Source organism: Andrographis paniculata, unplaced genomic scaffold (assembly GCF_009805555.1).
Source record: "Andrographis paniculata isolate CXL003 unplaced genomic scaffold, ASM980555v1 Contig51END, whole genome shotgun sequence".
In the NCBI taxonomy this organism is placed as follows: domain Eukaryota; kingdom Viridiplantae; phylum Streptophyta; class Magnoliopsida; order Lamiales; family Acanthaceae; genus Andrographis; species Andrographis paniculata.
Genome location: NW_026137586.1, coordinates 3,078,678 through 3,144,178, shown reverse-complemented (window position 1 = coordinate 3,144,178; position 65,501 = coordinate 3,078,678). Strand labels below are relative to the sequence as shown.

Here is a 65,501-nt window from a genome sequence, read left to right as displayed (position 1 = left end):
CTAAATTTTCTCTTATGAACCATGTATGAAAAATGTGGGGATTTAAATCCATAACCTCATGGTCATAACTCTAGCTTCACACCACTAGATTATCCTTTACGGAAGTGTATGTTCTATTTTTATTCATTAATAGGTCGGTTTTCTTTCTGCAATTTTTGTTCTAAATTATATTTTACAAAACATTATTATGTCCAATCTATTTCTTAATTCATTTTTTTTTAAAAAAAGTACTCATTTCGTCCGCTTCTAGATCACATTTACATTTTGCGTCATTGTACTTTAACACAAAAAAATATCATTATATTTGTATAATTTTTTTTTAAAAAAATGTCCTTTTATTAGTATTATAAGAATCTAACGAAAGTATTTTTGCAATTTTTTCTACTACGTTTTAATATAATAATTAATATTTCAAATATCAATAAGCAAAAAGTAAATGAAACCCTTAGAACCGGACGAAAGTATATATCTCTGCATAGAAAATCCTTTGAATTGAAGTAATATTTTCATTGAATTTTAAATTTTGAATACTTCTTCCGCCCAAAATCAATAAGCATGTTTTACCGTCCATAAAACAATAGTCTTGCTACTATTAATAATCATATACTAAGTTCGTTCGATTTTAAGGATCTCATTTATTTTCTTTGATGTTGATATTTGAATATTAATTATTATATAAAAACATAGTACAAATTAAAGAAAAATGACAAAAATATTTTTATTAATGTCTTATATTACTATTATATTATAGTGACATTTGTGTAAAAAAATTATACAAATATAAGAATATTTTTAATATTAAGTACAATGACGGAAAAGATTTAAAAGACCCCTAGAGCCTGACGGATTGAGTAAATTATTCTATATTATTATTCTTAAACAAATGCTACATTTTTTTTTATTTTTATTTTTTACATATGAATTAAATCACATATATAAGTATAATCTTTTTTTATTATAATATCAATATCCTTTTAAATTTTGTGCTTATAAATTATAAATTTATTCTTTTGAAATGGAAAAAATATAAAATAAATTTTAAATATAATATTTTGAATTAAAACTAAAATATGTCAAATTGGATATAATTATAAAATTTAGTAATTATTTTTATTTTAAAAATTATTAAAATTCAAACAACAAAAATCAAGATACAAGGCTGTGTTCTTTTTAAGTTTGTTTTAATTTTTCTAATATATAATTTCTATAAAAATACATATTTTTTTTTGTAAACATCATGTTGAAGTTAAAATCAAATTTCAAACATAAACATATACTGTATATATTTTTTACTTTTCTACTATGTGAATCATTATGTGATGAATTGAATTCTATGGAGTAAGATTTATTAAATTATGAATAGGATTGAATTAATTATATTTGCAATTTACTGAATATGAATAATGAATTTCTATCTTTATAATAATATACAATTTTATTAAAAATAATGTATTTGTAATTTTATTTTAAAGTTAGATAATACACAATCTATATATATATATATATTAATATTTAAATTGTGATTCCTAAAAAAATAATAAAAAACAGAAAATAATCTTTATAAAAGTAAAAAAAATTAAAATTCAATTATTCATTACAAAAAGTCAAATATTCAATTAAAATAATTATATTTTATATTTTTTACACAATTTTCTATACCACATACCAAAAATCAATTCATAAAAAAAACACTGAGTGAACGGAAATGTTCATATACTTTTTGTAACTAATAGTACAATAAAATCCTATAAATTTGAATTTATTCTTAGGAAATGAAAAATTACTTAACCAATGAAAATACACTCTTCTCTCACCTATTATGTTCACATTGTCATTTCTATTCATTATATCACTTTCTTTTTTTAAAAAATATGATTATACACTTTAATTTAATTTTAAATTTTTTTATTTAATTTTTAATTTTAATTAAAGTAATTAGTTATCTTAATCTTAATTTATAATTTTTTATAATATAATAATTATTTTTACTAATATATTCTTAATTATCTACTAATTATACTTATTCTAAATTCCTGTATCTATAATAATCCATACATGCAATGTGGGATAAAGGAAGTAATATTTTTTTAATAATAGTATGTTAATTGTAAAACATTATTTTTAAGTTATACTCCCTCATACCATAGAGTTGATCTTTTTTATTGTAGCACTGTGTTTAAGATAACGTGGGTTAATTAGTTAATAATATTGAATTAAAATATTATTTTATTATTTTTTTTGTGATTAGTATTATTATGATTTTAAAATAAAAATTAATATATAATTAAAATAAATTTAAAATATATGTTTAAATATTTTAAATATTATATCTTAACAAAAATATATGCAATATGAATATTATTTTGTTGAGAATAAAATTTTAAATAAAACAAACAAATAAAAAATATATATATTTATTTTAATTAAGATAAATTAATTTTTTTTTAAAAAGGTGAGTTTTAAATGTAAATATTTATATTTGTTTATTGAAAAGATAGATAAAAATAAAGAAATTTTGAGTGAATCTACATAATATATGATATTTGTTGAGTATGTTTAAATTTATTAAATTTTACCAAAAATATAAATTAGTCAATTAAAGTAGAACAAAAAAAAGACAATTAAAATAGAACAGAGAGAGTATTAAAAGTACGATCACTGAAAAATAAAAATAAAAATAGAATGATTTTGTATCAACAAAATAGCAAAATGAATATATTGATCATGGACTAGAATATATTATTGGATTGTAAGAGTCTTTGTTATTTTGCAAAGGCCTTAAATATGATATGCATCTATAATTAGAAAAACTTTTTATTAAAAAAATATTAACATAAGCATTTGGGGTGTGTTAGGTTGGTGTTTTAAATCCAAATTAATAATATTTATTTTGTATAGTTCTCTATAAAAATATATTATTTTATCTTATAAAATATTATATCAAAATTATTGTATCCGGGAATTTGAATATTCTAATTTTGCGACCGCTTAAGAAAATCAATCGAAAAATGGATAATATGTCCCACAAAGCACTTCAGAAAGCCCTTAGGAAGAATCTTTTGTGTCTATTGAGGTCCCATAAGATTATTTCTACAACTTAAACTTCATTCCTAATCACTCTTGAACGATGCAGAGAAATAGAATGCAAACTCAAAAGGTTTGCTGTGTTGATGTTGTCTGCTTGAGATTCAAACAACAAACAAGTAACAAGAAGTGCACTGTAGTAAATCAAAACAAACAACACACCGAAGTTTGTTGACCCAGTTCGGCCCTTAACCGACCTAAAAATTCAACTTAAATGTATTACTTTCCCTACCACATACAAATGCATCTTCCTTCGCAAAGGCAAGGATGCAATACCTCGACCTCCGTTGGTTGTGCTCTGAAATGAGATGTTATTGTAGGCAGCTTATCACCTCCTCCTTGGAATTCACTTTGAACCAAACAAAGACTCAGTAATTTTTCGACACAACTGACTGTTGTGATTCCTTCAGGATGTGATTTCGGCTTCAAATATCCAGCAACTTCGACAGAGTTCAGACCCAATGTAATAGATCAAAATTCTCCCATATTTTCTACTCAAAACATGGTCTAACCTCCCACAAAAATCCCTCAAAATAAAAGAGAATACATTCTCTCAACCAGAGGTGAAACTCAACTATTACACCATGCGATTTGGGCATTCCTTTCAATGAAGATAAGTAGAACTCTTCAAGTTCTCGAGAATAGGGGATTCTGTAAGATCTTGTTTTATAGTTTCAAAAGCCTCGTGTTGTTCGGGCTCCTAAGAAAATCAGCCGCTTTTGCCTTTAGTAACTTTGTAATGGGCTTCATTTTTCCTGCAGTATTGATAATAAATCTTCTCAAATAACTGACCTTACCCAAAATAATCTGCATTTTTATGATTGTCCCAGGTTTTGCATTATCAAAATTACTTTAGCTTTATTCTTATCAATTTCAATGCCTCTTTCATGTACCAAAAAACCCAATAAATTACCTGTTGGCACCCCAAATGCACATTTAGTTGGATTTATCTTGAGGTTCTACTTCTTCATCTGAATGAACGCCTTCTCGAGTTCGGCCAGGTGTACTTAAATTAGTTTATTTAACAATGATATCATCAATGTAGACCTCCATGGAATGCCCAATTAGGTAAGCTTGTGTTCATAGCCCTTTGATAGATAGTCCCTGCGTTTTTTAATCTAAAGAGCATAACGGTCCACTCATAAATCTCCAATGCCGTAGGGCATCTGAAAGCCGTTTTGGGAATATCCTCATCTACCAGAAAGATTTGATTATAATCAGCATACCCATCCATAAGAGTAAAGATCTGGTGTCCTAGAGCTGAGTCAATTAATATGTCAATCATAGGCATCCCATACTCATTCTTAGGGGTTGCTAAATTGAGATCGCAAAATCAATTCATATTTGAATATTTCCATTCTTCTTGGTTACGGGTACTATATTTGCCAATCATTCAACATACCTACACGGCCAAATGAACCTAACTTTTAAGAGCTTCTTGATCTCTTCTTTGATTTGTGGCATCAATTCGGGATTGATACGCCGAGGCGGCTGCTTATATGGCCTGAAACCTGCTTTGATGGGCAATTTATACTCGATCAAACCCCTTTCCAATCCTGGCATTTATGAATAATCTTATGCTAGACAATCCACGTTATCTCGTATCAAGTCGACCTTCTACTCTTGTTGTAGTTTAGACAAACCACAACCACAATTGTTTAGTTAAATAATATCGTATGTTAGAGTATAGATTTCGAAGATGAAATTTTTTCAAAGAGGAGTGAGTTGTAATACCCTTATTTTCGAATATAAAGAACAATATTATTATATCATATAAGTGTTCTGAAAATGTTAATAAGAATATGAAATTAATATTATGGCATAAATTATATTGTTGTTTTTGTATATTTATTAGTATTACTCCCCCCGTCCCAGATACCGTGTCTGCTACACTGTAGACACAGTATTTTAGGAGGGGTGTATTAGTAGATAATTAAGAATGTATTAGTTCTTATAATATAAATAATTATAAATTAAGATTAAGATAACTAATTAGTTTAATTAAAATTAAAAAAAAATAAAATTAAAAAATTTAAAATGAGATTAAAGTGTGTAATCATTTTCTAAAAAAAGAAAGTGACATGGTATGTGGAACGGAGAGAAACGGAAACATGAACATGATATTTGGGACGGAGGGAGTACTTTTTATCGTCAAGATTAAAGGGTATATTAATACTAGATAAATATATAATTACAATTAATCTGGACATAGCCGGAGAGACAAAAGAAGCTCAAAAGCTAAGTTAGACCCGTTGAAACAAATTTTGTAAGCTAAATGTGAATCCTCAACAAATACAAAATTAAGGATCGAGTTCAACGAGTATAAACAATAAATAATAAATATTTAATTTAATTTTTTTTGTAAAAAATTGTGAATAGCAAAAAACTAACAAAACAACAAACAAACACATGGTTTTTTTTACTCAGAATTGTTTTAGTAATTTATTTTTAATTATATTAAATTAGAACCGCCGATAAAAATAGATATGATCCTGAAAATTCGACCTGATCATGATACCAAAAATCGGACTCAGGCCAAGCTGAGATGAAATTTTTTTAAAAAATAAGAATAATTTAAATTTAATATTTTAAATAATATATTTCATAATTAATGAACTCTAACGATATGTTCAGTTGGGGACTTTTCGTTTTAAATTTTGAATACTAGATTTTTTAATTTTAATAGTTATTTTATTTGATATATAAATAATTATTATAATGTGATATTTTGAATGTAAAATTAATTTTAATATAATATAAAAAATAGAAATTTAATTTGATTTGATTTAATATTTTTAGAAGAAAATTGATAAATAGTAAAAAAAAAAATTTAAAATACAACTAAACACAAAATTCTTTAATTTATATTTTAAATAATTATATGATAATTTGTTACAAATAATTTTTTTTTTTAAAGTTTTTGTATTACTACAAATAATTACACTGATAATTTGTAAATTCATAACAATTATTTGTGCCAAAATTTATTATTATATATATTTATTTAAATACAACAATCATATCCATTAAATTAAATATATATAAATGTCTGATATATATATTTTTTAATAATTTGACAAAAAAAAAAAAATGTACAGTAGAAGGGATGAAGGGACGGGAGAGTATCACGTTCTCCCTCCGTCTTTGTGCAAGGTTGTTGTTTACTTTTTACACGTAAATTTTTTAATATTAGTATTATAATAAGTTGTAATGAAAAAGACGAAAATGCTTCTATTAGTATTGTGTAATATAAAAGTAATAACATTTGTGTAATATAGTGTAAGTTGAAAGAATATTTATTATGTTAGATAGGTAGTATAATTATTAAATTAAAAAATAATAATTTTATTTTGATACGAACAAAAATAAAAAATGACAACCTTTCAATCAAATGGGATTGAAGGAGTAACCATGAGTTATTAATTGATGACGGTTTATGTTACCTTGATCGAGCTAATCCACTATAATACGCTCAATTCATTCTAGTTATGGGTGTCAATTTGTGTTTTTTGGTTGTCTTCGTATCGGGTTGAGTCATGGTAATAACAAAAAAATTGTCAACCCGAACCCGACCCGAACCCGAAATCTGACCTGAAACCCTAGACCCGAACACGACACGAATTCTTTCAGGTCAAGTTCAGGTTGACCTGAATTAGTTTCAGATCACCTGAAACCCGAACAAACCCGATACGAACCCGACACGAAACATACCCGGAAATTTAAAAAAAATTAAATTGACCTAAAAATATTATTTTTATTTTTATTTTTATATTATTTTATATTTAAAATAATATAAATATTATAAATTAAAAAAATAATAAAAAAAATTCAGGTCAATCCGAAACACAAAACCCAAAACCTAACCTAATTTTTATATTTCAGGTTATCAGGTCAACCCGAAACACGACCCGAACACGACACGAATTTTTTTCGTTTCAGGTTTGGGTAGACTCGATTTTTTTCAAACCCGAAATACCCAAACCCAAACTTGAAAAATTTCAGGTCGAACGGGTTCGATTTTTCGGATCAGGTTTCCTTTTGACACCCCTAATTCTAGTGCTCAATTTCGCTTTAAATATTATTTTTCCTATTGTAAATAATAATAATAATAATAAATACGCCTTTTAATATTTGATCATCTACACACAGTGGGCCCTGGGGTGGGGTAGGGCCCACTATCCATTGTCTATTTTGAAAAGAGAGTTTCTAATTCATAATTTGTCTATTCCAATTAAATTATTTAAGTACTATAAATATAAAATTTAGATAAAGTATAATAATAAATAAATAATTAAAAAATATATTTAAAAAATAATTATTATATAGTAAAAATAATTATAAATTAATATTATAATTAAAATAACTAAATAATTAAATTAAAAATTAAAAAAATTATAAATTATAAATTTTATAATATGATTGAAGTGTATGTTCATGCTTTCATTAAAAAAAGATAAATTATATATAATGGATCAAAATAAAAAAATGAACATTTTATGTGTGACGAATGAAGTATATATTATTATTATTATTATTATTATTTAGAAAATATTTTTAAAATATATGAAAATATTAAATGAGATATATGAATTTTGTATTTATTTGTATATAAATTAATTTTGCTAATTGTGTATTTCTTTGTATTTATATGATTTTTAAAGTTACAATTGAAAAATGTATAATATTTTTATAATTATTTAATATAGAAATCTATTTAAAAGCCTTAAATTTTAATTTCTCCCCGAGGGTCCCGTAAAGGTTAGAAACGGCCATCTACACATGTCTGTACAGAAAATATGTGAATAATTTATGTTGCATTTATTATATGGTTGTAGTTGTACATGTATGTAAAATATTTTATACATTATAAATAATCTTATATGTAAAATATATATAGTATTTATATCCACTTGACACCGAATAACTAATAACCATGAATATGTTGTCCGTTTGCCCCTGACTCATATGATTTTATTTTACTACCAGAAAGTGCACATTGGATAAACCCCCGGCCGAACCTAATACCCTGCGAATCATGTCTGGTCGATGGACCTGGAGACTACGGGTTTGAACCCATGACTTCATGGTCACAAGTTCACTCCCAACGCCACCAGACGATTACGGGACATAAACATTGTTATTTATTTATATACTCACTCCGTTCCATATCTATATATCTATTTGCTTTTTGCACGAAGTTTTAGTATTATTAGTATTATATTGAGATAAAGTAGAAATAAAGTAAAAAGACTAAATTAACCCTATTAGTATTGTATGATATAAAGGTAATGATATTTATGTAATATATTGTAAATTGGAAAGATATTTGTAATGTTAGGTAGATGGTACAATTACTAAAAAAAAGAAATTGATACTTTGTTATGGGACGGACTAAAATGGAAAAATGGATAGAATGTTAAGGGACGGAAGAAATATATATTTTTTTATGACGTGGGAACCTGTGACATATGACCTGAGGCGTCGGGGGGTTTGAACTCATAACCTCACGGTCACAAGTCCAACTCCCACACCACTGTTATTCTTTTTTTTTTTATGACGTGGTTTATGACCAAAGTACGCACTGGGTAAACCCCCGGTCGAATCTAATACTCTGCAAACGAGGCTCGACAGACAAGTCACACTAGGCAAACCATGTATGGCAGATGACCTGAGGCGTCGGAGGTTTGAACCCATGGCCTCACGGTCACACGTCCAACCCCTACACCACCAGACCATCCCTTATGAACTGTTATTCTTGGTCATATATAAGGTGGACAGGAAGCTGGAAAACGATGTTCTTCTAATTGTAAATTGACGAAATACTGACATGAATCTTTTGATTAATTAATTGAAAAATACTTGCAAGGTGATTCTTATGTTATGTGGAAAGTATATGTGTAATTTAGGATATGTGTTTTAAAAAGTTTATCCCACATCATTTATATCGGTTTATTTGTCATTTACAGGCACAAGTGCTTATAAATAATCTTTGTATGTTTGTATAGACGAAGTTGCATGAGACGAAGTACCAAGACCTGAGGATATTACACATGAAGGTATAAGAAACTAATTATCTTCTTCAACATCTTTTTTATTGTACGATATCATAATTTACGAAGACCAGTTGTTCATCTTAGTATTTTCATCTCATGCTTCTTTTTTTTTTTTATTGAAAAATGAATATTTATCCTAGTATTTTTATTGGATGTCACAAATTTACTAATAACCTATATTATGAGCCTTGATGCATTATGAATCCAGTGTATTGTTGTATCGCGTGTCGAAAAAGTCGATGCGTGACAAAAGATTGAAAGAAAATGCGAAAATTTTAACCAAAAACAAAATTAGTAGAACTCAAATAAGCAAACAACAAAGTTATCTTTGAAAGAAAATTTTTCGGTAGACATTATTGTTGTTATAGTTTGTTAAAGTATTAAAAATTATTATATCGCGAGAATATCAAAAAATTATCGAAAAATAAAATTAGATATCAAAATAATTTATCGAAATAAATTTGATAATCTCAATAATTTTATCAAAAAAAATTCGATAATCGCACGAGTCGAGATATAACATCTTTATTTTATTGAAATAAATTATATAATCAATAATAATTTATCGAAATAAATTCGATAATGACGTCAAGTCGAGGTAGAACTTCTCTCCGTAAAAATGAATACGCCCTGGTAGTGCCTCTGGTTCATGGCGCAAAGTTCCCAAAGATAAAACGACGTTCATCTCCGAATTAGGTGGCACACCAATATTTCGGAGCTCCGACGAACTAAAATGAGGGGACTAGTGTTGTGTTGGGAGGCTTAATATTTAAGGAAGAGTTGCCGAATTTATGCTGGACAACTCGTCGAAAACTTCATCGGAAAATCACATGAGGGAGACAAGGAAGTGATGAGCTCTCCTTGGTTTGCTATGATGGAAGAATGGGTGGAGATGGCCTTTTATAGGCACTCCACCCCTTGGAAAATAAATTTCTCGAGTCGAAACCGTCCGCGTTTAATGGCCGGTAATCGCTGATCATAATTCCGGTCAACGTCCGAGCATTTCCATCATACAACATAACATCATACTTAATTCTGGTCACAAATATATTATTTGAATGTTTGAATTTCAAAAAATAAGAATTTATCATATATGCATGTAATGATAATTTTTTTATCCGAGCAGGTGGTACGCGCGCATGTGGTTTACCCTTATTTATATGTCTAACCACACTATCAATAACCACGATACAACACACATGCATTTTAACACACCGAGTAATCCGTTCCGGAAATTAAGAATTTAATTTAGAATAAATTCCATCGATTAAATAATTAACCGATTTTTCAACAATCCCCCATATAAGTAGAAATGTCCATTAATTAGGACAACACACAGCTCAGTTTCAGAGATATCGACATGTTGGGATAGGTAGCTTGTAGTTTTGAACCTTCTTAGTCAATATTATTGTATGTACCACTAGCCTAATTGATACGATGCATTGAACTATTATACTTTTGCGTACATTTTAGTCAATAATATTGACATGTCGCTATCTCAATATTATTTTATTCTCACGTTTTGATTCGTTCATGCCATGGATCATATCTTTGGATTCATAAATGTTTTATTTGAAGTGGCTCTCACTTCACACTTATATAGGTAATTCTATCTTAAAATATTCAACTTTACTTTTAAGATTATTAAGAGTCAGTGACTCAACTTTACCACTTTGCACTTTATAACACTCGTTGCTTTCTAGGGAATGGTGGTAGAGTATTCGTACCAAACTATTACAGCTTAGTTTTCCCATTGAACCAAAGCTTGGGATCTCCGTTGTAATTTTCTCTTGATTTTTGGTTTTCAAATCCATTCTTTTTTTATTTTTTATTTTTTTATTTTTTTTATTTATCATTATAGAACCCTTTGGTTAATGAATCCACAAGGTTTTTTTTATTGACCTATAGTCAACATTGATAACTCCATTAGTAATCAATTGTCACACAGTATTATGTCTGTGGATATGCTGGAATTTACTATTGTAAATTTTATTTTTAGTTTTTGCTATTGCAGCTTAGCTATCACAATATATTATTAGCGGATGTACTAATTTTTTAAAAATTCGATTGAGCTAGACAAGTTTATTTCGTAGATTTCCATGAAATTGCTCTATCTCTTGTCATAAAGACATATCCGTTTGTAGACAACGAATATTTTGTATCAGATATCCTATTAGCTTTCTCTGCGACTTGCTTAGGCAGTATTTACATTTTAGTCAGGCATACCCCCACTTTAAATATTTGTATGAAGATTTTTTTTATTTTTTCACAATTCATAAGGAGTTTTATCGTTACTTTGAGTGAAATTTTATTTCAGTTAGAATTCTGAATAAATCAACAAGGCATTTATGTTGATTCACTGCCTTATTATTATTATTATTATTATTATTATTATTATTATTATTATTATTATTATTATTTTAAGGCATTATTGTTTTTTTTTTTCATCTAACAGGTAAATATAGCAATATCTGGTACAATCATTTATAAAGGTGATAAATATATTTTTTTTTTCACATCAAATTTGTATATTTTTTAAATCACACACATCATTGTGAATTAAATCCAATGGCTTCAATTTTTTATTTATTTTTTTTTTTTTTGTTTTTTTTACTTATCTAACCATTTTTGTCTCTACACAAACTTCTTATTTAGTTTGAGTGTTATTTTTTTAATATTTAGTAAATTAAAATTTACTAATCTTTTCATAACATTTAGATTAGTATGTCTCACTCTACAATGCCATAAATCAAAATACTTGGAACCTTATTTTATTCCGTCTGACGGGCATCTATCGACACAACAAGAAGGTCGACGCCGGCCGAACTTACACTTGAATTGCCGGCAACATCCATGATGTTGGCAATTTGATCGAGCAATAATATTCTCACAATATATCAAAATATATTTGTTTTTACGATTGTTAAAAAATTATTATATCGCGAGAATATCAAATAATTATCGAAAAATAAAATTCGATAATAAAAATTTTTTTCGAAATAAATTCGATAATCACGTTGAAACGAGATATAACATCTCTCTAATTTATCGAAATAACTTAGATAATCAATAATAATCTATCGAAATAAATTCGATAATCATGTCGAGTTGAGGTAAAACCTCTCTCTGTAAAAACAAATACGCCCGATAGTGCCTCTGGTTCGTGGCGCAACATTCCCGAAGATAAAATGACATTCGTCTCCGAATTAGGTGGCACCCTAATATTTTAGAGCTCCAACAAACTAAAATGAGGGGACTAGTGCTGTGTTTGGAGGCTTAATATTTAAGGGAAAGATGTCGGATTTGTGCCAGACAACTCGTCGGAAACTTCATTGAAAAAGCACGAGAGAGAGACAAGGAAGAGAGGAGCTTTCCTTGATTTGGTGTGATGTAATGTAAGAATGGGTGGAGATGACCTTTTATAGGCACTTCATCCCTTGGAAAAAAAATTTTATGAGTCGGAATTGTCTGAGTTTAATGGCCAGTAACCGCTGGTCATAATTCCGGTAACGTCCGACCATAAACACCATACTAAATTTCGGCAATAAATATATAATTTGAATGTTTGAATTTCAATAATAATTTATCATACATGCACGTAATGATAATTTTTTTATCCGGGCAGGTGCTACGTGTGCATGTGGTTTACCCGCATTTATATGTTTAACCACACTATCAATAACCACCATACGACCCACAGTTTCGTATTGTTGTTGTTGTTTTTTTTTTTTTTTTTTTTGAATTTATATTGCTATTAGTGTAACTTGTTAATATTTATAATATAGCAAGATATTGATTTCACAAGTTGTATTAAAAGTTGTTGCACTTCAGATGATTTGATTATAAATATAATTAATAAGTTTAATATATCAACACAACCTCAAAACTAACAATATATCATACACGGTAAAAAAAAAAAAAATACACACACACACACACACAAAACTATATATATCATCGTCTCTACCCGTCATATCCGATGTAGTAAATGACAATGAGTCATACTCAACAAATGAGATATATGTATTAAAACATAATCATTGTGTCCAAACATGGAATCATCTCTAGGTGCCAGTGCATGCAAAGCCTTCCAAATCGATTTGATTACTAACAAATCACTCTCAGAAATCGCTCTCATCCGGCGTCCTTGCCTGTCGCTCCAGCCACGCCGCCGCCATGCCCGACCACAGGTATGCACTCACCTCGGCAATAGCGCCTGCCAGCGTCCGGTCCTCCACAGCCGTGCCTGACCACCAGTCACTCTCCAACCCTTTTCGCCGCCGAGCCCCGCCATTCCTCCTCCCCCACCGCTCCGTCGACCGCCGCCCTCTCACCTCCTGGGCAGCATAATTTGGTACCTCTATAATATCTGCTGGTAATTTATTTAGATCAATTGGTGCTTTAGGTAGTCAAAAGTATTTTTTTACCTCTAAAGAAAGTGATGCTATCGTTGTAGCCATAACAATTTTATAAATATCGGATTACCTGTATCAACAAAGTACACCAATTTTAGAAGTGTACTTGTGAAAAATCATCAGAAAATTTTGCACGAACAATCTTATGTAATTGTAAAATTTTATAGGGAAAAAATCATTTTTGTCCCAATACAACGTTCATCAATTTTAGTTCCAATATAAAAATCTTATAAATTTTGGTTCCAATAAAAAAAATCTTATTAATTTTGGTCCCAATATAACAAAAAATCATCAATTTTTGTCCCAATATAACCAAAACTCATCATTTTTTGTCTCAATATAAAAATTTTATCAATTTTAGTCCCAATATAACTAAAACTCATCATATTTGGTCCCAATATAATCGAACTCCTTTTTTGTCCCACCGCCAACAAACCGACAAAAAATACTGATGTGAACTTGCAAGATTGTGCAATTTCTTCAAATATAAATATAAGGTTTGATTTCTTTTCACGTCAGCATTTTCTGTCAGTTTGTTGACGGTGGAACCAAAAAAGATAAAATTTGATTATGTTGGGACAAAAAATGATGAGTTTTTGGTTATATTGGGACTAAAATTGATAAAAAAAAAAAAAAAATTATATTGGGACAAAAAATGATGAATTTTGGTTATATTATGACCAAAAATGATGAGTTTTTGTTATATTGAGACCAAAATTGATAAAACTTTTATATTGTAACAAAAATTGATGAATTTTAGTTATATTGAGACCAAAAATGATTTTTTCCCAATTTTATATGAAATTTCTATCAATCTTCAACTTATTCCGTACTCCTAAAATTAATTTTATTGGTATTGATGAACTATAAAAGGTAGGTAGGAATGTATAAATGTCAAAGGCTTACTTTGATTGTAGTATGATGGCTTTAGCTTCTCTAAATCTGTCTCATGGGCAACCCAACTTGGATGGCATGCAGCACTGCTAAACTAAATTTTAGTCATTGATAAGTTAAATTAATTAAATTATTGTTTTTAATTAAAATAAATGAATGGATAAGCTGAATTAATATAATACATCAACATAGGATCCAAACTCTAGGCAACCAACAAACTGTAATGAAATGGCTCGGGTTTCATCTGGAATTATCCATTGCAAATAGATAGATAGTTAATTATATTAGTCTAATTCCTGAGCCTATATTAGTTAATTATCCATTGAACTGAATGAAATACATCCAACAATGTTTCTGCGTATAGGAGGAGTTTTGTACTTGTGCTTTAATAATATAAATTTGTTTTTAAAATTTTTTTACTTACCTATTTTACTTAATAATATAAACCACATACATAATGCAAATTTTGTAACCATCATAAGCTATTTAATAATTCATGTTATCCTTGCTCCATTATTGCCAAATCTTGTATAAATTTTTGGTTGCATTGTGGCATTATTACTGTAAAAAGTTCGTGTCTAAAATGTGTATCAAAGTGTATCTGAAATACTCTCTCCGTCCACTTACAATGTATACATTTACTTTTGGCGCGGTGTTTAAAAAATAATAGTATTTTAACTATAGTGGATAGTTAAAAGTAGTATAATGACATTTTTGCACTTATTTTTTTGTGTAAAAGTAATTATGTGATGTAAAGTAAGGGTATTTGTGAAAAAAAAATAGGGTATTTAACGAAATGTTTACTTTGTAATTAGACGTCCCAAAATAGAAATATGTATACTTTCTAGCTGGACGGAGGAAGTATTGGGTAATTGTTTGCTTGCCCTTTTGAGTGTGATGATAGTGTATTAATGTGTTCCATGAAACATTGTTTCCTTTACAATGTATTGAATAAAACTCAAAACATTCCTTGTTGGAAATCAATTTGATTTCGAAAACTGTACAATACTGCATCTGTGATTAACAGACTCCTAGACACGAGCTACAATATTTTGATTATTTGATGTGGCTTCCCATCATCATATGAAACTATGTCTATGACTCTTGAGTTGGCTTCTATTGTCTTTCTATCCTTCTTTTAATGCTTTTAGAAATGGCTTGTGGATATTATTGAGAAACATCGATTGTTATATTAAAAGGATATTAATAGCGAGAAAGGGATTGGTTCTTTATTTATTGTCATGAGTCTGCTACTTAAATATTATATTAATAATAGAATTGGTTCAACTGATGTTCACAATGTATCACAGTTGGTTGTCTTACTGATGTCAGAATTTAATGACTCTAATTATTGTTTCATCCTATTTTATGTTGACATGATATTTTATATGCTTCATGTTGCAGTGTGAAGTTCTTAAATTTAGATGGAAAAAATATATATATCTTGTTTCATTTGAGGTCGTCTGACCTATACATGATATTGTTAAATAAAGATAGCTAATTATAGCGAAACATATCCCTGAGATTATGGAGTTGTTTCTAAACACACAATCTTAGTATTAATAACAAGATATAGTAGTGATAACATATAAAGCTACAATTAGAATGAAGTGAAAAAGCTTCCTAAAATACACGATAAAAGAACAGTTTTGATAGAAGTAAATGAAATTTTTCTGTTGAACATGCATATTGAATTTTGCTACTTATTTTATGTTTTGTTTACATGACATCCAATAATTATTGGTTACATATTTCTGTGTTCTTTGTTATTTTGTTCAAAGTTTGAATGCTCTCTCTCTTCACATATTTGTATATATCTTTCAAAGGAGCTTGATATATTGGCTGACAAATAGTTATATGAGCCTGATACAGGTTAATAGTATAAAAAACAATACCATCATATTTCTATCTTTTTTGGAAAAGATTAAGTGGCAGCATCGATCCTGGGTTGGTTCCTACAACATTCTTTTATTAACTATATTGAGCTCAGTTTGTTATAGGGTGGGTTTTCTTCCGATGGACAGGTGTTTTTCATTGCATACTGTACATGACAGTGACGGGTTATTAAATCATATAATTGTGACGCGTTATTATTGAGGTTCATTTCATGTATCTAGTGTTATGAATCAGTCTGTTGTTGATTTGTCCTTATACTTTTCTTCTTTTCTCCTCTACAGATATTGAGCTTTCGTAACCTCAAGTTTCTTGACTTTCTTGATATTCCTAAAATGAATGTTACAGCTCTTGCTCCAACTAATCAAGAAAGAGAAAGCTCAGTAATAGTAGGTAATTTTATTCGTACAAAGGACGGTCATATCTCTGCAGAAACACTATCACCTGAAGAATTGGTTTTTGTAAGTGATCAAACACTATATGCTTTCAATATATTTAAAATTTTCTGAAAGTTGTTAAAATACAAATCTTACTACATTTCAATAGTATTCAATCAAAATCTTAACTGATGGGCGTAAAAATACTATAATTAGATTCTAAGGTAGAACAATATTTGATTTTTCATGTGTTTTGGGTTTTTCTTCCATGTTCGTTTTGCATCTTGTGATGTGTGAACTGAAGAATTGATCTTGAAAAGAATCATGGAAATGTAAGGGCTTTGCTCATTATGGGGCAAACACTAATTCAAAATAAACAATTAACATAGGATGTTGACTGCTTAGAAAAGACAATTTCAAAAGTCTGTTTCAATTATGTATTAAGTTATCAATTTTCTCTGGGTAAATAATACCTGAAAGATGTGATCCCTGTTCATGAAAATATTTTCATGTGTAGCATTAAATAAAGGAGAACAAAATGTTATTTCATCAGGGTGAAACATATTGATTTTTATTAAACTATTTTTGTTCTCCCAACTACCTATACTACTTAAATGTCATACACATACACCACTTGTTAGTCAAGGATTAGTTATTCTACTAATAAACACTTTGATTAAGGGTTTTTGCCTAATTGAATTCAACTTTGCGATGCCAGCTATCCTACAGAAGTTGAAATGGTCGATCATTTGATTCTTTCATCTCTATAGGCTGGTATTGCTAATGTGAAGCAGGTATCATATGAATCCCTTGCATATGTTAGTTTCCAAAATGTTGTGAATCTCGTATACTTTGGATTGGCTAGTTACAGGATGTTAGTCATGACATGATAATATATTGAGTTTTCAACTAGAAGACATACACAAACAGGGAAAAGATTATATATGCTGCAATTGGAAGTTATATCTCCCATTCATATCCTATTTACAAACATGTTATATGATATATCATGGATAGATTAAATTAGATTGCCATGGTGGACAAATTTTAAAGCATCAAATAAATTGAAGGTATTAAATAGAAGGCAAGTAGTGACATCATGTGGCTAGAATCAAGTATGCCGAGGTGTACAATTAAGTTATCCATTCATAAGGTTCACTTGTTGTGTGGTGTCACTTTAGAATAAATTGAAGGCAGTGCTTGAGTCGCTGTCACATTATTGTAGCTCATTCACTAGTGATGGTAGTATGCTTGGTGCTCCAATGACTGATGGGAGATGACTAGCGCGCTTGGATTAGTGGTTTGATCGTTTCAAGAGTTGCGCCATGACGATCATGTAGCAGCTTGAGATGATGAACACCCGACCACTGTTGGCATCCTGGCGCTTTTTAGGGAGCGCCAGGACTCCTCACCTCGCCATATTAAACAAAGTGACTTGGGTCGGCCTTAGCAAGGCAATGGCGATGCCTCAACAACGCCATGGCAATGCCATGGCACTAGGCAGGCTAGCAAAGAGCCTTGTAGATCTCCAGCCTAGCCCCCAAACTGCATCGACCTCAACCCGTAAATCTTGAACCCGATTCAATCTAACTTGTTACCCTCTCTCTCCTCCGCTCTCCTGTTCTAGCCATGGTTGTCCATTGTGTACAACCGCTTCTTTCCATGGCCTACAACCGCTCTTCTTTACTCTCTCTTGTTATCTGTTTACAAGTTATTTTTATTTTTTAAATACTATTATAGTATTATTATTTAGTGCATTACATTATTATCTATTATTTATTTTACAGTTACTATTTTTAAACTGTAAATTATCTTTTAATTTTATTTGTTAGTTATTTTGTATTTTCTTAACATGTTACTAAAAAATTAATTATAAACATTAATTTTATATAGATATAATATGTACATATAAGTTTTATACACTTATGCCGTGATCGTCATATTGTCGCTATGGCGGGCGCCATGTCACCATAGTGGTATGGCGGTCTACAGGCGCCGCGCCACAAAAGGGCGCCGTGACAACCTTGCACCCGACAACCGCCGCGACCCCGATGGTGATTATGGTATGCCACTTGTTTGTTAATTTTTATACTGAGTATTAAAATTTTAATATTGTATGGATTCTAATATTTTGAATATACAGTTATATTTACTATTTTTTGTGGTATCCATCGATTGCGGAACTATGTTTATAAATATCATGTGATTCGATCGTATTTTATTTGTTGGATATTTGGCTTGGTATGATTTACTTTGTAACTTGGATTTGTGTTGTCGTAATATATGATTTGAGACAGGTATAGATAAACTGAAATATTAATTTTTTGCGGTTGAAAAAATTAGACACATAATTATTCACAGAAATTATTCCGTCTCAAACATCATATTTACATGTTGCATGGAAAAATTTGTGAGTAATTCAGTGAGTAATTTACTCATGGAATTACTCATGGAATATTACGTCACAAATAAGAGAGATTTTTTTTTTTTTACTTTTACTCATAGAATTACTTACATAATTTGTTCTGTGACCAAATTTCTAACAGACATAATTCCACGAGTAATATTATGAGTAATTTACTTACAAAATTATTCATAAATTTTTTTCGCGAGGAATTATTTACAAGATATTTTCGTGAGTAATCTATCTTTTTTCTTCTTCTTTTTTTTTTATCTTGTAGTGAGCACAACAATTGTAATCTCTATGTTATGGAATTTGAGATTCGATCAAAGATTTTTTTTTTAACAAAAGCACAAGAAATACAATGAAAAACTAAGCTGAGACACCACGTAAACATAAAAGATAATGGGAGATAGAGAGATTAATGTAGAGAGAGAAGTGCTTAATGTGTGTAGTGAATCAATTCGTGGCTCTCTCTCTTTAAGCTATATATATTTAGGGCAATAATGAATAAAGGATTGATATTCAAACCTTATATCCAATGGCCAAGATCAAAATGGGTGTATTCATTTTAGATTTTATTAAAATTTTTAAAGGTTTATAGATTTATATGGATTTACAAATTTATAAACTCCATACAAAGTTTGTTTGATTTTATTTATTGATATAAATATATTTTCATAAATTTGATTGGATTATTTATATATTTACATGGATTTCATTAGGATTGTAGAATATTTTTTTATTGAATTATATAATTTTTATAAATTTATATGAAACACATTTATAAATAAAAACTATATATTCAAATTATTAAATAAAAATACTACAATTATATTAGTTAAAATATATATTATTATTCATTATTGCCATCTCTATTCCCGTCATTTTTGTTTTCATCACCGTTGTATTTTGGCCTCATTTTCACATAGCATTAGCAATACTGATATTCAATTCATTACATAATTGTAACATAATGCTATTTTTATATATTAATATTTTTAATTTTATAATTTTTATTATATTATCATTCAATATATCAATTTATTTCAATTTTTTATATTTATATAAATTTAACAACTTTAATGTATAATTACAATTAGATTAAATGAATATGGAGAAGAATTTAACGTTTCATTGGCATTTAGCTTCAAATCTTCTTCTTAACTTTTGAATTAAATATATTTGGGGAAAAATATATATTAATTATTGAAAAGATAGTAGTATTTTTTAATATTATATCATATGATATATAAAGATATATTTTGAAATTGTGATAATAATTTGCTAATATATTTTAGATTTTGAAATTTTTGAAAGATTACAATAACATTAATAAATATTATCTTAATATTTATATGTTAATAATAATATATATTTCTTATAAATTAAAAGAATTCATCAAAATTTTAACTTATAAGAGATCTTATAACGTTGTTACGTACGAAATTTAGAATTAGGTTAAAAGCCCAAGGTAAAAAGAAGAATGGGCCTGGCAATAGAGTTGATTGAACTGGCTGAAGGACACCATGAGGAAATCAAGGAAAATAGGTTTATTTCTAAGGAAAGTCCTCAGGACGGAAGGATCTCAGGTCGGTAGGTCCTCAAGACGGAAAGACTTCAGGTCGGAAGGTCTTCAGGTCGGTAGGTCCTCAAGACGGAAAGACCTCAGGTCGGAAGGTCTTCAGGTCGGGAGGTCCTCAAGACGGAAAGTCATCAGGACGGAAGGACCTCAGGTCGGTAGGTCCTCAAGACGGAAAGACCTCAAGTCGGAAGGTTTTCAGGTCGGGAGGTCCTCAAGACGGAAAGACCTCAAGTCGGAAGGTTTTCAGGTCGGGAGGTCCTCAAGACGGAAAGACCTCAGGTCGGAAGGTCTTCAGGTCGGGAGGTCCTCAAGACGGAAAATCATCAGGACGGAAGGACCTCAGGTCGGTAGGTCCTCAAGACGGAAAGACCTCAAGTCGGAAGGTTTTCAGGTCGGGAGGTCATCAAGACGGAAAGTCATCAGGACGGAAGGACCTCAGGTCGGTAGGTCCTCAAGACGGAAAGTCATCAGGACGGGAAGTCCGCAGGTCGGGAGGCCCTCAGGACGGGAAGTCTGCAGGTCGGGTGGCCTTCAGGACGGGAAGTCCGCAAGTCGGGAGGTCCTCAGGTCGGGAAGTTCTCAGGTCGGAATTCTGCGGCAGAACCAACAAATCGGGTGGTTTGTTAGTCGGGATGTCTGTAGCTAATTCAAACAATTCAGATGGTTTGCAAGTCGGGAGGATTGGCAGTCGGACCCATACTATTGTAGATTGGCAGTCGGGCCTAAAGGGCGGAAGGTCTGTGGTTGGCTCAAAGAGTGAAATATAGGGATAATTTCGGTTTGCTGAGGACACGTGTCAGCAGGAGAAGGGTTGGAAGGCGGTTGGAAAGGAGACGTTGTAACCGTTCGGGTGACGGTTTTCAGTACAGTTTCCCAGAGAATATTTAAGGGTTTGGATCATCATTTGGCAAGGTATCTTCAATCAACTTCAACAAAGCAAAGTCAGATTTGGGGATCACCACTTTAAATTTCAGTCTTTTATTTTCCAGTTTATTTTCTGTACCATACAGTGTTTAGAGATTCCTAATCTCAGGCACTAATTAATCAAGTTTAAGGATATTTTCTATATCTTTGAATTTTACTTTATTTTTGTTGAAAAATTACATCAACAAATTGGCGACCACAGTGGGAGCAAGACAAAATTGCTCATTCCAATTCCGGCGATAATTTCATACGTCTAAGATCCGGCCGTATCATCGGAAGGGTCCATATGGCAGGTTCACAACCTCAATCATCTTCGGCACCGTTGGGAGAATCCGTTCCACCACCTATTGTGCCAAATGCCGGGGAAATCCCACAACCACCAACTGATTGGTGGTCTTATGTTCAACAAATGAACAACCAGCATACCTTGGTTATGCAGAATATGTTGCGTGAGCAACAAACGAACATGTTGCGTGAGCAACAGAGTCTGATGCAGAACATGATAGATCAAGCACTGTCAAGGGTTAGTCTTCAACCCACTCAAACTCCACCAGGAGTATCACCATCCAGACCACAGGCAAATTTCGCAGGGCCATCATTCGTGGATAGTACATTCCCAAGTGCCACAAATCCCAACCGAATGGATAGGGGAAAATCTCCTCTAACTTTTCCCAACACTGTTCCACTGGGACCAAGGGTTACCAACCCGCAGCCGAACAATACAAGGGAGGACAGGCCTGAAGGATATATACATGATCCTATTCATATTCCTGTGCAGGATCCGTTTCATGTTCCTGATCATCAACGCTTTCATGTAGATCCTGATGAGATTGCACATATATTAAGGGATCAGTATGGATTAACTCCTCAGATGGCTAACCGCCCTGCATATCAGAGACCTTTCCCAGAAAGGATCATTAATGAACACCCTCTCCCAAGGAATTATCGACCACCCGATTTTCATGCATTCTCAGGGGAGGACGGATCTTCCACCATAGAACATGTTGGTCGGTTCACAGCACAATTAGGAGAAGTTGGCAATAACCCTTTTTATAAGTTGCAACTGTTTGGTTTATCTCTTACTAGAACAGCGTTTTCGTGGTTTGCAAGTCTGCCTCCTGGACAAATTCAGACGTGGGAAGGACTGGAGATGGCATTTCATGCCAGATTCTTCAATCCTTTACCAACTGTTTCTTTAACTGATTTACTAGAATTGAGACAGTATCCAGAAGAATCTGCTTCACAGTTTATAGAAAGGGTGCGATTGATGAAGGGACGATGTCCTACGGTAATCAGTGAGAAAGAGATGACCAATTTAGTGGTCCAGAATATGCATACTCGCTTAAGAAAGGCACTCACTGCCCTGGATGTTGAGGATTTGGCAAGTCTTGCATCCAAGGCAGGACGTTTAGAGTCTTTGTTCAGAGAGGAAGATCAGCATAACAGGCGTAACAGAGGCCAACATATGGCGAGTATGGAAACAGAAACATGTGATTTTGATTTTAATCAGTCAGAAGAGATGGCAGCCGAAATCCTTTCTGGAAAACCTTATGTATGCCCTAAATTGAAGCCAGTACCAGGATCTGAAGGAAAGGAGCAACCGACGTTTGATAGTTCGAAAGCTGATGAAATCTTTGATATCCTACTGACTGACGGGCAGATCCGTATTCCAAAGGGGCAAAGATTGGCCACTAAAGAAGAAATCAAAGGGAGACCATATTGTAAGTGGCATAATTCTTTCACACACAGTACAAGTCAGTGTACTCATTTCAGGAAGGAAATTCAAAAGGCCATCAAGACAGGTCGGCTCAAATACATCACTCTAGGTGTAGACCAGCAACCGTTTCCGAAAGTAACAACGGCAATGGTTGACATCCAACCAAGTTCGGAAACAGGGAAAAGTTCGGCCAATAGTGGACAGACAGGGGAACGAACTCAGGCAAGCCCCGGAACAAAGAAAGGAAATCAGCCAAACAGCAGCCGACCGGAAGAACGACTCAAAGTTTGTGAGAAGCCAGTCGCTGAAAAATGGGACCATCCAGACGGTTCTTTTAATGTGGAGGTGAAAGAAAAGGTTTTAGTGCGCGACCACCCGACCAGAAAAACAGGTTCAGTCGGGCACAATTGGGCTCGAAATAAAAAGCCTTTACTCGTTGATATAGATCCTCGTTTCCCAGGTATGAATCGTACACAGATTCGCAATGCCAAACGCAGGTATGCTGCAAAGTATGGGAAACGAGTTCCTTCCGTGAAACAACGAACCGACGAACAAAAAGCAGCCGACTACTTGGCAGGAGATCAGTCCATTAGAGTCTTTACAGAACAAACGACTAACGAGCAGGGAACAGCCATTCAGTTTCCAAAAAGTCGGTCCAGTCGGGTCTGTTCAGGAAAGCAACCGAACGACGGATTAGGCGCTTCCGACTATACCAAGAAAAGTTCGTCGGGACAGGGGAAAGGTAAAGGAATGGCAGATGAAATAATTAAAGGCTTTAGATGTCAACATTGTGAACGGATTAACATCAATCCGTCTCCTGAAGAATTCCGTATAGAATCTTTGACGGTTCAATCTCGGGATAAGACAAAGGAAGAAATTGTAACTACAGAGGAAAGTTCAAGATCTGTTAAATCTCGTCTGGGACCACGAATCCCTTGTCGAATGACAGAGATTAATCAGATGAGTGATGAACCGATGTGGGCGAGTCTGGTAGAGGATACTATGGACGAACCTTTATGGGCATTCTTGGCAGATGGTGAATTAGAGGAAACAGAGTGGGCAAAGACCTCAGATTCCGAGCCTCAGTCGGAAACACCTTCGATAGTGTTTCCTCCTATTCCAGAGGGTGCGATCTCCCATTTGAAACCTATGTATGTTAATGCTCACATTTGCGGGAAACCAATCACAAAGGTTTTTGTGGATAATGGGGCAGTCTTTAATGTTATGCCATTGAAGACTCTCAAGAAGCTAGGGAAAGGAATTCATGATCTGTCTCCTGTGGAATTCGAAATGACAAGTTTTACAGGGCAGCCGACTAAGCCTGAAGGCATGATGGTTGCCACAATCGAGGTCGGACCAAAGAAGATCTCCACTGTTTTCTTTATTGTGGACGCAGATACTACATATTCTCTCTTACTGGGAAGAGACTGGATTCATGCTTCTCAATGTGTACCATCAACACTGCACCAGCAATTAATGTTCTGGGAAGGAAATCAGGTCTTCAAAATGGAAGCAAATGACAACCCTTTCGATGTATCAGAACAAGTTGAAGAGTCAGTGTTTTATTCCAGTCATTTGGCTCCAATGTCTCAATTTTATATGGCCAGGGAATACCCAAACAAGGGTTATAAAGTTACTGGCCAGAACTCGATGTTCTATTAAAAGAACACCTTTATTGTATGGCTCATGATAAAGCCACACCCATTCCCATATAATTTGTTTGTTATGGATGATACAAGTTTAGAAGTATGTAGTTCTCTTATTAATAAGTTCTATTTAAAGCAGTTATTACATAAAGCAGAAAATAGTAAAGAGATTCTTGATGTTCACCTCCAAGAAGATGAACAATTTCGTTGGCCTGATTTATTGGAGAAAACAGAACCAACAGCTTCATCACAAGACCCATTATTGGAGTTTAATTTAGGAACCGAATTGGTTCCAAAAGTGATCAGGCTAAGTGGTTATTTGTCTAAAGAGCAACAGACAATGATGCTCGAAGTTATTAGAAACAACATTGATTGTTTAGCATGGGATTATTCAGAAATGCCTGGTTTGACAAGAAGTCTAATAGAGCATCGATTGCCTATCAAGGAAGGTTGCAAACCTTACAAACAACCTCCAAGGCGAATGAGTCCGGATCTGATGCCTCAAATCAAGGAAGAGATCCAAAAACTTCTCAAAGTGGGTTTCATTCAGCCTTGCCGTTATGCGGAGTGGCTGGCTAACATTGTGCCAGTGGTCAAGAAAAATGGTAAGATAAGGATATGCATCGATTTCAGGGATTTGAATCTAGCTACCCCTAAGGACGAATATGTGATGCCTATGGCCGACATGTTGATAGATGCAGCAGCAGGGCATAAAATCCTTAGTCTGATGGATGGTTATGCAGGTTATAACCAAATATTTCTGGCAGAAGAAGACATTCCTAAGACAGCATTTAGGTGCCCAGGGGCTTTAGGTATTTATGAATGGACAGTCATGCCATTCGGGTTAAAGAATGCAGGGGCAACTTACCAAAGAGCCATGAATTCAATCTTTCATGATTTAATTGGCAGATCTATGGAAGTTTATATTGATGATGTTATTGTTAAATCTGCCAGTTTTGACGAACATTTGAGAAATCTTGAAGAGGCATTCGAAAGAATGAAGAAGTACAAGTTGAAGATGAATCCAACCAAATGTGCTTTTGGAATATCAGCCGGGAGCTTTTTAGGATTTTTAGTTCATGAGAGAGGAATTGAAATCGATGCCAATAAGGCTAAAGCCATTCTTGACAGTCGGCCACCCAAGACGGTTAAAGAAATCCAAAGTCTTTTGGGTAAGGTGAACTATTTGAGGCGTTTCATTTCTAATGCTGCTGGCAAGGTCAGACCCATTACTAAATTGTTGAAAGCTGGAAAAAATGCTTTTGAATGGGGTCCCGATCAACAGATGGCTTTAGATGCTATCAAGCAGGCATTGGTTCACCCTCCAGTCTTGATGCCTCCTAAACAAGGTCGGCCACTCAAACTTTATTTGGCAAATACATATGAAGTGGTTAGCTGTTTATTGGCACAGGATGGTGATGACGGGAAGGAAAGGGCAATCTACTATCTCAGTAAAACCCTTACAGGACCAGAACTGAATTACACTATGCCAGAGAAAATGTGTTATTCATTGGTCTTCGCTTGTACTAAACTCGAGCATTATTTGCTGCCCAGAAGAATTGAGGTCATATCAAAGGTGGATCTCATCAAATTGATTTTACAGAGACCTACTATGAAGGGCAGACTCATGAAGTGGGCCATCAAATTGGCTCCTTTTGATCTTCAACATTCCCCGCTGAGGGCAATCAAGGGACAAGCAGTAGCCGACTTCTTAGCAGAATTCTCACAAGTCGGGTATTCTCTTTGTGATAGTGTCCGACCATTTAGTTGTTCATCATATCTGGATAATCTACAGGTCGGATGTGTGCCTTATATAAGTACCAGAACATGGTTGATGTTCTTTGATGGTTCTACCTCTGGAAACAAATCAGGGGCAGGGGTCTTTTTGCAAGGACCTGACGGTCAAAAGATCAACTTACAACTACGATTGGAAGCCATGACCCATAATTCGGCAGAATATGAAGCTTTAATTTTGGGTTTGGAGGCTTTAATAGCCAGGAAGGTCCAGTCTGTAATCATAAGGGGGGATTCTCAATTAGTAGTCAACCAGGTAAACAATCAATATGTTTGCAATTACCCTCATCTTCGCAGATACAGGGACATTGTGGGTCGGTTACTGACAAAAATCTCAGAAGTAATAATTGAGTTCATTCCGAGGAAAGAAAACCAACGTGCTGATGAGTTGGCTCAAAGGGCCTGTAAAGGAATTCTGAAGGATATGGGGTCGGTGGTCAAGTCGGGCATAGAATAAAAGACAGACCCAATATGTGATCGAATGGTCGGGCAGGAGACTGTCGGACAGGAGCCCGACTGCGAAGTTACGGTCGGGCAGGAGATTGTCGGGCAGGAGCCCGACTGCGAAGTGGTCGGGCAGGAGACTGTCGGACAGGAGCCCGACTGCGAAGTTGTCGGGCAGGAGACTGTCGGTCAGGAGCCCGACTGCGAAGTTATTGTCGAGCGGGAGCCCGACTGCGTAGTTACTATCGGGCAGGAGTCCGACGGCGAAACAGTGCCCGATTGGAGAACAGAGCTTATCATGTATTTACAGAATCCAGGTGCGAGTGTTTCGATTGCGACACGATTGAAAGCTTTACGTTTTCAATTGATAAATGGAATTTTGTATAAGAGATCATTTGAAGGTTTACTTTTGAAATGTTTGGGATCTAAAGAAGCTCTAGAGGTAATGACAGAAGTACATGGTGGGATATGTGGAGCTCATCGGGCAGGTCTGAATATGAGATGGGCCATTCATCGTTTGGGTTTTTTCTGGCCAAAGATTTTTGAAGATTGCATACAATTTGCCAAAGGCTGCCAGGAATGTCAGAGACATGGAAACTTAAACCATTTGCCAGTAACCGAATTGCAATTTTTGGCAAAACCATGGCCTTTTAAATCATGGGCTATGGATATTATTGGTAAGATACATCCTGCTTCATCGAAACATCATTGTTTCATATTGGTCGCGACTGACTACTTTACCAAATGGGTAGAAGCGGTTGCTTTGAAAAATGTAGATCAGAAGGAGGTGATAGACTTCGTTTTGAATCAAATTATTTACAGATATGGTATTCCTCAGTCTATAACAACCGACCAAGGCCTGGTTTTCACAGGGGAAAAGTTCTCTAGTTTCTTGGCAGAATTCGGTGTTCGATTACATCATTCTTCACCTTATTATCCCCAAGCCAATGGACAAGCGGAAGCAGCAAATAAGATTATTATTGGGATTATAAAGAAGATGGTTGAAGGGAACCCAAGAAAGTGGCATTTGTTATTGTCTCAGGCTTTATGGGCACATAGGAATACCAGAAATACGGCCACAGGGTTCTCACCTTACCAACTCACGTTTGGCCAAGATGCTGTTTTACCAGCCGAAATCCGAGTATCATCTGGCCGAACAGAGTTTACTGATGGTGATCTTACAAAAGAATACCAACAACTTATGATGCAACAGTTGGAGGATTTGGATGTTAGCCGACTTCATGCAATAAGTCGAAGTGTGAAACAGAGTGAAATCAGAGCAAGGAATTACGGAAAGAAAGTTCTTCACAGGACATTCCAAAAAGGAGACCTAGTCTGGAAGACCATTCTTCCTACATATAAGAAAACTGACCAATTGGGAAAGTGGTCACCGAATTGGGAAGGACCATACATTGTTCAAAAAGATATTGGGAATGGCGCTTTCATTATTGTAAATCATGAAGGGAGAAGAGTACATGATTGTATTAATGCTAAATATCTGAAGAGGTATTATCCTGCCTTTTCAGATAACAAAACTGCCTGAAACAAAATATTATTCAGAACCCATTTATGGGGTTCGAACCTATTTAAAGGTTCATTTCTGTTAGTCATCATGTATTTGTGAGAAATTTTCTGCCTCTGAATCAGAATTTTCATTCCAGTGAGTGGATATTAAATCTGGTTCTTCTTCAATAAGATCTTCCAAATCTGGTCGGTACCTCTCCCATTGGCTTTGCATTTCATCTAAATCTTGATTGGTACGTGCTTGCATGTCTGTTATGGCTTGATATTCACGGTCAACAATGGTACGCAACCTTGAAAAGACTTTTCGTTGATTGGAAAATATATTATCCCAACCAAGGTCTGGAAGTATGGTTGCTGCGTGATTTTCAATCATTTCCATGTGATGATGAAGATCAGGAATGCGGCTAAGGATGTCACGAAGAGGTTCATACCCTTCAATGATTTTTTTCATTAGGCGGATGACGCGATGAATGGTTCTTCTACCTCGTTGGGAGAATCGGAATTTGAAGTCTAGTTGCTTGAGTATATGTAACAAGTCTTCTGCATGGCCTCCAATAGGGTGATTACCTACAAAGAAGGGTTGAAGAACACCTTCCCAGTTGCTTGATGGAACATGAGGTCGGTCATTCGCCATGTTTGTTAACACTTCAAGTGTTTTGGTTTTTAAAATATGCCTTAGAATGTGTTTCTTAAAATGTGAGAAACAGTGTTCTTTTAAAGAAGGAGTTTGTTTCGACTCCTACAAATTTGGAAATTAAAAGGTGATCCTTGTTTGGTGAGAAGAAGGAACAATATATTACTAAGTCAAATGTTGTTACAAAGGGGGAAGTGTTACAAAAGTGCCCCTAGGGCAGTTTTTATATGTGTCCATTTGACTTCATCCCTGGATAGCCTTCTGGTATTAGCAGCCGTTTGATATCTTCTGATGAATTGGGATCGAGCTTGGGTTTTCAGCTCTTGATCCAATTCAGCCTCATTCTTTGTATACTTCTCAAGCAGACGCTGCTCATTGGTAATTTGCTTATCCAGGGTAGACTGTTCTGCCCTTAGCTCCCGCAATTCTGCCTCCTTTTTCTGAATAGATTCATCAACTTGAGCCTTCGTGCTAAGGAGACCGCCCAGCCTTCCAGTAGTCTACTGAAGGGATTCTCGGGTCTTAGCCAAAGAATTCTCCAGCGTTGTTTGATCGAAGACAGGCTGGGGGGTTTCGGCTGACAGGAGTCCAATAACTAGCACTTCAGTCTTGAGCTCCGTAAGTCTTTCCATCAGCCGATGCAGAATGGGGACGGCTGGCGATTCCGTCGGAGTGTAAAAAAGAAGGCCACCAACCGTCTGAATGAGTTTGTCCAATAAGTCGGATCTTAATTCTGACAGAGGATGGTTAATGGCCTCAGTGAATATAATCTGGGCCTCCGCTGGAACCGGAACAGTCGATAGGATAGCTAAGTCCGAAGGCCCCTGCAAGTCTTACAGTGTCAATAAGTATTCCAAAGGAGGTGCAAATTTATTCAGATAAGATATGTGTCACCTCTGGGCGAACTGCTGTCAGTGAGGGGGGCAGCAATGAGGTCGGTCGAGTAGGGCGGACAGCTGGTATAACAGCAGCCGACTCGTCGGCTGCTGCGAATGGTCGCTGAGGTGCCGACCTGGGTCCCTATGGAACGTAGTATATAAAACAGTTAGTGTTTTCCGAAAGAAACATTGTGGCATGGATTGGTTTAATCTTACCAAATTCACAGAAGTCTCCGAATCGGATGAAGAAACTTCTTCCATTTCTGGAGGTTGGGCTGCCACAGGTGGTTCTTCTGCCTGCCACTCGATTGCTGGAGGTAGCGCCGCTGCTGGCTGGGCGGCTGCAGGTTGGGCGGCTGCATCTAGTGCCACTGCAGCCGGGATCTCTGGAGCATCTGGGATAGCCGCAGCTGGGGCACTTTCGGTTCCCAGTGCGGCTGCATCCGATTGGACGGTTTCAAGATCAGCAGCATCAGGGATGTCATCTTGAGGGTCAGCTTCGGCAAGGGCAGCTGGTTCTTCCTTCGAAATGGATGAGTCTGATGCCATGTATGGCGGTCGACCCATCTGGGAAGTAGTCCCCTCGCTGTCTGAAGTGACCCCTGCTGCTGATGCGATGGGTGAAGGTGTCTGTGAAAAATCATGGAAATGTTGTTGTTAAATATATCAAGGTTGATCATTAGAATCCTACGTATTGCTGATGAGAGAACTTACTGGTTCTATAGGCACTGCTGGTAAAGATTGCCTCCTGGTCGGGTGCCTGGCCCGACCACTCCTCGGTACGGGAGGAAGAGTTTGCCTCCTCGTCGGGTCCTCCGCCCGACTACTCATTGGCAAAGTGAGAAGTGGAGTAGGGGTTTGGAGAGGAAATGTCTCAGTCTGGACCAAAGGTACGTTTGAATGGTCGGCTGGGGGTGGCGTCGGTTGTGTGGTCGGTGTTACCAAGGTCGGTTCTGGTGAATGAAAGAAGTGATATCAAAGTTAAGATATAATGAATTGGTTCACGGTTTCAAGAAAAATTACCTATTCGGGGTCGGGTCCTTGCTGACGTCCTAGTAGTTCCAAGGTCCGCTGGAGCTTGCTGGTCGGCCCCAGAGGTCGGGGGTGTTTGCAGCTGGGAAGCTTTCCTTTTTCGCATTGGAACACCAGATCCGATTCCCAGGGCGGCTGTTTGTTGCTGAGTGCTAGTATGTCTAGCCGCCCCTAGAACTAATCCTTGGGGGGGAAGGAGTATGTTCAGCAACCGATCCTCATTAGGGGAAATCAGGGACCATACAACCGACCACCATTCATTGAATGTATCTACAGTCTCAGGGTTGGAGCGGAAAGGAATATAAGAATTGGAAATTATATACGTGGTGAGCTGGGAGATATAAGAAGGGATTGAATTAGGTAGGACTCGTCGGTCGGGACTTTGAAAAATTATATGCGGACAAGCGACGGGTCCAGGGATACCTTGGCAGCAGCCGAACTGGCGTGCCATGAATTGAGGTTCATAATTAAAGGTGTAAAAGGTTTTCTGCCCTTTTTTATCAAGTTTTTTGCTGCTAAAAAGAGACCTGGGTTTGAGGGTAACGTCCCAGGCAAAAGAATAGGTGGGATGAGGACAAGGCTCAGGAGTCGGAAGAGGATTTGGTGCCGGAAAGGGCCAAAAATGGTCGGGAGCATAACCCGCATACTTTTTATACATAGAAAATCGAGAGTTACTGCGGGTATCCGTTACAATTGCAGTTATTATTGGATCGGAAGATTGAAGTTTATTGCGTCCTGAGCAGAGTCGGTTGAGGGCTAATCCCAAATGTTTTTCGGATGTTGGCATAGTGGGCGGAGATCCTAAGTTGAACGCGTTGGGGAAGTAAAGACGGAACCAAAGTTCTAAAAACCAAAAAGGACCCGATGCGGCAGTGTCTAATTTTCTACTATCATTATCTGTTAGACGAAGGCTAACTCTAGTAAGTCCTTCAAACAGATTGGCTAAAAACAGGGTGCCAAGCGAAAAGAACCGACCTGACGCGATATGAATGGCCAGGTCGAGATGAGAAGGAAGAACACATTTGGAAGGGGAAACAATGACGTACCTACAAAGCCAAAAAAGGATAAAGGCAGTATGCTCCCGGTCGGTCACGGGGGCCCTTGGAGCCCCTTGCTGGTCGGTTGCGAACTTTGTCCAACCCCATTCCTTCACACCTTGTAAAGACCACCCTGGATGGTCTTCTGATGGCTCCTGCCCATCTAGGGCTCCCATCACAGGGTCTTCACCCACGACTGGGAGATGTGCGATCATTGCTACATCCATAAGAGTTGGACCAAAGGGGGCCGATGGTAAGAGAAAAGTCCCATTTTCCGCATTCCAGAAGGCAGACATGGCCAAGAGCACCTTCTCATGCAGGTTGATAGGCATGGTGGACAATAGTATTGCTTGGTCGATTTTTTGAGATCGCCATTGGGTCTGGAAGTGTTCTGCTACCCGTCGATACCAAGCGCGGTAAGGATCTTTTGGGTCCGTGAGATGGGTTTTGATGCTGTCTCGAATGCGAACTGCTTGGTAGTTAGGGTTGTTGATAGCCAAGGAATTTCGGGATTCCAAAACTTCCCTCATCCGATTTGAATCTTCAGGAGTAGTGCAATATGGGCGGATCGTCGGAGTTAGTACTTTCGAGGCTGAAAATGGGCCCTCTGGGAGGGTTCCGTCGAAAGGAAGGGCAGGAATGTATTGATTCGCCATGATTAGAGTGTTTTGGGATTGTGATTCACAAAAGCTCGTATTGCGGAGAAGGAAGTTAATCAGGAGTGTTGCAGTAACTGGTGCAGTTGCTAAGGGAATTTTTCAAGAGGGTAGTGATTTATGAACTTCCAAACATTGATTGTTAGATGGCGTTTGAAAGTCCCTTGGCGGCGGGCAAGTTGTTACGTACGAAATTTAGAATTAGGTTAAAAGCCCAAGGTAAAAAGAAGAATGGGCCTGGCAATAGAGTTGATTGAACTGGCTGAAGGACACCATGAGGAAATCAAGGAAAATAGGTTTATTTCTAAGGAAAGTCCTCAGGACGGAAGGATCTCAGGTCGGTAGGTCCTCAAGACGGAAAGACTTCAGGTCGGAAGGTCTTCAGGTCGGTAGGTCCTCAAGACGGAAAGACCTCAGGTCGGAAGGTCTTCAGGTCGGGAGGTCCTCAAGACGGAAAGTCATCAGGACGGAAGGACCTCAGGTCGGTAGGTCCTCAAGACGGAAAGACCTCAAGTCGGAAGGTTTTCAGGTCGGGAGGTCCTCAAGACGGAAAGACCTCAAGTCGGAAGGTTTTCAGGTCGGGAGGTCCTCAAGACAGAAAGACCTCAGGTCGGAAGGTCTTCAGGTCGGGAGGTCCTCAAGACGGAAAATCATCAGGACGGAAGGACCTCAGGTCGGTAGGTCCTCAAGACGGAAAGACCTCAAGTCGGAAGGTTTTCAGGTCGGGAGGTCATCAAGACGGAAAGTCATCAGGACGGAAGGACCTCAGGTCGGTAGGTCCTCAAGACGGAAAGTCATCAGGACGGGAAGTCCGCAGGTCGGGAGGCCCTCAGGACGGGAAGTCTGCAGGTCGGGTGGCCTTCAGGACGGGAAGTCCGCAAGTCGGGAGGTCCTCAGGTCGGGAAGTTCTCAGGTCGGAATTCTGCGGCAGAACCAACAAATCGGGTGGTTTGTTAGTCGGGATGTCTGTAGCTAATTCAAACAATTCAGATGGTTTGCAAGTCGGGAGGATTGGCAGTCGGACCCATACTATTGTAGATTGGCAGTCGGGCCTAAAGGGCGGAAGGTCTGTGGTTGGCTCAAAGAGTGAAATATAGGGATAATTTCGGTTTGCTGAGGACACGTGTCAGCAGGAGAAGGGTTGGAAGGCGGTTGGAAAGGAGACGTTGTAACCGTTCGGGTGACGGTTTTCAGTACAGTTTCCCAGAGAATATTTAAGGGTTTGGATCATCATTTGGCAAGGTATCTTCAATCAACTTCAACAAAGCAAAGTCAGATTTGGGGATCACCACTTTAAATTTCAGTCTTTTATTTTCCAGTTTATTTTCTGTACCATACAGTGTTTAGAGATTCCTAATCTCAGGCACTAATTAATCAAGTTTAAGGATATTTTCTATATCTTTGAATTTTACTTTATTTTTGTTGAAAAATTACATCAACAAACGTACAATTTTTTTATAATGTCAATTAAAATACAATAAAATCCATAGAATTTTAATGTTTATGGGATTGTTGAATACGTAAAAATTTTAAAAGTTTTTTAAGAATTTGGATTGAATACCTTCGTATTTTGAACAACTTTTATATATCTAGATTGAATATCTTTATTTTTTAAAAAACTTTTTTATATCTGAATTGAAAACACCTAAATTTTAAAAATCTAAAAAAAAGAAAAAAATCTTATAAAATCTTGATTGAATACACCCCAATTATGTATTGGTCGGAGAGTTGGTCAGCGAGAAATGACAAGCCAAGGCAGGTCGCAGGCCCCATAATTGGGTATATATTGTGTTGCATGTATAATTGTGTGTTTTTTAATATCTCAAGAAAAATTATTTCATTGACCAAAATTCCAATAAATTCTTCACTTAATTTTGGTCATGAATGATTATGGATGATCATCTCCAAATATTGAATTACTTTCTACACAAAGAAAATTATATAAACAAGTTAGTAAAAAACATTAGTTTAGCTTTACATTCACACGAAATAAAACCGACTAATCAAATGTATTAAAGTATATAAAGTGAAGGTCATTTTCAAGAAAAGGTTCAACAAATCTTTCTAAAATAGAACAAAACTTTTGAGAATGCAAATACAAAATAGCAAATACTATATCTTTATTCTTGAAAGAGCTGATAAGCATTTTGTATTCTTGTTGTATAAGCAGATGATATGTTGTTAATTAGAGATAATAAATCATATAATATGTTATTTGAGAAAAGATTTTATATGAGAATTTAGGAGCTGTAGAAATAATTTTTGGAATAATATATTATAAAAAATGGTAAAGCAGCTCACTGTTTTTAATCCAAGCAACATATATAAATAAATTTTTGCATAAATTTTCTATGTTTTATGTGAAATTTGTTAGTGTTTCTTTGGCTTCTCACTTTATTTTGAGTAAACAACAATATTTTAAATCTAAAAGTGATGTTGAGCATATGAAGAATGCACCATATGCTAATGTTATTGGCTTGGTAATGTATCTTATGGTAAGTACATGATTTGACATTGTCTACGCAGCAAGTTGTTTGAGTAAGTACATGTCTAACCCTGACTTAGAACATTGATATGCTTTAAAGTAGTTGTTTAGGTATCTTGTTGGCACAATTGATGTTGGATCGTTTTATACTTAATCTGATTGTAGTTTAAATTTAAAGGAAATTGTTTATTCCAATTATGCTAATGATAAAGACAGTAAAACATCAATCACTTCTTATATGTTTAATTTTTTTAGGTCTTGTGTGAATTGGAAGTCTCAGTAACATTATGTTGTAGTCTTTTCTACTACTGAACTTGAGTTTATTGACTTTAAAAGAAGCTATTTGGTTAAAAGAGTTGTTGTCTGAAATATATTATTTGAATAATGATGTTATAGTTTATTCTAATAGTCAATTTGAAGTTCAACTTTATAAAACTCCGGTATTTTATGACAAAACTAAGCATATTGATATTCGATTCGATTTTATTAGAGGTATTGTGTCTAAGAATTTGGTAAAGCTGAAAAAAAATCTCATCTCAATTTCATCCATTAGATATGAGAACTAAAGTGCTACCTATTTCAAAAATTTTATCTTGTTTAAAAACTTTAAATTGTGAGATATATGGATGAGATGATATTACTTTCAACCTATATTGTATTCAATATAAATTGATTGTATTTTTTATTTTACATGTATCATACGACGATGACGAGTCATTTATAGCCCTTCCATGACATTGGTCAAGAAACAGGTGGAGGATGTGTTGGGTTTATAATACCCATACCTTGAAACTTGAACTCAAACTCGTGTAACCCGACCTGCAACCCATATAACAAAAATATGATCCAATTCGTCAATTTAAATTAGGGTTAATTTGGGCCATTGGTTTATATATATATATATATAATGTGTGTGTGTTGTGGGTTGAGATTAAAATTATTCATTATTTATGCAGCAGCTAGTGTTCTTTTACATCGCGATAGAGCTGTAAAACAAATAAATAGTTTGCGAGCTTAGCTCGTTTCGGCTCGTTTGAATTCGCTAAGAGCTCGTTCGTTAAACTAAACGAGCCGAACACAAACATATATTTTGGTTCGTTATGTTCACGAACGAGCTCGAGCTTGTTCGCGAACGTTCGGCAGAATTTATTAGAAAAATTAAATTAATAAGTTTATATTTATTAAGTATATATATCTTTATAAATATTATATTTCATTCTATTTTTTATTTAAATTTATTAATAAAAATTATAATTATTATGAACTGAATTTTATTTTTTTAAAAAAAATTAAATAAATAAAATACAATTTCTCTTAACAAACTGAGTCGAGCCGAATACGACAAAAAAATTACTAAACGAGCCGAGCTCAAACAAAAATTTCAGCTCGTATCTCTTAACAAACGAACACAAGCCAAGCTTGAGTCCTTAACGAGCCAAGCTCTAACAAGCTCGGCTCCGTATGGCTTGTTTACAGCTCTATATCACAATTCTTTGCTTTAGTTCTCACTTGTAAGTCCGATTGATTTCCTTGGAAATTTCCGGCATGCCTCCGTCACCTGATGCCAAGCTTGTCCCCACGAGCTCTCTTCAAAACAGTGAAAGTTTGTTTGCAGTAAAATTTTATCGTGAATAGTTTATTCACGTGATTTTTGTTTTTTTTTTTTTTTTTGTCCCATTGGTAAATATTTTAAATTTGTGGTGAATATGAATAGTAGGTTTCCTGGTTTGGTTTCGGTTCCTTGTTTCTTAGTTATGTCACCGTTTTTTATTGGGTTTGTGAAAGATCTGAGTCTTATTTGTAATAAACTTGTTTTATTTTTAGGTATATGATATGCAATTTATAGAATTGTATTGTTTACCGTTGATTCGAGTTAGATTTATTAATTTTTCAGGTGTATCTTTCATTTCTGTTCAAAAATGTTTTAGTTTGTTTTCTAACACTATCGATAATTCATAATTGGTATTACACAAAGTCTTTTCATACAAATCCATTATCAAAAAAATAATAATAATAAATAAATAAATAATAAAAAAAATCGGACATTGACAACAAGAATATTCTTCCTCTTAGGCAAAATGTCAAAACCTTTGATTTTTGGTAATGATAGTTAATTGAGTCATGGGACAAGAATGAACGCAAACTCCAACGATCTTGGCTTGATAATATGAAATTAAATTCATTTATTTAAAAAATTCATCTATCAATTCACTTGGCCTTGACTATTCATGTTGGCTTGATCGAGCTGATTCACTGTATTACGTTCAGTTCATTCAAATTTTTAATTTCACTTTTTCAATATTTATTTTTCAATTGTAAATATTAATAATGTAATAATAATAACAATGAAAGTCTTTATATATATTTAAAAACACAGGGTGTGTTTGTTTGGGGATTGCATTTTGAGTTGGGATTTGAATAGTAAAAATTTTGAATTTGAATAGTTGTATGATGTGATATAAATAGGTGTTGATGTGATGTTTTGAATGTAAAATTGATTTTTAGTATAATATAAAAAATAAAAAATAGGTATGTATAATATATAAAAATAAATTGAATGCACTTTTCACCCCTTAATTTCAACACCAATATATGTATGTATATATATATATATCTTATTATTATATACTTCTGATTCTCTCGTCCGGGTCACATTTAAATTTTACGTCATTGTATTTAATATTAAAAATATTTTTATATTTGTATAATTTTTTTGTACAAATGTCTTTCTATCAGTATTATAAGACATTGATGAAAGTATTTTGTATTTTTTTTTTATTTGTATTACATTTTGATATAATAATTAATATCTAAAAATCAACACGTAAAAAGTAAATAAGACCCTTAGAACCGAACGGAGATAGTATATTATTGAATGAGACTGTGACAATTTAAAATTCAGTGTTGAATAACATTAAATGTGCTGATAAACAATATAAAATATTACTATTGACAACACCTTATTTATAAGAATATAATACATGAATTAACAACACATAACATAGTTTTTACACAACACATGTAACAATTGATTTTAGCATGTAACATAATCTTATACAGCGCATGCTATACTTATAAAAAACAAAAAAACAAAAAAAACAACATATATCTTTATTATATACAATATATATTATGTATAATAAAAATAGTGTTGTAGGAGTATATAATAAAAATATATTGTTATTTCTATATATTATATGTGCATTGAATGAACATTGAAATATTTCTAAATAACTACTCCTTCCATCCTATAAAAATAGTTTTAATTGGGTTGAACACGTGATTTAAGAAATATTGATATTATACTAGTAGTTGGTAAAAAAATATAGATAAAAGACTTTTTTATCTTTGTGAGTGTATTAGTGTAAAAAATAGTGGCAATTGTGTAATAAAAATAAAAAAATAAAAAAAATTTTACGGTGATATAATTATTTATAAAAACAAGACTGTTGTTTTAAAACGGAAAAAAATGGTAAACAATACTGCCGAAGAAGACGGAGGGAGTAGTAAATAAAAGATGTTAGTGATAAATGTGTATGGGTGTCGGGAATTTAAGATTCCATCTGCCACCAATAAATGAAATGCAAATGCAAATGCAAATGCAAATGCGAATTCCTTAGTTGAATTTAGCCGCTCATTAATTCCCCCACCTATTTTCCAAGCCCCCCAATTGCAAAATTACAATTTACACTACATGTATAAATAAAGTGAGTGCACCACCAATACATTAAATTCAATTCACATGGGATAACATAAAATATAATAATATTAATAATTGTATTTATTAGGTGCATTTGATATTAATAATTAGGGTGTGTTTGGTCGTGGGATTGGATTTTAAATACATCATTCATTTCATTTTTATTTTTAAAATTATCAAATTAAATATTTATTTTTTATTTTTTATATTATACTAAAAATTAATTTTGTATCTAAAATATCACATCATACAATTATTCAAATTCAAAATATTTATTATTCAAATCTCAACTCAAAATTCAAACTACCCGAACAAACTTGATTAACGTGTGGCAGGCATAGGCATCATCTCTCCTAGCTCCCACCAATCAACTAACATTTCTACCCATTCTTCAAATCTAATGCCATAGCCATTAATGCATTGAAAACATACCCGTGTCTAAAGTCTCTCTCTCTATTGCTTTACTTTGAATTTTAAAATATTAAATAAATAATATTCTCTCGATCCCAAAAAGAGTTAGTCTTCTTTTTTTTTTTTTTTTTATGTCTTTAAAAAATTATCATACTTCTTTATTTAGTAACCGTGATCCCTATTTTACAATGTGATTATTTTTATTTTTTCAAACTATCTTTAATTATTACTCTAATATACTTTTTAAAATCGTTAAAAAAGCAAAGGGTATTTTAATCTTTTACATTTTACTTTATACCCATTTTCAATTGAATATTATTATTTCTTAATTTCCGTGTCAATTTCCAACAAAACATCTCTTTTGCAACGGAAAAAATATATATAGTGTTCCATTTGTTCGGGTATTAGTATTTTATAAATATATAATGTAATAAAATAGTTTAAAATTTATTTTTCTATTGGCATTAGCAGTATTTTGGTATTCCATTGAAATGTACTTTTAATTACTAATTTTTTTTTTTAAAAAAAAAAAAAAAAGAGAAGAGAGAGAGGGGGAAATCAATACTTTAATTTGGAGAAACGAAAATGATAAAATTGATATATTTTAATCAAATGGATAAAATATTTATTTATTAAAAAAGTGCAAAATTCTTTTATGTAAAATTGAAAGTACACTAAGCGTGACTGGTGTAAGTTGTTTCAAGTATTGTATTGATACGTAGAGTAATTGTGATTATTTATATTATATATACGGCTCATTCGATGATATATTTATTATTCTTTTCAAAAGTAAGAGGTTGTCATTTTAATTTATAAATTGAAGTCAAATTAAATAAGTGAACCTAAATATTAAAAAAAAAAAAAACCTATTTTTAATATATATTTTCTTCATTTCACATTAAATACATATATTTTTTTTTATTTCAGTCCGCTCTATATAATTTATTATTTCCTTTTTTAGAAATATGATAATATAGTTTATTTATACTTTAAATTTTAATAAACTATTTAATTATTTTAATTTTAATCTATAATTATTTTTATTAATATATAGATGTATGCGTATAAGGATTTGAACGGCGGATTGTCTCATTGTTTGATAATACTATCATATCAACTATCATCAATTTCAAATCTAGATGCATAAGTATCATATTTACAACATCTTCATCGCAATCCAAAGTGACATGTAAATTTTGTAGTGAAGCCATATATTGAAATCTCATTAAATTATTATTAATGTATTTCTATTATTGCTCTAGTTTTAGAAAAATATCCACCAACGAGCATCTGACTATATTGACATTACGTATAGGTCTTCGTCATTCTTACAAGCAAGAAGAATAGTAGATATACTTTATTCACCTGACATCTTTATATTACAGTAACAAAATCAACAAGCTATTAAAATACATTAATCCTAGAAATTATTTTAAAACAACACATAAATAGTATAAAAATTTACCAATAATTTAAGATTTAGAGTGTAGAGAGTACTCTATTGATGGGAGAAAAGCCATAAAGTAGTTCTGCAGTGCAGAAACCTCAGGCGAAACAACTACCAGCATGCGCAATTTTTGCTCGGCGGAAGTGTCCAAAGGTGATGAATTTTGTGTTGGTTTTTGTTTTTGGTTTTTTTTTTTATGTTTGTTTATATTTTGTATATTAAGGGCATTGACGAGCGGCTAAGGTGTTGAATTTTAAAATTTAGCACGGTGACAACGCACGGTATTATTACATGCAACACACCATATGCATTCAAATAAAACAAATATAGCGTCCCGTAAGGGATGACTTACTGATGTAGGGAGTGAATTTATGACTGTGAAAATTGAATTGTGAGTGATTTATTTAATAAATATTTGATTTATAAGATTAAAAAATGTTAATATGTGATTAATTAATTTAATAACTATATTTTAATAAAATATATACTATGAATATCATTTTGTAAATAATTAAATTTTATATAATACAACTAAATAAATATAAAATATTAATTTATAATTAACATAATATATTTTACATATAAATGGAAAGTTTTGAATATATATAAATATATTTATTTATTGAAAAACTATAAAAATAAACAAATGTAAATAAATTTTAAGTGAATCTAATACAAATATAATATTTTTTTTAAAAAAAAAAAAAAATAGTAGATACTTATTTTTCATACATACTTGTTTTTTATGCATACTCACCTATTAACCTTAACTTGTCTACATGGCTTAATAAAAAAGGCGAAAAGGCATAATTGAAGATTAGAAATAAAATACTATTAAAAACTAAATAGATATAAAGTTATAAAAAAAAAAAATTGAATTTTAGATAAGCTATTGTCAAACTCGACAATAGCTTACCTTCGAACATTGGTGCTCTTCCTCTCAAAGAAACGGTTAATAAATGAAAATTTCTTCTCTACTCTATCGGGAATGGACTGACCTTTACATTGTAGCCCCATAACAATTGAAAATCTATTCTCCAAAAACGGAATATAAGCAACTTCACCAATATAAAATCCGTTATATTCAAAATTATAATAATCTACGTATGCCTTCATGCGTTTCCAACAACCGTAACCGAAAGGCATTTTCAAAAAATGTCCGAATAGGATCGAGGCAATTGCAGTTCGATGATCATGTGTCATTAATGGCTCCAATTCGGACATATCGACATGAGATTATAATGTTATTGCTATCTTTTTTTTCCGATAGATTTCCTAAAAAAATATGAAATATGTATTCTACAAATTGAGTACATTTACTTCGAAAAAAAAAAAAAAACCAATCTATTCTATTCAACCAACCAACAAACAACCGATAATATTTTCAACAATTTCAAGAATAGCTAAACCAAATAACTAAAATATAGACATATAGAATATAACAAAAAAGCCAAATAATACTAAAATATAAGAGTAACATAAGAACATTACGGCGGAGAACAATACAAAATTTAAAACACACTTACTTTTGACCGAGAGCTATTGTTGGGGAATGATCCAGCGGACAGTGACAGACGGTGGGCGGTGACCAAGGATGGTCTAGCGGACGATGATAGCCAGCAGGCGGAGACGGTGCGACGGGTGGGTTCGATCGAAGGTGAGGTAGCACGGTTCCGTGGAAGTACAAACTTGGCTAGGGTTGAGGACAAAAAATAGAAGCATAGGTGGTTGTGATTTTTGAAATGGATTTGGTATTTTTGTAAATTTGTAAACAATAGAGGGGCGAAAGACATATTTCATAATTAAAAGTAATTTGAATATATGTTTATGGAGTTTTAGGAAAAGATAAAAAGAGTGGAGAGTTTAAATAAACTTTTGAGCAGTTTTTGGGATTTATCCATAATTTATCGACAATTTAAAATAAAATATTATTTTTTGTATTATCGATATAAATTTGCATACATAACAAAAAATTAAAAAAAAAATAATAAAAAAAGAACATTTCAAACTAAACCACTAAACCACCAAATTTTTGATTCTCTAAAATAATCATTTGATTTAATATTTTATAAAAAACAAAATTAATACTCCCTCCGACCGTGAAAAAAAGTACCGTTTATTTTGTGTAGGCAGACTTTCAATACTAATATTATTAATTTGTATTAAAAAAAATAAAAATACTTTACTGTGTAATATAAAAATAATATCATTTGTATAATATATTGTAAATTATAATAATATTTATTATGTTAAGTTGACAGTACAGTTATAAATTGAAAAAACAAAACTTTTATTTTGGAACAAGCATAAATAAAAAATAATATCACTCTTATCAAACGAAAACAATCATCTTAATCTATTTATCATTTTTTTTTAAAAAAAAATGTAATTATATATTTTAATCACATTTTAAAATTCATAATTTATAATTTTTTTTTATTTTAGTTAAACTATTTAGTCATTTTAATCTTAATCTATAATTGTTTTTCTTAAATCTTAACTATTTTTACTAATATACATTTTAATTATTTACTAATTACATAATACTTAAAATTGTGTCTAACCTAAATGGGACAAAATAGTTGGGACAAAAGGAGTAATATATATTTTATCTACTTAATAAAAATTAACAATTGAATATATAATATTAATTTTTATATTATATACACAACCTAACATAAAAAATACATTTTACTAAGAAACACGTGAGTGTATTCTTTTTGTAAAAAATATCAAATATATTTTCTTAAAAATTAATATATATTACACACATTTATATTTTTAAATTACTTACCTAATTCGCTATACCTCACATAAAAATTCTTCCGTTCAAACAAAAATTCAAAACAAACAAACCCAAGTGAACACATCTAACTGTATCTAATATACTCCCCTCCTCCCGTATTTATATATTTATTTAGTTTTTGTACGTAATTTTAAAAATATTAATATTATATTAGAATGTAGTAGAAATAAAGATAAAAAGACTAAATTGTCCTTATTAGTATTGTATGATATAAAGGTAATGATGTAATATATATTGTAAATTAGAAGGGTATTTATAATGTTAGTAGATAGTAAAGTTACTAAAAAATAAATAGATACTTTGTTATGAGACGGACGAAAATGAAAAAATAGATAGATTGTTAAGGAACGAAATGAGTAGTATATATCTATTTTTCGGGTAACATTTTTTTGGGATTGATGTAAGAATAAAACTATTTGAACGAACTCTAAAATGCTTTAGAGTGTCTTTTCTTTTTGTTAAACATATATTCCTTCCTTCACCTTTAATTTATTAATTATTTTTATTTTTGTCCGTTTCACATAATATATAATTTTTTTAAAATATATTTATATATTTTAATTATATTTTAAAATTTATAATTTATAGTTATTTTTATTTTAATTAAAATATTTAGTCATTTTAATCTTAATTTAAAATTATTTTTTATTAAATTATAATTATTTATACTAATATACTTTTTAATTACTCACTAATTACACTATACCTAAAATTTCATGTCTAATCTAAGTATGACAAATTAGCCTAAACGGAGAGAGTATTTCCCTAAAAATATATTTTTTTTAAAAAAAAAATTTAATATATTACGTACATTTATTATTTATACTTAATAAAGGAAGCTAAGCTATTGTACTTCATCCGTTTCAAACAAGGTGCAACATTTGTTTTTTTGTACAAGTTTTAGGTGGATAGTATTAAGTAGGACGATTTAGAAATTAGGTTATGTGATAGAGAGAGATATATATTTTATTTTTTATTTAGATGATGTGAGGGATAAAATATGGAGTAAATATTAAGTATAATTAATTACTTTCTATTTTAAAAATATTGCAAAGTATTTGAGATATAAAAAAAAAATATTATAGGGAATTTAGGACGAAGGGAATACAATTTAATAGTAAAGATGAAAATAAATAAAACTGCACATATGTCCTATAAATTCAATTTACACAGGAAACCTCGACACACATTCAATTGACCCACCCACACACCCACCCCCAATTCCTCGATCAAATCTCAGCCATGCCGACGGCCAAACACGCTGCCGTCCTCCTCGCCGCAATCTTCATCGCCGCGGCGGCGCAACCGTCGCCAGCTCCTTCGAAGCCGCGCCGTCCAGCCGCAGCAGCACCTCCGACTGCGGCGGCGCCGGCGCCGGCGCCGGGACTGGACTGCACGATGTACCTGACAAATATGATCGATTGCCTGAGCTACGTGGAGAACGGAAGCAACACGAGCCGGCCAGAGAAGGCGTGCTGTACGGAATTGGCGAATCTTGTGAACACGCAGCCGATCTGCCTCTGCGAACTCTTAGGGCACTCTGATCGGGTGCCCTTCCCCATTGATATCAACAGAGCTCTTAAATTGCCGTCTCTTTGTAAAGTCTCCACCCCTCCGGTTACCTTGTGTGCGGGTACGTCCAATTACTCCTTACTTTTTTTTGTTTTTTTTTTTTTTTTTTTTTTCTAAATTGCATAAAATTCACCACGAAATTGAAAACTCCCTAGCGTCTAATCTCTAGGCAGTTCTTATTTAACAGACTTAAATGCTCAAAGTGCTAATAAATCTAAAATTATAAATATATTTATTTTTTTATATTTAGCTTAAAAAAATAAAAAATATATTAAAAATAGTAATTTTTTTCAGATTTTAAGAGTTTAATTTTATTTTTATTTTTTTAGGCTAAATATAAAAAATATATATATTCATAATTTTAAGTATTTAAAAATTAAGATTGTAAAATTTATTCGCAATTTGAGCGCGCATTTAAATCAAATATTCTTAAATAAGAATCACCGAGGAGGTTAGACACATACTTTATGAAACTACGAGAGAATTTAACGCAGTTTTATACGTATAAAAAATTTGACGCAATTTTGTAAAATCACAAATAATTTTGTGCCATTTAATTTTTTTTATTTTTTATTTTTTATTTTTTGTTTTACATTCGGGGCAATAGTGAAGATGGTAGTTGTATTTATTTTATTTATCTTTTAGTTTAAATTTTTAGTCTAATTTGAATGTAATTTTTTTACCAAAGTAAACAAATGTAGTTTTACAGAAAATTCTAAGAATTGAATACTGAAAATAATTGTTTGAGTGATGAAACTATAAAGTTTGTTTTGTTTTTAGTTGAGATTGGAGTTTTTATTTAAATCTCTGTTTAAATTATAGAATTATATAATATTATGTAAAAAATATATATATTATATATTTTTTAAAATATTATACAAGTTGAATAACATTGATTTAAATTTGAAATTAAAAACACATGGCCCATTTTATTTGACATTACAAAATTAAATTTTACTGCAAAATATTATTTTTTATATTATATGACTATGCAACTCTTTAAAAATATAGTTTATCCGTCTCATAGTTTTGTATATTTTAGGATTTGTTCAGTTTTTTTATTTAAATAATATTTTAATTATATTTTGTAACTAAAATATATATTTTTCTTTATTTAAAATCGTACAAATTAAATAGTGTTTGTTTGTTTAAAACACAAATCAAACACACCATTTGATTTTTGACCCAGTTTTTTTTAAGTAATACTCCCTCCGACTACATACTAACGTTCTACTTTTCTGTTTGAAATGTTCAACAATTATTGTCTTCTTTTTATTTTTATACACAAAATTTACTTTTTTACCTTTATTTTATTTACTCTTTCATTTTCTATATACAAGATTAAGGGCAAATTTGTCATTTTATAATAAAAATCTTAATTGCCTAAAAATACGTGTAATATCAAATAGGACATTAAAAAATGGACGAATGGAGTATAACTTTAAGTATTTTCATTATCAAATAGGACATTAGAAAATGGACGAATGGAGTATAACTTTAAGTATTTTCATTCGGTCAAAATTTAAATATAAATAATAAAAATTATAAATATTTTAAAATATTTATATTAAAAATATATAATTGCAAATTTGGTTTCCATAGATACTACATTCAGTAAATATTTCACAAAATAAAATAAGAAAGAATTAAAATCAACCTTATATATAAACTATTTATTAAATATTTTTGTATTCAAAATAAAATAAAGCATAATTATGTTTTTTAGCATTTATTTACAGTCTAAATTATTAGTAAAACAAATAACTATTTTACACCTATATACCTTTAAAATGTAAAAACTATTTTACCCTATGATAAAAAAAATAAAAAATAAATAAATAATTATTATTATGAAGTATTGATGTAAATAAGTATAAATGTAGGGTATTTGTATTATATAATAGGATCCATACTTAAAAAATAATAATAATAAATAAATAAATAAATAATTGATATTTTTTGTTTGCATAAAAAAAATAACAAAATATATACTTACCAAATGGACACGGGAGTATTAAAATTTACATTTTCAAAGATTGAGAGATTAAATGATAATTTACCTGAGATCTTTATTAACATCTCCAATATAGGTAAATCATAATTAACTTATAAATAGTAATAACATAACAAAAAATTATATATAAATTAAGTATATAATAAAAACCAAATATTTATGTCAAATTTAAATCTACTTATATAAATTAAATTAATTATTAAACTAAATCAAATCATCTAAACAGAATTAATTAAAATATATACTTAATTATAAAATAAATTCGATTAAATTTATTTAGAAGTATTTTAAAATACGTTTGAATTAAATTAATGTGATTTGTTTTAGATAACAGTAAGTATTTATTAAAATCAAAATTAAAAAAATAATAATTTTATATACAAATATAACAATAGATATAGTAAAATTTATATAATGTTATAAAAATTTAATAAAATGTTAAAAAAATGTATAATAGATAAAATTGTTTAATAAAATCTCTCCCCTTCAAATTCCCCAAATTGGAGGGGAATAAAAATTTAAACACATTAAATTCACTTCCCTTTCCCTCTCAAAAAATTTGAACCAAATACAAAAAATATTAAAATTTCATCCATTTCCCTCCTCTCTCCTCCCCTCGAACCAAACAGATATTTTTTTTTTCTTTTTTATGTAAGATATATGAAATCGTATTGATAATATAAAAAATAATATTTTACACTGAATATTGAACTTTTGTGAAAAAATATATTATATATTATATATATTGAGAATTGTATTTACTAAAAATAATTAGGCAAACAAATCCTAATATATATTGGATTTAAAGAATTAAAGAAAAAATATTTTTTTTTCATAATAACAATAATTGTTAGCTACTTCTATTAAAGATTGTACAAACTAAATAGCAATATTTTGATTTCAAACACAACCAAATTTTTGTGTTACTTATTCAGTATTTATTTGCAAACGGTATATACTGCTAAAGCAAATAATAATAAAATACATCTTCGTTCACAAATTAATGTCCTACTTTTCTACTTGAGACGTTCAACAACTATTGTCCTTTTTTTTTTAAACACAAATTTTATATTTTCTCTTTATTTATTTATTACTTTTAATCGAGACCGTACAATTAAAGGCAAATTTGTCAATTCATAACAAAAAGACAATCACCTAAAAAACTGTGCAAATATACTTTAAAATAATAGAAATTAAATGGAGGAGGTAGCAGTAACACCAGCAGCCACCAGCAGCAGTAGTAATAACAAGCATTTCTTTCATTTAATGTTGTACTCCCTCTAATAATTGTATATGTAACGGTACGTAATTTAAGTAAAAGTTAAGGGTATTTTGGTATTAGTGTATAATTATTTTTTAAAATAGAAATAGATACTTTGAAGTGGAATAGATAAAAATGATTGAAATAGTATTTGAATTAGGAAAGTATATAGTCCCTCTGTCCCAGAACTATAGTCCGGTTTGTGTTTAGCACGAGATTTAAGAAATATTGATATTATATTGGTAGTGGGTAAAAAGTACGGATAAAAGACTTTTTTGCCTTTGTGAGTGCATTAATGTAAAAAGCAGTGACAATTGTGTAATAATAATAAAAAAATAATTATAATTTTATAGTGATATAGTTATTTATGAAAATAAGACTATTGTTTTGAAACAGACAAAAATTGTAGAATCGGTATTTGAATTATGACGGGGAGTAGTACATTTTGAAGTATGTGTGGTGCTTCAATTATTTTGAAAATAATAGAAAGTATATAATTAATAGTATGATATTTTAAATAATCATAGATTAAATTTTAGAAATATAATTGTCTATGATTTGGTTAAGTATAGTTTTTTTTTACAGTAAAAATATATTCATAGGATATTTCGTGAGATAAAATAATTTTTAAATATAAGTAAATATAGCATGTTTGTTCATCCAGCTATTTTTTTATGACAGAATTTTCAATAAATATTAGTATAAAATATAACATATATATATAAAATAACTAAATATTTTATCCACTCATAAATAAAAAAATAATAATTTAATACAAAATATAATTCTTTATATTTTTATACTTGATATGAAGAAAAAAATATATTCATAAATATAAAATAACCACACTATTTATATAGTTTATAAGAGCATCTCCAACCATGCTCCATATCTGGCGTTTCAATACCATTTTTGCAGCCGAGCTGTTTCAATCCAGCGTCATTCTCAACACCAAATTTAGAGTTTGCTACAGTACAACACCATTTTTGTTTAAAATTTTGGTGTTGCATTGTAGCAAATGTTTTTTTAAAAAAAAATTATAAATTTAATTTTTTAAAATTTTTTAAAATTTTATTTTAAATTATAAAAATAAAAAGTTGTTTGAAATAATAGGAAAAATTGAATATTTGAAGAATAATAGTAAAAAATGGAGTTATGGTTGAAGTAAAATTACTGTAGCAACTGCATATTTGAAGTTAAAACTGGATAAATTAAAATAATGTGTTGAAGATGGCCTAAATATATTTGTTTTGTGTGAAACAGCCATAGGTATTCCAGTTGCAGCTCCTGGTCCAAATGGAGCCCCTGCTGCAGGTAACTTCTATTTTCTTCTCAATAATAATAATAATAATAATAATAATAATAATAATACTCTTTCCGTTCTATCTTTTTTGTTTAAGGATAAAATTTTAGATAAAGTATAATTTGTAAGTAATAAAAAAATATATTTTAATAAAAAATAATTATTCTATAATACAATTAATTATAAATTATGGTGTGTTTTTTTATGAGTTTGAAAAAAAATTAATTTGGATTTGATATGAAAATAATATTTGATTGAATGTTTTATGAGTATTTTATTTTTAAAAGAAACACAGGGTCCAAATAATAAAATTTAAGAAAACTTTGCAAAACAAACATACCCTAAGATAACTAAATAGTGTAATTAAAATTAAAAAAATTATAAATTCTGAAATTAAAATATGATTAAAGTGTATCATTATATTTCTTAGAAAAAAAAACAAATAAAGTGAGACAAGGAAGATGGATGAAAAATGTATGAAAGAGGAAGTAATACATTATATTATGCTCTTCTACTTCTCCTATCCAAATACCTGCAATATTTTCTATTATATTATATTTCATATATTCTGCAATATATTTAAAATAATAAATAAAAATAATTTTAGATTAAAATTAAGATTACTAAATAGTTTAATTAAAATTAAAAAAAATTATAAATTATGAATTTAAAAATATGATTAAAACATATAATTGTATTTTAAAAAAAGAAATAACAAATTACGTGGGACAAATAAAAATAAAAATAATAGACAAATTAAATGAGACAGAGAGAGTAATTGATATATTATCTTATTACAAATAAAAACAAATATATACATGTATATTCCTTTCTCATTATTCAATTTATTTTCAAATAGTGTGGAACGAAAGGAAATACTATAATTTAGTCAAACGCTATTTTTCTCCTTTACGATAAAAAATTGCATGAAAGTTATCTATAGATTATATAAAAATAATAATAATAATAAGAAAGAGAAAAGAAAAAAAAAAGAAGAAAATGAGTGTGTTTTTTTTTTTTTTATGAGTTTGGAAAAAATTTAATTTGAATTTAGTATAAAAATAATATTTGATGGGATACTTTGTGATCGAAAAAAATATATTTTTTTCGAAAAATACAAAGTCAAATAATAAAATTTGAAAAAATATTGCTAAAGAAAGATACACAGGATTGCAGTTGAAATTGCATTTGCATATTTAGTTAAACATTACCATCAATTTCAGCTATAGTATTGACAAATTAACATAAGAATATAAATATAGTACTCTCTCTCTCTCATTCAAATCTATGTTCATTTTTTTTTTTTTAATTATAATCGAAAACTATTTTCGTTTTTTTTTTAAGTAAAAAATTATTACACTTTTGTATTTTTTTACTATAAAAGAAAAAAATAACAATTATTATTCACTTTTATTAAAACTCGTACCCAGTCAAGTGAATACACATTTGCACGACGAAGGGAAGGGAGTAATGAGTTTTGACATAATTTTCTATATAATTAATATAGTAATGAATAACTTTTGTTATAACTTCACGACATTCTTCTGGCATAGGTGTTCCATCTGGAGTTCTTAGTCCTGCTCCCGGTACGGTATTTGTTCATTTATTTTTTAGGACAATAGAAATTGAACGGAAAGAGTATTAATTATTGAATTTATATGTTATAATATATTATTACAACAAACCACAGGAAGCGGTAGTAGTGATGTTGTTCCCTCACCCAGCGTCACTGACTCTCTGTCAGATGGTACAGTTCACTTCTTGATTTTTTTTCTTTATCATAATAATTATTATTCATATTTTTTGAAAATAATAACAATAATATTTTATTATTAAAAATAAATAATATTTTTTTAATATATATATATATATATATTTTTAATTTACACAGGTTCATCTTCTCCTCAAGGTTCGGCTAGTGTCGCAGCTGCGGCGGTATCTAACTACAACAAACTGATTCATACCGTTGGAGGAGTATTATCGATTGCTTTTATTTATTATTATTATTATTATTAATGAATTCCAATATATCTAATTCATTATTATTATTATTATTATTATTATGGATTTTACTTTATCGTGTATTATTTTTTTAAGACAAAGGATTTGTAATTTGTCTGAATTTTTTCACTGGAAGTTGGAACTGATTCTTTCTTTCTTTCAATTTCTTCTAGAAAAGAATTAAGGGTGTCCTTGTACCTGGATTTTAGTTTTTTAGTTTACATTTTTAACACTAAAAAGTTAAATTTGAATAATTGTTTGATCTGATATAAATAGAGTTGATATGATATTTTTACGAATGTAAAGTAAATTTGTAATATATATAAAAAAAATAATTATTTGATGTAATATTTCTAGAGATAAAAAAAAAATAAAAATTCAATAGTAAAAACTACTGCTAAAACTCACAAAAAAAAATACAACCTAAGGGTTTGTTTACAGCGGTTTTTGGAGATTTTTGAAATTTTAAAAAAAATTTTAAAAAAAATAAAAAATTAGTATTTAATTTAATATTTTATAAAATATATATATATATTTGATGTAATATCTTTTAAAAAATAAATAATATGAAATGTCTACGCTTAATTTTTCTTTCATGAATCTTTAAATTCGACAGACAACAAACAACATTGTTCTTCAAAATAAAATTAAAAAACAAACAAACAGAGAGACACATAGTGTAGTGTGATAAAGAATGTATTTATCACACATATATATATATATATATATCAGCAAAACGATCTCCGGTCGGTGGTTTCTCTCACTCTGTCAGTCTCTTCGCCGGCGGGAACAGCGCCACCGCGCTCCGGCTGGGGCTGGCGTACTTCCGCCACACCGCCTTCAGCTTATTATTCTCCCCGCCGCCGCCATGGAAACTCGCCAGAACTCGAGCACATTCCCTGTAAATAAACAAAATATCAACACAACAAACCTTAAAAATTTGTCCGAATTCATTACATGCATTATTCCAAAATACATACACGAGTTGATCCTCGGAATATCCCGTATGATGCTCGAGCGTCCCGGTCCACTCCGGAGTCCGAGCAAGTGTGCACCGGGCAGCGTACACTGCCGCCGCCGCCAGCTCCGACGGCCGATAATTTGTCATCGCCGCATAATTCGTCAGCCCCATTTCCGCGAAAAAAAACGTCATATTCTCCATCTCTTTATCCACCGGGATCGAGGCCTTGATGTATCGGGCAAGAAAAACGTACGGCGTCGGCACCGTGAGGTACCAATCGAGTCTCCCCAAAATCGCCTTTTCCATAATCAACACTTGCTCCCGGACATAGGCGTCGTCGGAAATGGCGGTGAAGTCGCTCACTTCCGGCGCCCAAATTTCTTCGTATTTGCAGGCGATGAGCATCGAGCTGATTCCGACGAGCTGAAGTTCCCTCCTTGAGACCGTTTTTACGGAGAGGAAACGGTCGACTATGTTCACCGTCAGGTAGAGGGTCTCCGGCACAAGTTCGAATTTCTTGTGGACTTCTATTAGCCAGTCGACCAGAATGCCTCGCATTTTCGCGTTGATCTCCGGCTGCTGCGACGACATGTAGTCAGCCACTCGACCGTCGTCCTGTAAGAAAATTAACAGTTAGAAAGAAAGAATGACGAGTGCTAAGCAGATTCTTACATAACATATATCCATACCTCGGTGAGCTTATAGAAATTGTACATGTCCTCGACATATTCGACGGCGGCTAATTCGTTTCCGGCATCTTCTGCGTCGATGTCGGCCACAAGTTCATCCTTTGGCTTCTTGGCGATCCCACAGGCAGCCTGAAAAAGGATTCGATTTTGAAATCAATCAAGATCCAACGGTCGATCATTTTTTAGTATGATAGACGAGAAAAGACAACCAACCTTGCTGCGTGCGGAAAGAATCGAGGTGAGGCTTTTTTTGTTATGCTTCTTTGGCTTCAGGACTTCCTTCTTCTTCTCAGGTACGCCGGCGGCGCCGGCGGCTTTTCCGGCCAAGATGGCGGTTGCGTTCTCTGCCCCGGCCGGTTTCTTGAAGTTGTTGTTCTTATCAGCAGCTTGAGCATTGGCCAGCAACTGCGCGCCAAAGCTCCTCGTGACGGGGCGATTGATTTGGGGCTTCGTCTCTACGGCGGCAGCGCCGCCGCCTACTAAGTTACCGATGTCTCCCAGGGCTCGCCGGCTCCGCCCATCGGCGGCCGCCGGAGCATTCTTCAACTTCCCTGAAATTGGAAATCACATCACCAAAAATTCCTTCCAAGAAATTAAATCCGATCCACTTTTCAAATAGAATAATCATCACAGAAATCAATTAATCGAACTCTTTCATTTTACCCTAAAACCCCAAATCCAAATCCATCATCGCTTCTCAAATAGAATCATCCAACTCAGAAATCATCAAGTCCTCATTCACAACAAACACAAACTTTCGAAAATCAATCGATCAATTTTACCCCTAGGTTGTTGTTGCTCTTGAACCACAGCAGCTCTGGACGCCATCCCCAAATCGAATTCCGAATCACCCCTTCTTTTTCCCTTCGTTCGCTACTCCTAAGAAATCACAGAGAAAAACCTTTCCTCTGTGTCTCTGTAGAACTTCCTCCAAGAATCTCGAAACTTTGTTTTTTTAACAGAAAGCAATAGTGGGGAGAAATAAACAATGGCGAAGAGTTGTATATAACGAAGGGGTTTGAGTGGAGGGACGCCTCTAACACTAACGGTTATATTTTCCAGAAATGAATTATGTCCGTTGGATTGGAAGTGGATGGACGATCCAGATGGGTTTATTCTTTTATAGAGCTCTGTAATCTTGGACTAGCCGTTGGAATGGAATCGGAGCCTTCAATTCTTACCTTTAATTTATTATTACCTAATTCGATTTGCCACTTTTTAATTAATTTGCTTTTTTTTTTTTTCTTTATGGATTTTATTTTTCTATGTAAACGTGATTTTAATTTATATTGAATAAAAAATTATGAAACTTATTAAATTAATAATAATAAATATAAATAAATTGTAGGGTGTATATGATTTTGTGTTTTAATTTCTAGTTTCGATAATAGGTGTATAATATTTTGAGAAAATAATAATAATAATAATAATAATAATAATAATTTTTTTATAAAGTACTTACTACACAATAAAACAATTTAAAAATATAAAAGGAATAAAATTATATTTTTTTATTTACAATATAATTTATCAAGTGTAATTATATGTTTTATTTTAGAACAATTTTATGTTTTTATTTTAGAATCGGGTATGTATTACGTGATAATCTTTTCAGCTTCTTTGGTATATAATTTTCTAGATTTTTATAATAAAAATAATAAATCCTCAAGTAATCACATCTAATATTTGCAAAACAAAAATCACAAATATTTTTTGTGATTATTTAAAATAGCTACATAAATTACAAAAATATTCATACTATTATATTTCATGATTTTTGTCGCAAACAAATGCTCATAAATGTGGTTTATCACACACAATGTCACTAAATTTTTCCGTGATTAAATTGAATTGTTGTACAAATAAAAAAAATATATATTTACAACATTTTATCTTGTTATAAATATTATCATAATATATATATATATTAGTTTACGAAGTCACCGCATAAATAATGAAAATATCATCAAATCTTTCATTTTCATAGAATATTTTTTTACGACCATTCAAAATCCCGGCATAAATAATAAATTTTTTACAATTTGTTGATTTCTACCGGTGGGTTTGGGCTTCAACAATGTGAATTAAATACACAAATTTAAAAGGTAATTAGACCTAATTAATTTTATTTTTTTTTGCTTGATCAACATAGAAAACTTTGTCTAATGAGCGTAATATTTTTATCGAAAGTAGGGGACGTCTATATAAATGTATGGCGGAGATCGATTTTTTACGGTCCTATTTTCAGATAAAAATTTGGAAATAGGACAGCTTGTTTGGTTCTGTTTTATTCAATTTTCTTATTTTTTTATGAGATCGAAATTTCGGTGACTTCTTATTGTTTAGGTCATACCACAAGTAATCACATCCAAATTCTCCAATTTATATATTATAAGACACAGAAAAAGTCACAAAAATTATTTTTTGTGATTATTTAAAGGAGCGGCATAAATAATTAAAATATTCGTAATATTATATGTCATGATTTTTGTTGCAAACAAATGCCATAAATATGATTTATCACACACACTGTCACATAATCTTTATGTGACTAAATTAAATTGCTGTACCCATACAAAAAAAATATTTGTAATATTTTATCTTGTTATAAATATTATCACAATATATTTTCCGTAACTCCATCAACTTTTTTTATTTTCATAAAATATTTTTTCACGACAGTTCAAAATCCCTGCATAAATAATAAAATTTTCACAATATGTTGATTTCACACACATATATATATTTCAATTAATTCTTTTTGTAGATATTTATTTTAATTCACACAAATGAATATAAAGAAAATGTATAATTAGTTATAGCCATCATATAAGTTATACAAAAGATGTAAAGATACTCCATTTTGTTTGTTAAATATAATTAAGTAAAAGAAAAAAAAAAAGGATCGAATTCAGGTCATAATAATAATAATAATAATAATAATAATAATAATAATAATAATAATAATAATAATAATAAGTAGATAGATAGAGATATATAAATAATAATAAAAAATAAATAAATAATTGATAAATTCCAATAAAAATTGAAATATAATTAGTAAATAATTAAAAATATATTAGTAAAAATAATTATCGTATAATAAAAATAATTTTATATTAAGATTAAAATAAGTAAGTAGTCCAATTTAAAATTAAAAAAAAAATTATGAATTAAAAAATATAAAATAAGATTAAAGTGAATAATTTTTTTTATAAAAATAATAGAATAAGTGTGACTTACGAAAATAGAAAGATGAACAGAAAGAGGGAATATCAATTTATGCAGCGGCTAAGGTACTACCGGTCAATCACCGTCATACCGAATAAATTTTATTATTTAATTCGTTATATGATATATTTAATAATTTAGATTTTATAAGGATCATTTAGTAATATTTAATACATTTATCACCGTATAATGCTAGATGATTTTTAACAATGTGAGATTTATATTTATATATCATGCTAATTGAATATAAATTATGTGTTATTTGTATAAGTATTAGATTGTCTAAATATATTTTAAATTATTTTAATCATATAGTGTTAAATGAATGTTAATTATATGATGTTTGTATTTGTGTGTTTTATTAATTGAATATAAATTATGTAATATTTGTATATAAGTATAAGGTTATCTAACTATTCTAAGTTATTTTCAACCTATTATATCAAATGAATATTAATTATGTGATATTTTTATTTATATGTCCTAATAAAAAATAAAATGTATTATTTGTAAATAAGTATAAGATTGTCTAAATTATTTTCATCATATAATTTTAAATGAACGTTGATTATGTGATATTTGTATTTATAAGTCATGTTAATTGAATATAAATTATGCTATTTGTATATGTGATGTTTGGATTTATGAGTCTTGCAAACTGAATATAAAATATATGTTATTTGTATATAAGTATAAGGTTGTCTAAATATGTTTGGGTAAACTATTTTTTTTAGTCTCGTAACTGAACTCTCTTATCATTTTAGTCTTGTAAGTGGAGTCTGTCGCAAACTAGTCTCATAAGTGAAAAGTTTTCGTTGTTTTAGTCATCCGGCGCCGGAGATGCCCGCGTGGCTCGCCGGAGGTGACGTGTCCGCCAAGTGTCGCTGATCTGGCGGACATGTGGATTTTTTTTTTCATTTTTTTAAATTTTTTAAAACTTATTTTTAATTTATTTTAAATTTTATTTGTATTTTTTTAATTTTTTTTATTTGATCCAATTAAAAAAATTTAAAAAATTAAAAATAAAAAAATAAATCCACGTGTCCGCCAGGTGTCGCGACCTGGACACGTCACCTCCGGCGAGCCACGCGGACGTCTTCGGCGCCGGATGACTAAAACAGCGAAAATTTTTCACTTATAGGACTAGTTTGCGACAGGCTCCACTTACAAAACTAAAATGATAAAGGAGTCCAGTTACCGGACTAAAAGAAATAGTTTATCCAATATATTTTAAGCTATTTGTACTATATAGTGTTAAATGAACGTTAACTATATGATGTTTATATTTATAAGCTATGCTAATTGAATATAAAATATGTGCTATTTGTATATAAGTATAAGTTTGTCTAAATATATTTTAAGCTATTTATACTATATAGTGTTAAATGAACGTTAACTATATGATATGTTCATATTTATAAGTCATGCTAATTGAATATAAAATATGTGCTATTTGAATCTATATGATTAAATTGTCTAATTGTTCTAGGTTAGTTTACAAATCAATACTGAATAATTGTTAACTATGTAATATGTATATTTATATATGTTATTAAATATATATATTTATGTAAGATATTAATAATTTTATGTGTTTACGGAATATGTACTCCTTCCGTCTGTTTCTAAGGGTCATATTTATCTTTTATGTCATTATATTTAATATTAAAAATATTCTTATATTTGTGCGCACTTTCGGGTAGCGGCTGCAGGGTCCCACGTCAAAAAAATAATAATAATAAAAAATAAAAAATTCTTATATTTGTATAATTTTTGTACATATATCTTTCTATTAGTATTATAAGAGACTAATAAAAGTATTTTTGCAATTTTTTCTTAATTTATACTACGTTTTGATATAATAATTAATATTCAAAGATCAAACGCGCAAAAAGTAAATGAGACCCTTAGAGCCGGACGGAGGTAGTAAATTTTACTTCCTTCGTCCGTCAAATTTATTCTCACTTTCATTTTTAGTCCGTCCACTAAATTTATCTCATTACTAAATTTGGCAAAGTCAACAAATCAATATTTAATTATTACCCTCCATTCAACACTTGTTTACAACAAATACCACTAACTTTATTACATTCTCTCTTTCAATTTACTTTACTTTTTTATTAAATTTTCAAAAATATTTACTTTACTTTACTTTACTTTTTCAATAAAATAATTATTTTTTAAAATTTCTTGTGTCAAATCCAAATGAACTAATTTTAATGGACAGAGGGAATAATATTTTAAATCTTAATCGAAGGGGAGCCAAGAACAATTTAATCTTAATCTTAATATTTTCGCATTCTTGTTTTTGATTCGTCCATATTTGTGCATAGTGGATTTTGATGATTTCATAAATTTTATTTATCCTCACTATTTTATACATACATACGTATTGAACCAATAAATTATTTTTTTTATATTAAAATTATGTTATTATTTGATTTTTGGTTGTCCAGTAAATTTATGACAATTTATTTTCGATAAATAATTTTATCCACTTATAATTTTTTTATTACTCATATTGTTATTTTAATTTTAAGATCAACAAACTTGCTAGTACAAAAAACATTCAAATTTAAAAGAAAACTTGAATGATCTTGTATATATCAAAAGTAAAAGTATTCAAACTCAATTTACGCAAAGTATATAAACCAAAACCAACTATCGCATACAACCTAAATTCAAACCACAACCAAATATACGGAAACGCAACAAACAAGTGAATCGAACCTCAATCTAAGGAAACATCAACAATTTATGCTTAATTTCATCGTAGACAAGTAAATACACCACAAAATACAAATAAAGCATTAATCGACAAACCAAACCGAAGAACAGCCTCGGAACAGGCTGAACATAGAAGGGGAAAACAATTTCTCCAAGATCACCGGACAGAACCACCGGAAAGTGACGAGAAGATCGACTGGAATCGCGTCGGCCAAAGATGGTTTCTTGTGAGAGAAAATGTATTGAACAGAATGAGTGAATGAACTGCGGTAGTCTACCAAAAGTAAGCAATATCATATCAGGGGGCCGGTCCAACGGTCCAGACAAAAACCCTCAATCCAACGGCTGGCAGTGAGTCTTGGATAAGACCGGGTCGGGTCGAGGTTACTGAATCCGGGTTTCAGGTGTCGGATCGGGTTGTGAGCTGTGCTGGGCCTTATTAATTCATTGGCCCAAAATTTCACAAATCTCAACTTTTTTGGGCATGGAAAATGTGCTTAACCGGATGTCATCATTGTTTGAGCAACCAATGCTTTCAGTCTTTTAACCTGAGGACTTATAAACACGATTATAATTCACAAATTTTAACCATCATACGAAAAACATCAACTTTTAAAGCAATAAAGAGAAACAGTGGAGAAAATAGTGCAATTTAAAAAAAATAATTAAATTACAGTTTTTTACAGTACAAAAAACACTTCTAATCAGAAGTGTCAATATACACTATTTTCTTAATCAAGTTGAATTTCATAATTGACAAAACTTTTGTTCCCATGTCCACAGGGTTGTATTCGACATACATTTTTTCAAGTTTCAAAAGACCTTTAGACATAACATCACAAATAAAGTAAAACCTAACATATATATATTTGGTACGATCATGAAAAACTGAATTTTTACACATTTGGATACTAGATTGGCTATCCGAAAAAAATAGTAACATCATCATGCAAATAACTAATTTCATTTAACAGGCTCTTTAACCTCCAAGCTTCCTTTAACATTTATGTTATAGCCACATGTTCAGATTCAGTAGTAAAAATCTCTATCATTTGCATAATTGAAATACACATACCCATTTAGTTTAATCTCACTAATATGTTTACCAAAGACTAAACCAACATCAATTGTACCAATCAAATACCTAAACATACATTCTAAATCATTTCAATGTTCCACACTAGGATTAGTCATATAACAACTCAAACAACTAATAGCATAAACTAAATTAGGTCCAGTACACACCATCAAATACATAGTAGAACCTCTAGCATTAGAGTATGGGCCATTCTTCATGTATTTTACATTATTATCATATTTTGAACATTTTTCTTTTGACAAAATCAAATAAAATGCAAGAGGGACTAATGAGAATTTTGCATCACACATAGAAAATTTCTTCAGTGTTTTCTTAACATATGAGGATTGATTTTTAGAAAAGCACATTATCTTTCTTATTTGTCACTATATTCATGCCAATAATTGTTTTTTCATCCCCTAAATATTTTATATCAAATTTATTACTTAAACAATTTTTCACATAATTTGTTGTTTCCAAACTATGATTTATTAACAACATATCATCAACGTATAACAACAAGAAGATGAGATGTATACATGTTATTTTAGAATACAGACAATGGTCAAATTTACTTCTAATGAATTACAAATATTTCATGCAATCATCAAATTTTATATTTCATTATCTAAGGGGCTGCTTTAATTTATATAATGATTTCTTTAAAAGACAAACATGTTTGGTTTTATTTTTATCAACGTAACCCTCCGGTTGTTTCATATATATCTTTTCGTACAAATCACCATGTAAAACAATTATTTTTACATCTAATTATTTCAGTTTCTAATTAAAATAAGCAACCAAAGCAAACATGAATCGTATAGTGGAATATTTAACAGTCATTTATAGTCTACAACAAAACAGTTTGACAATCTTGACACCAAAACCTATATTGTTATCCTTTGAAAATTTTATTTCTTCATACATTGTCTTAACTCATTCATCTTAATGTTATGATTTTATTGCCTCATATACCCCCTCTATTCGCCTCTAAGGATCACATTTACCTTTTGCGTCATTGTACTTAATATTAAAAATATCTTTATATTTCTATAATTTTTTATACAAAGTCCTTCTATTAGTATTATAAGATTTTAATGAAAGTCTTTTTGTAATTTTTTCTTAATTTGTACTACGTTTTATTTAATAATTAATATTAAAAAATCAACACGCAAAAAAATAAATAAAACCCTTAGATCCGAACGGAAGTAGTATAACTTTTATTCATTTTCATCTAATGATTCAAACACACTATAAGCAAATAAAAGTAACATCAAAATCATTTAGCCTAAGGTTGTCTAATATTTCGCTTAGCTCTATTCCTAAAAACTTGATAATTCTCTGGATTATGGGCATGAATTTTAGCATGTTCAGATTCTAAGTTTTCACTCAAGCTGTAAGACATCATGTGTGGAGAGGCATCTGTCCAGTATTAAAATCTGGATCAAAACTGGCTAATTCAGTATCAATCATATTGATCAAAATTAATTAAAATTGTTTATTAAGGAATTAAAATTGATGAATTTTTTTATATTGGAACTAAAATTAATAAATTTTAATTATATTACGAGCAAAATTGATTTTTTTACCATTTTTTAAAAACGTTTGAATTACAACAAATGGATGGAGTGTCAAAATATGTGAGATTCATGTAACCAAAAGAAACACTTCAAAAATAGAGTTACAAATGATGTGGATGGACAGAGAGAGACAGGAAACATTTACATACATAACATGAGGTGGGAGTTGGGATCTCCAGATTTGATCGCGGCCGTCCATTTTTGATCACATCACATGTCCTCCTCCTCTACAGTAGGTTCTCGACACTTGTCATGGCTCGTGAAATCCTGCTTCCCCAACCCTCACCAAACCCACAACCCTATCGCCGCCGCCGCCTCCGCCACCACCATCGCCTCCCTCCCCGACGATCTGCTACTCGAATGCCTCGCCAGAGTCTCTCCACCTACTCTCTTCGCTCTTCCCTCTGTCTGCCCACGCTGGGCGCATCTCATCAACTCCACCGCCTTTCACTCATTCCGCCGCCGCCACCACCTCCTCCTCCACACGCTCTTCGCCATTTCAATCTCCGATAACTTCACCTTACTCACTGCTGCCCTTCGATTAGATCAGGACGGTACTGGCGATCAATGGAAACTCTCCTCGTTTGTTCCGTCGAAGGAAATCGACGGAGGCGTAGGCTTGGATTTCGCTTTGTACTCGCATCCGCGATTGGCGTCCGTCGGCCGGAGAATATACATCATCGGCCGGACGGCGATGCTGCGGTGCGACACGTGGACGGGGAGCTTAGTCCCCAGGGCTGGGACGCTTTACCCTAGGAAGAAATTCGCCGTCGCCGTCGTGGAGGGGAAGATACTCGTCGCCGGCGGATGCGGTAGATCGTCGGCTGTTGAGGAGTACGATCCCGACGCGAACTCGTGGCGCGTGGTGTCGGAATCTCCTCGGCGAAGGTACGGATGCATTGGAGCTTCGGCCGACGGAGTTTTCTACATCATCGGAGGGCTTAAAATCGGGCAATCCGGCGACGACGATCAATCGTGTGCGGCGGCGCGTGCGTACGCGAGCTCAATGGATTTATACGACGTCGCATCCAAGCTGTGGCTCCGGAGCCGAGCCGTGCCGGCCGGCGGCTGCGTGGTAGCCGCCTGCGCCGCTAACGAAAGCGTGTACATCCTCTCGAGCCACGCCGTGGAGCTAAGTTTCTGGAAATTCAACGCCTCTCGAAGAAGCGACGGTTTCGGGGAATGGCGCAGGATAAGGAGCCCGCCGGTGCTGGCGCAGGTTAGGCTCGACGGCAAGGTGCGTTTCAGCTGCGTCGGATTTGGGGACAAGGTAGTGCTGGTGCAAGTCGTCGGCTGCATCGACGATTTGCTGCGGCGGAGCGGGCGTACGGAGAGGGGGCGGAAGGAGCGTCTGGTGTTGGTGTACGACGGCGCCGACGATGAGTGGAGCAGGGCGGCGGACATGGCGGAACTAATCCGACGCGCCGCCGTGGTCTGCGTGAAGTGCTAACGGTCGGTCGCCGGAGTCACGTGGCGCTGTTTGTTTGTCTGTCGCGTGATAATTACTCATGGAGCTTTGCATTGAGGAGAAAATGGTCAATTCATGGGAGGGTAATTTCGGTATTTTTATCTTTGTCCTTTTCTGTGATTGGCAACTAAAAGGCAAAAAATACATGTGCTATTTCAGTTGTTACATAATATTGTTGGCAATAATTCAGCTCCATTTGTCATTTTGTGTTTGATTGAAAAGCAAATACTTGACAAATTTGTGTTACAATCGAGTACAAAATTTGACTCTTGTGAATTGAAACAAGAGGCTTTTTCTTGGGAAGAATACAAAAGTTGTAGTCCATTTATAATTACAATGATTCGTGATTAGAGAGTGTAACAGTCCAATGAAACGATAAGGCGGGACCCACCGACAAATAGAGTTTACCTTCAATTATTTTTAGCCAAATTTTCATCAATTTTAATAGATTTTGAAAAAACATTTTATTAAATATTATTTTAATATTAAATTTAAATCAATTTTTTCTAAATTCAACAAAAAAAAACACACACTGATTATATATGTATATATATATTTCAGTTTTTTAGGGTTTCTATTTTAAATTGGAATTTAAATAGTAAAAATTTTGAATTTGAATAGTTATACGGTGTAATATAAATAGGTATTGATGTGATATTTTAAATGTTAAATTATTTTTTAATATAATACTATAAAATATAAAAAATAGATATTTGATTTAATATTTTTTGAAAAAAAAATTGAATGAATAGTGTATTTGTGTGAAAATGTGCCAAAACATACACTACCTAAGAAGATTATATTTAACAATTAAGTCTTCAATGACAAAACTACTCTTTCATTAAAAATATTAACATTCACTTTTCATTATAAATAAAATGCACTGCATATTCTGATTTTGTAAAATCTTTTGCAAACAATTCCCTATTTCTATTTTTTTATACAATACAAAATTATCACTCATCTTCTTTTTTTTTTCCTAATCTCTCTATCTTTTGTTGTATTTTTGGCATAAAATAAAATGATGTTATCTTCTAACCATTATTTTTTTTCACGACACATATTATCTCTGAAAAACTCTTTTACATACTAAAGATAGTGAACATAATATCAACCAAATCGTTCTTGAATGAAAGGAGCAAATATTTTTTAATTTAGTTAAATTTTCATAGCAACTGAGAATTTTCTAAATGAGTTCCTACGTTTGAATTATAATGTTATAGGTCAAAATATTTAAAAAGAGAAGTGTTTATCATATGTGAAAAACACTTAAACTACTAAGAATATATTATAACTAGTTCTTTGAGGTAAGTATTATATTTGTCTTGTGTTGCTTTATAAGAGCGAATTCAAATTGCATCAGTTGTTTAATAATCTCGTTGTAACGTGAATGTAACTTGAAAATAATTTTACTAACTTTTTTATGATTTCGTTTACCATCCACAATAATATATTGAATATTTATTATATATGATGGTGTTTTTTCATTGAATTCTTGTAAACATGTATTATTTGCATTTTAATATTATCTAGAAATAGATGAAAATACTATCATATTGAATTTATCTCAAATAATCACTAATAAAGGGGTATACAATATCCAAAATGATCAATTTTTCAAATAGAAGTTCCCCGAGCATAAGTACTTGTACATAGAGCATTTGCTATTATATTGTAGGTACATAACTAGCCAGTCATAATATAAGTATAGTGTATGTAGATACGTGAGTATATGTACCACGTATAAACACTAACAATAGTGGTGTATATATATCTAAG

At 31.8% G+C, this 65,501-nt stretch overlaps 3 protein-coding genes across 4 annotated transcripts; 2 read left to right on the top strand and 1 right to left on the bottom strand.

Annotated features, from left to right (window-relative positions):
• Positions 1-45,006: 45,006 nt before the first annotated feature.
• On the top strand, positions 45,007-52,151 carry LOC127253515 (non-specific lipid transfer protein GPI-anchored 11-like). 2 transcript variants are annotated; one of them, XM_051278146.1, is made up of 5 exons: positions 45,008-45,470; positions 49,948-49,998; positions 51,541-51,573; positions 51,678-51,734; positions 51,879-52,151. In XM_051278146.1, the coding sequence occupies exons 1-5, from the start codon at positions 45,080-45,082 to the stop codon at positions 52,001-52,003; spliced, it is 657 nt and encodes a 218-aa protein (XP_051134103.1). In that variant the 5' UTR covers positions 45,008-45,079; the 3' UTR covers positions 52,004-52,151. The 2 variants fall into 2 exon arrangements, with proteins under 2 accessions (XP_051134104.1, XP_051134103.1); XM_051278147.1 differs by lacking the exon at positions 51,541-51,573 and having other exon boundaries at positions 45,007-45,470.
• Positions 52,152-52,567: 416 nt separating this feature from the next.
• On the bottom strand, positions 52,568-54,628 carry LOC127253584 (G2/mitotic-specific cyclin S13-7-like). Its single transcript, XM_051278237.1, has 5 exons — positions 54,421-54,628; positions 53,852-54,189; positions 53,639-53,767; positions 52,969-53,564; positions 52,568-52,887 (listed from the first exon to the last, which is right to left on the bottom strand). Exons 1-5 carry the CDS (start codon positions 54,464-54,466, stop codon positions 52,749-52,751), a joined length of 1,248 nt encoding a protein of 415 aa, XP_051134194.1. The 5' UTR covers positions 54,467-54,628; the 3' UTR covers positions 52,568-52,748.
• Positions 54,629-62,321: 7,693 nt separating this feature from the next.
• LOC127253913 (F-box/kelch-repeat protein At5g26960) lies at positions 62,322-63,924 on the top strand. Its single transcript, XM_051278721.1, has one exon. The coding sequence runs from the start codon at positions 62,469-62,471 to the stop codon at positions 63,702-63,704; it is 1,236 nt and encodes a 411-aa protein (XP_051134678.1). The 5' UTR covers positions 62,322-62,468; the 3' UTR covers positions 63,705-63,924.
• The last annotated feature ends 1,577 nt before the right edge of the window (positions 63,925-65,501 follow it).

Excerpts from the sequence above, each read along its gene's own strand:
- LOC127253913 (XM_051278721.1), top strand. The coding sequence starts at position 62,469 with ATGTCCTCCTCCTCTACAGTAGGTTCTCGACACTTGTCATGGCTCGTG.
- LOC127253584 (XM_051278237.1), bottom strand. The coding sequence starts at position 54,466 with ATGGCGTCCAGAGCTGCTGTGGTTCAAGAGCAACAACAACCTAGGG. Across the intron at positions 53,768-53,851 it reads TTCTTTCCGCACGCAGCAAG|GCTGCCTGTGGGATCGCCAA; the intron begins GTTGGTTGTCTT and ends ATCCTTTTTCAG. Across the intron at positions 52,888-52,968 it reads TATTCCGAGGATCAACTCGT|GGAATGTGCTCGAGTTCTGG; the intron begins GTATGTATTTTG and ends GTTTATTTACAG.
- LOC127253515 (XM_051278146.1), top strand. The coding sequence starts at position 45,080 with ATGCCGACGGCCAAACACGCTGCCGTCCTCCTCGCCGCAATCTTCATC. Across the intron at positions 45,471-49,947 it reads TCCGGTTACCTTGTGTGCGG|CCATAGGTATTCCAGTTGCA; the intron begins GTACGTCCAATT and ends TGTGTGAAACAG. Across the intron at positions 49,999-51,540 it reads AAATGGAGCCCCTGCTGCAG|GTGTTCCATCTGGAGTTCTT; the intron begins GTAACTTCTATT and ends CTTCTGGCATAG.